At 38.9% G+C, this 72,089-nt stretch overlaps 2 protein-coding genes and 1 non-coding gene across 5 annotated transcripts; 2 read left to right on the top strand and 1 right to left on the bottom strand.

The window, feature by feature from the left end:
* The first annotated feature begins 14,422 nt into the window (after window positions 1-14,422).
* Window positions 14,423-27,864, top strand: LOC145768590 (guanylate kinase-like). Of its 2 annotated transcripts, none has more exons than XM_082580119.1 (6): window positions 14,423-14,614; window positions 15,984-16,122; window positions 16,537-16,669; window positions 20,617-20,707; window positions 21,085-21,170; window positions 27,274-27,864. In XM_082580119.1, exons 1-6 carry the CDS (start codon window positions 14,509-14,511, stop codon window positions 27,652-27,654), a joined length of 936 nt encoding a protein of 311 aa, XP_082436245.1. In that variant the 5' UTR covers window positions 14,423-14,508; the 3' UTR covers window positions 27,655-27,864. The 2 variants fall into 2 exon arrangements, with proteins under 2 accessions (XP_082436245.1, XP_082436246.1); XM_082580120.1 differs by lacking the exon at window positions 27,274-27,864 and adding an exon at window positions 22,271-22,490.
* An 8,360-nt stretch (window positions 27,865-36,224) lies between these two features.
* Window positions 36,225-70,819, top strand: LOC145768589 (band 3 anion transport protein-like). Of its 2 annotated transcripts, XM_082580117.1 has the most exons (35): window positions 36,225-36,401; window positions 38,501-38,630; window positions 38,970-39,104; window positions 42,235-42,386; window positions 45,136-45,256; window positions 45,713-45,826; window positions 46,821-46,932; window positions 47,467-47,587; window positions 47,759-47,865; window positions 48,058-48,124; window positions 48,883-48,984; window positions 49,192-49,246; window positions 49,341-49,452; window positions 50,002-50,125; window positions 50,453-50,531; window positions 51,072-51,190; window positions 51,615-51,777; window positions 51,852-51,987; window positions 52,576-52,596; window positions 53,935-54,097; window positions 54,415-54,553; window positions 55,241-55,425; window positions 56,011-56,197; window positions 56,511-56,717; window positions 57,261-57,409; window positions 57,694-57,888; window positions 58,567-58,699; window positions 59,165-59,258; window positions 60,742-60,856; window positions 61,596-61,765; window positions 61,936-62,088; window positions 62,815-62,915; window positions 63,641-63,810; window positions 64,207-64,380; window positions 66,599-70,819. In XM_082580117.1, the coding sequence occupies exons 2-35, from the start codon at window positions 38,612-38,614 to the stop codon at window positions 66,674-66,676; spliced, it is 4,272 nt and encodes a 1,423-aa protein (XP_082436243.1). In that variant the 5' UTR covers window positions 36,225-36,401; window positions 38,501-38,611; the 3' UTR covers window positions 66,677-70,819. The 2 variants fall into 2 exon arrangements, with proteins under 2 accessions (XP_082436243.1, XP_082436244.1); XM_082580118.1 differs by lacking the exon at window positions 52,576-52,596.
* Window positions 65,097-65,198, bottom strand: LOC145769781 (U6 spliceosomal RNA). Its single transcript, XR_014289094.1, has one exon. It is a non-coding gene; the product is annotated as a U6 spliceosomal RNA (small nuclear RNA).
* Window positions 70,820-72,089: the final 1,270 nt, after the last annotated feature.

Here is a 72,089-nt window from a genome sequence, read left to right as displayed (position 1 = left end):
GGCCTGCCCATGAAAAATGTGGGTAGCCCATGGTCTGCCCATAAAAAATGTGGGCAGCCCATGGTCTGCCCATAAAAAATGTGGGCAGCCCATGTTTTGCCCATAAAAAATGTGGGCAGCCCATGGTCTGCCCATAAACAAAGTGGGAAGCTCATCAATATTTCATGCTTAGCCCATAATCAATAATTTTATGTGGCTAAATTTAATAAAATGCATTTATATGATCACGCATTTGAAGATTGGAAGTTTTATATTCCACCTTGTCATTTAGCAACACATTCTGCAAGAAAGCCCATATTGGGCACATATGGCAAAAACACAAAAACTCACATACAACCCACATGCCCACAAGCCCATTAAAATAGTATATGGGGCCCATATGGGCTTGCTGGCTGGGATCGTACTTCTGTACGGTAGGCTTTCTCCCATTTTCTTGCACAGTTTCTTGAAAAGACGGCTGTTCTATTGCTTCGCTTTTATAAAGTTCACAACCTTCACTTGCTTCACAGTTTTTAAATCGGGTTTCGTTACCCTCCAAAAACATGCAAATTACCCCCTGGGGGTAATTTACCCCCAGGTTGGGAACCACTGTTCTAGGGATATGTCCGGTTTAATTTGTTCGAGAATTCTCTCATTTGTTACTTTGGCTGTTCAAAAGCAAACTGTGTAACGCACGCCAAAACAATTGCAATATCTGGGAATATGAAAGAGCACTGTGATGCTATCCGGCCGCTTGACCGGCGACGTCGAAGCTATACGAGACGAGAGTGAGATTCGAAGCTTTGTCTCGGAAACAGCAATGCTCATGTCATTGTCGCATGCAAACCGAAGCCGGTTTCGTTTTTTGCTTTAACATTCACCAGAATAGAAAATGCATGCTCGCATAAATAAGTGGTTACCAATGGCATGAGAACTTCAAGGGCAACTTTTGTAATAAGAGGATAACTTTCCATTTGTTGGCACCATTGAAACGTTTGAAGGTTTGTTGTGTTGAAGTTTCTTTTTTGCACCTCACTTTCTTGAAGCTCGATAATGTCATCCAAGAATGGATTGTTTATAGGCTATATGCTGTTGTAGTATCATGATTAAGCGAATGGTTGACGTATCAATGCTGGATATTGCGTTTGTTCAGGAAAGTAGTTTTGAACTGAATTTTGCAGCTTCTGCAAATGCTCAGTAAATATTGGCTTAATAAAGCCTCTGAACTTCTGCAACTTCGCCATTAATTACTGTATCGGAACTACTTACTACCTCGTCTAGACGTGGAAAGTTAGCGAACTTGTTATTTTCCAATCGCTGCCACCACAACTGCAATTTCCTCTGAAAAGTACTCATTGGCCTTCCACTTCTACAGTAACTTATTACATTTTTATCACCTCCTCCTCAACCGTCTCCGTACTAGCGTCGGGCTTTTCCGCTCAACCATGCACCAATGGGGAATGGACTCTTCCTCCTCCTGTGAATGTGGTGCCGAGGACCATACCACATGCCACATCATCAATGACTGTAGGCTACCATCTTCAAGCCATCTAACAGAGTGGAAGGTCTGCGCGTCATGGATGATGAAACCAAAGACTGGCTGCTCTCTAGATGCCTTCCAGTGTATTCCGGTAGCATCGTGAATCTGGGGTGGTAAAAGGATAGACTCTCGGCCCCAGAGGCTCACACGGCGAAGACGACCTCCTTGCAATTGGTAATTCAGCTGATTGAAGGCACCAAAGATGTCAACCAAATAAGCCAAAATAACGATAAAACTTGCAGCACACGGCCTACCATTCAGTAGGCCGTGTGTCAATGTTTCGGAGGACACCGAACCCCAGCAACAGCTTCGTCGAACCCCAGGGGTTTGATCGAACCCTGGTTAAGAACCACTGACTTAAATGAACACTGCAAAACTTGATGTCCGAATAAGTAAAACTGAAACTGAAAGGATGTGTGGTGGGCTTGTCCCTCCAAAAAGTTTTGACAAATATAATTTGGTCTATAATTTGGTCATTTTTAGGCTAGGCATTTTTATGAGCACCAATGTGATTTAAGCTATTGAATATCGAGGTTTTGTAGTAATTTATTTTTTATTTTTTTTAGACAGTTAAAAACATTAGACTAAAATGAGTTGGCCCCTAATCAGCGGTGCTGGCCTCTTCGGCCAGCAAACTTTTTCCCACGAACTCCCTGTTACTTCGCATAGAGTTTGTAACCTACTACCGTGTGAATGCAAACGTTTTTTCGTTGTCGTGTTTAGTTCAGTGGTTTCATCTTGTAGCTTATGTTCGTGAGGACAACGGTTCGACGCCTATCGAGGTCAAATTTTTTTTGAATTTATTTTTGCGGTGCACAAAAACTTTTCAAAAAAAGTAGGGTTAGGGTTAATTCTTAAAGTTAAGATTAATTCTCAATTAATTCAGAAAATAGAGTGACCAGAATCAATTTCTTTTCTCAACTTTTTTCAACTTGACTAGACTAGGTAGCCTACTGTGTCTCCATCCAGGCTACTTTTTTTTCAAGTTCGATGTTTAGATTTGGACCTGGAGGGCGAAAATTGCCTGCTGACTTTGTTTGTTTGTTTGTCATATTTTTATCCTGCATTGCGGGAAAGCGGACTTGAGCGCTATGCGTCGGTGTAGGCCTACGCCTTCCGACGTGACTCACGTTGCATTGTCTGTTTCCGGTTGTTTACTCTATTTATGATTTAAATTTGGTACTACCCATTACTCGAAATCGATCACTGGGTGGAGGCAATAAGGCCTATCATAAAGTTTCTTGCCCAGAGAAACAACAGCAAGTGCGGGTGGCTGGAGTCGAACATGCAGGCTCTCAACTGCGAGCTCAACGCGCTAACCACTCGGCCACTGCTGCCGACTTTGAAAACCGCGCGAAAAAAAATCGGTAAAACAGTTACGCGTGGTAAAAACAGTTAACCAGTAATAGCTACACTGCCAGAAATATGCAAACGAGACAAAAAGTTAATGGGAAATAAATTTGCCTCCGGCAATTTAAGGGGGTACGGTTAACATGGCCTTGCATACAGCAGTGGTTTTGTGGTTATCACTTATCAGGGATATTCCAGCGATGAAAATAAAAAAAACTTGGAACTTTTCCCGTCGAGTGCTATAAAAATTTGGATTGTGGTTTATGCACAGTCTCTATATTACAGTAATATAGAGACTGTGGTTTATGCTTTGCGTTTGGAGTCAATATTCCCAAACTATTTGGAGCAGGAGTGCTTTTGGTATCGCAGACGTCGGAGTGGAGCAGGAGTCTAGAAAACCTGACTCCATACACTTTAGTGATCAGAACAGGATTCGAATAGGATCTGGATCTTGTTTTTTGATTGAATCTGCTTAATAAATTTGCACTTTTGAAATTTTGAAAACTAAAGCATAAATTTTACCAAGCTTCTGGCAACATTCCCAAAGCTGGAAAAAGTTTTGAAATATAAAGTTCGTGGCAACACTGACATTCTTGTCAGGCTCAGGTCAAAGAAAGTTGAAGTTGATGTGTGTCAGAGTAAGACTAAGATCATAGTAGGCTAGTTTTTCTTAATTCTAATCATTACCCAGAGATGTACGTATACGCCGTAAATATGCGGCGTAGACTTTTTGTTTACGCTAACGCTTGCGGCCATATTTTTTTGGATAGTTTGCGCTTGAGGCTACGCCATAAAGTTTTTGCGGTTTTTTAGCGCACAGCGTCAATGCATACTTTTTAATGTATTTTTTTCGCTACAACACGCCAATACCATATACGCTACATATACTTCCGCTACATGCTACCTTCCAGCGCTGCAGTTGAAAGAATGTTTTTAATGGGCAAAGACATATTGGAAGCAAAACACAGCAAAATGTCAGATGAACACTTTCAGATGCTTGTGTTTCTTCGTGAAAATTCAAAATAAAACTTGTTTGTTTCGAGTGGTTTATACCGTGTGAATGTTTGGCACCTAGCAAACAAAATTAGTTTACGCTAGTGAATACTCTGACGCCGTTAATTTTTTTTACAAGTTACGTTGACATATACGCGTATGGTTTTTCGAACGTTTGCGTTTACGCTGACGGCGTCAATATTTTTTGTATGCTCGTATATCACTGTCATTACCCATTGGGCCATTAGCACTAGCAGGGTATGAGAAGGGCTGCGATTTTTTCTTTCTTGTCGAACAACCAAAAATTCTGCGTTTGTTTGTCGACTAGTAATATGATGTCACAATAAAGAGTCAGATAAGCGTTTGGCCACGAATTACCGCACAAGTTGTGTGGATGTATGACAGATGTACGTCAGAGTCACGTAAGTTGTTAATCACATGCTGATTGAGTGATTGCAAAGGAGTATCAAGCACTAAGTTGTCTACCTACCGGACGTGTATATTATTTGTTTTGCTCCGGGAAGAAACTGGTACGCGAAACTGAGGATTGCAAAAAAAAGCCTTTAAGCCATACCGCTAACGTAATTTCGTCGTATGAGCTGTTCTTCCGGACTATATGTTTGGGCATGATGTCATCAGCCACTAGACAGTCTCGTCATCCAGGGCCTTCAGTTCAAGCGTTCCATGTGGTGGTTGATGGATTGGGCAGTCATGGACGACAAGATTTACTGTCTGGTCTGTGGCGCCACACACGCATCCCGGTGAGGGAGCCAGGCCCCATCTGCACATGTCTGAACGAAAGCGACCGACGCCGGTTCGTAGGCGGTTAAGCCGGATCCACGCAAGTCTTGCGAGGGACATTCCCGGAGGGTGGGGATCGACGTCGGGTAGGAAATCACGGAGTCGGGAGGTGTTGTTTTGCCACTCCATGTTCCATGTGTAGTTCGTCCAGTGTGCCGCACTTATTCCAAGATCTTTAACGTTGTTCAGAAGCTGTCGTGCGGCGGGCACAAATGGGCGTCTTGATTTCAGTCGCTGCTGTCCTCCAGGTAGGCGCTGGAGTGTACTGTGGAGGAGGTGGTCGGGGTCCAGCGCGCGACGAGCAAGGGAAATCATGGCTCCTTTACGGCGAAGCTCAGCAGGTTGGATGCCTGTAAGGATGGGAAGGCAGTCCGTTGGAGTGGGACGCATGCATCCAGTCACAGTGCGTAGTGCGTCATTGATGGCGGTGTCAATGTGGCGGGTGTGAGAGCTGCAGCACCACACTGGTGCGCAGTACTCGGCGGTAGAATGGACAAGGGCCAAGGTAGCTGTGCGAAGGGTTTTCGCATCAGCTCCCCAGCCGGAACCCGCCAGCCGCCTCAAAGGTGCAACGCGCGCAGATAGTTTTTTGCGCAGTGACTCCAGGTGTCGTCGGTACGTGAGTGACCTGTCCAGGGTTACGCCGAGGTAGGTGGGTTCGGCGCAGTATGGCAGGCGTTCGTCATCGGTGGTAATGTTGATCTCACGTATTGCTTCCTTGTTGTTTAGATGGAAGGCCGCCGACACTGTCTTTGCCTTGCTGAGCCGTAGCTTCCATTTCTGGAGATATGTTGATATAGTTGACATGTCCTGGCTTAGGTTCCTCTCCATTGACTGCCAATCTCCGGCTGGATGCAGGAGAGCCAGATCGTCTGCGTACGCATACTTCCTGGAGATGGTGTCAGGCAGGTCATAGATGTAAGTGTTAAAGAGGAGGGGGGCCAGGACAGAGCCCTGTGGGACGCCGTTCCTGAGTCGACGTAGTCTACTTCGTCGGCCGCTACCGGTGGAAAGGGTAAAGCTGCGGTTTTGCACAAGTTCCATAATTATATGGACCATGTGCCTGTCAGGAAGGAAACGGAGTAGTTTGCAGGTAAGGCCGCTGTGCCATACAGTGTCGTAGGCAGCCGTGAGATCGACAAACACGGCGCCAGCCTTCTTTTTTGCCGAGAAGCTGTCCTCGATGTCTTGGGTCATCAGAGTAACCTGGTCTACGGTTGATCTTCCGTGGCGAAAGCCGGCTTGTTCCCGAGGGAGCTGAGGGTCTATTATCGGTTCGACACGGGCGTAGATAAGTCTCTCGAGTATCTTGAAGGGGATGCAGAGCAGAGAGATGGGGCGGTAGCTCTTCGCATCCCCTGGGGGCTTTTTCGGCTTTGGGACTGCAACCACTAGGGCTCTTCTCCAGATTCTTGGGATGCGCAGGTGACGCAAGCAGCAGGAAAGGAAGTCTTTTAACCAGGACCTCATAGAGGGGGCAGCTTGGAGTATTAGTTCCGGGCATAGGTGGTCAAGGCCCGGGGATTTGCCTGGCTTTAGGTGCTGGAGGGCGGAGGCAAATTCTTCTGGGGTAAACTCACCAGAGATGTTGCCCTCGGCAGGTGTTGGGACCTTCCAGAGGTCCGTCATTTCCTTGAGGTCGGACTTGTCTGATTCACGGTCTCTCGTTCTGTGCACTCCATTTTCACAAGTTGTGAGGCGATGGCATTTGCTGAAATGGGGCATTGGCGACGAGAGGCACGTGATCTGCCAGTGAGGTTGTTGAGTGTACTCCATGCTGTGCGGCTGGAGTTAGGGACGGTACATTACGGGACGCGCAACTCCGTTGTTCCTTTAACATTAGAAGGGTCAATTGCCAATTTGACATTTTTTTTACGCTTTACTACTGGCTTGCTTTCAACTGAAAACCTTAAATTACTTTAAAACCAACTTCACTCTTCTTATATAACCCATAAAAAGTAAATTGTTTTGTAAATTACAAAAAAACGTAACCCTTCTAGTCATAGGCGCCGACTTTTATTTTTGCACAGGGTGGCGGATAGCCCAATATGGCAACCTAAAAACTTTCAAACTGCATGTTTTTGTTTGATTTTTACTAAACGTGTTTTGTAGATGCAATTGTCTTTTCACACCTGATTTGTAGCTCGATAGTTTACAAAGCAACTTTAAAACAAAGCACAGGAGGTATGTCGTGAATTTTATTGTTACGTTGTTGCTCTGACACTTAACATTTGGCAAAAGTATTTTTGCGAACAGCAGCTCTGTCAATTCAACTGTTAATCAACTGGTCAAGTTGTCATGGTAGATCGCAATGAGCAGTGTTATACGCGTCAATGAAATAAATTGACGGCGCCAGCGCAAATTGCCTAAAAACTTTACGGCGTAAAGTACGGTACTGCGTAAGCCCTTAAAGAAATTGACGGCGTCAGCGCCAAATTTCTAGCGCTATTTTAGCCTGGGTCTCACAAAACAGAAGTATTTCAACCAAGTTTAGGCTAACAATAGCTATAAATAAAGAGCAGGTAGGGCCTATTATGTTTTGAGACTGTATTGTAATTGGCTGCTTAGCCTATTAGTTATTGCCTTGTAGAAACACAAGCATTGCAAAATGTTTGTCCGACAATCTGCTGCGTTTGGGACGCATAATGTCCTTTCCAAGTCTAGGGATGGGCAAAATAGAATACCGAATATAGAATAACCGGTTGTAGAGCCAAACCGGTTTCAAAATGCATATGAAATCGGATAATTGAAACCGCTTTAACGATCGACTTCGTTCAAGTCCGTTTGATCGCAACGAATTCGCTACAGCGAAAGTACAATTGTTTATCGATTTAGTGCGATGCGGCGTCGGAAAAACGCACGAGTTTCATTGTTCGCATTAAAGAGATCTTTCTTGTCAAGCGCTTTGTAGACCTCACAATCTTGTGGAAGTGTGGTACGAAACAGCTTAATCCGCTTTCAGGATTTTTCTCTATTTCGGTACCACAAACCTAACTTGTTTCTGGTAGAATAGAAGGGTCGACTAGCCTTCGCTCAGCAACTGAACATCGCGAGCTCCCATTCTCGTATGTAAGGCAACGTCGACCACAGAGTGTGAGGACTAGCAAACCTCCCCCCACTGGGGACCCCCTAACGCCAGGGTTGCCAGGTTGGCCTATTTGGGGCAAACTTTCAGAAATCTGGCTATTTGGCCCCCAAATTTTTGGTTGGCTCTTAATGAGCAGGCTGAGAATTATTTTCTATATATCTTTTAACAAGGTCCACTGCACCAACATCGCTCTTTTCAGGGGCATAGAGGCTAGAGCTCTTGATATACGGTATCTTCAACCTCCGACATTCATTGATGTTTCGCTTTCTTTTTCTGGTCCCTCGTGCTCGATACTGTTCACGATATGAGTGATCACCATTTGGTGAACTTCTTTTGTTTGTATTCCAGGTAGCCATTCCAATCAACGCAAAAGCCGGTAATTCGATGAGTCGCGCAGGCCAAAATACATTATGAAGCGAAATTTTTCTTGAAAACAAAAAATGACGCATAGCGCTTGACGCTTAAAATCGGCAAAATAATTGACGGCGCTAGCCTCAGCGTCAACAAAAAGTTGACGCCGTCAACGTACAACACTGGGTGTGAGATGGAATGGAAGACGTTTTTTCCATCTTCCATCCTGAGATTTTTTTCCATTCTATCTCAAAAATCGCTTCCATCTGCAAATTTTGCAACTAAATCTAACTGAATACTGAAAGGATTGGGTGTTCATCAGCAGGCCTCGAAATTTGTACTTTTTTCCGGCGGTCAAGCATGTCCTACCGGACTGGCCCTTTCAGCCATAGACATCTTATTATAACTAGACCGCGCATCGTCACTTCTCTAGTTTACGATTTTTGAAGAAAGCAGGTTCAGACGTCAGCCATTATTAGTGTACCTATTCCGCGCGTTTGCCAATGCTTTTGTAGGGACCCGTAATGAATTTTCATTGTTTTGAATTCAATTCAATTTATTTTTCCTTGTTAGAATGCAAAAGAAATGATATTGTGAAAAAGAAATACAGGAACAAAACCAACAAAAGGAAAAGGTGGCAAAACTATAATGGTTTAAGACGTGCATGAAAGGATCTAATATTGCGGTATATGAATCAATAAATATACAGTAGTTAAGCACGGCCACCAAACCTGATACTTTAAAACAAGTAGAAGTAGATGAATTAATTAGTTAAGAATCAGTCGCCTCCTCGTTCCTGAAACAACTGGAGCGCCAATTCTTAAAGCAATGAGAACACGACTGAACACAACTTAACTTTCTACAAAATGTAATTCTCCTATAATATTTGCGTTTCTTAAAAAACTCAGTTGTTGTGAACAAATAATTGACAAAACAAATAGTTTTCTATGCAACAACACAACCGCAGCTTTTACCAGGATTCTGTTCAATAGAGATTGATGGCTTTCGATTTTATCCGTTGTAGCAAAACGTTGCATTATGACGTAAATTCGTGTGATTTCATCAACAATAACTTTTAAAGAAATAGCTTCAGTTTCAAGTTGCTGTGAAATAACAACTAATAAATATCTCCGCAATTCACCTAGTATGACGAAATCTTTATATGATTTCACCTTTGCTGTTCTACAATCACAAACATATTGTTGGAATTTGTTAATTTTAAATTACGTAATTGCTTGCTTTTTCTTTTATTTTGAAAGTGCCAAACATTTCCGTTTTGTCAGTTTACAAAAAAGCTGCAATTTCGTACATTGCTGGTTATGCTGCCAAAATGTGCGCAAAGATAACATTATGTGCAAGGTGCCGCTTTGAACTGAGCTCACACACTTTACCTGTTCAACCCAGCTTCTTATCGTTTAAAGATAGAAGTGGACTTTTTAAACCTTCTTTCAGTGTTGTATATATTTGTGAGGAAACTGAATTATGCATTAAACGGTTACTAACTACCACAGCTGGGAGATTACCTCTTCGTCCAGGCATTGTGGAAGCTATTGCGGTAGCTGTGCTTGGAAATATAAATCATTCCAAGATATTTACTAATCTCACGGATCATGTGTTTGAATGCACCGTTACCGATAATCACATTTTTACGCTAGTCAAAACTGTGTCCAAATGTTATTTAAAAATTAGGTTTTACAGCATTGGTAAGGAAACCTGCAAGCAAATACAAGCTAAATTGGTTCGTAAAACGCTTAACAAAACAGTGCTTTTGAATATTTAATTTGTTTTGATTTTGTTGAGCTATAGGCCTACGTTATAGCCGCTATAATATAGCGTATCATTCGCTTAGGTTTGATGTAATAAACTGTTTGTTGCTATTTTTACAATAGGCTAATCATCAGCTCAGCTGTAACGCCAAATTGAATAAGAGTTCTGCTGAACTGCTGAAAATGATGCATTCAGTGTATCGTATATGGCTCTCGCATCGCAGTGTTTTTGCTTTATATTATAGACTGTATGTATAATTCTGTGCAATTTAACACATGCTTTTATTCATTTAATAGATGAATAAAACCTCTATTACATCAAAGTTCTAAATTATAGTTAACAAGTTAGTTTTCTGCAGAAGCGCAACCAGCTCAGAAATGTTATCGTTAACAGCGCAGCTTTCACGCGAGTTTGAGACACTAACAATGGCCGCCGCCTTTTTTCAATTTCTTCAATCGAAATACGAGAAGCGCAGTCTAGTTATAATAAGATGTCTGTGCTTTCAGCGGACATTTAATATATCAACCGGACATATTTTTGCATGTAGATTTTGCACAAAATCACACTACAGTATTGTGTAGTCGTGTTTGTAGAAGATTTTCTACAACAGAATAACTCTGCAATGGTTGATGGCTTAATTAACCGACCCTGAAGTATACTGGAGCAGGGTCTGCTACTATTCGGTGAGTCCGATTCGGTGAGTTCGATTCGGTGAGTCCGATTCGGTGAGTCTGATTCGGTGAGTTCCTAACCCTAACTCGAAACCCCTAAACCTAAAACGGCAATGATAATCAGGCTACGGTACCTGATAATTTAAAAAAAAATTGACAAAATCCCCCGTTAAGGGATCGGACTAGAGTTGTAAATGCAAAATAAAAACGAAACGTGTTTTTTTTCAAAAAAAAACTTGTTTTTTTTTTTTTTCATATTTTCTGGAAAAGTTGCAAATTTTTTACAATTTGCAGGTTAGTTTCATTACAGTGCTCTTGAAAAACGTTAAACTAGTAAAAATGGTTTTCTGGTTGTGCTAAAATTCCTAAGTGTTTGTGCTTGGCAGCACCCTATGTTTTTTGCATAGTCCTACGTTGTTTCGCTTTCTTCTTCATTCTCAGGCATGTTTGTGGCAGTAGACCTGACAAACATTGAATTAATGCAATTTGATACATGACATAATGTAGATGTGTTAATTTCTTTTTCCTTTTATGGAAGTTAGCCTACGATGTTAGTAGGCCTATACCGGGACTGGTTATTCTTGTACACACTCAATGGGTTGACGAAATTTTGGCAAAAACAAGATGGCAGTATTGAGAAAACACATTACCTTGTTTGTGGTAATTTACTAATGTAAGCTATTGCCAATAGCTTGTTTAAACATGTTTTTTACTGATAGCTTAACAACGATGTATATGCTTTATAAATGTTGAAACAGAAGTATTCTTTTCGTGTGTTGTAACTTGTAAGGTCTTAGACACTTTGTCATTGATGCTTCTTGCAGATCATTTGTGACATAATGCAAGAGATCTTATCACTGATATTTTTAGCTGTCAAAAGTAAGTGCATTTGTCAGAAAAGGTTTAGGTTAATGTTCCTTTCAAATGGCCACCACCCATGTTGACTATTGCTAGTAACTACCAACCCTGAATGCAGAAATTTTCCCTTTAAAGTGGAGTTTTTCAGCACTGCTCAGTGTGCACATAGTGAATAAATGCTTCATAATACTTTTCCTGACAAGTATAAAGTTTTACCCATATTCCCACAATGCAGGATAAAGATACAAAACAAACATCAAAGATGAAAACTTATTTTATTTGGGAACTAGGCCAACTACTTTTTGAGATAAGAAATTGACCTCTTGGCGTTATGCACCAATAAAACCATGATGCATAACTTTAAATTTTTTTTTTTTTATTGGTTAGAGGAAAGATTGACGAAAAGTTTGGGAAAAACAGAAAAGTGCTAAAGTCTCAAAGTCCTGCAAACTAGTTCGAATTGGATGGATTAAGTGCAACCATACTACTTTTAAACATGTCTATGACAGCACAATGCTGTGATTAAGAGAAAACTTGTAAACATGACTGACATCACAAAGGAGTATGGAACCTCTTCAGGGAAAATAAAAAACTTCAAAATGTTTCCATTTTTCACTACATTTAAATGTGATTTGGGCTAAAACTTGAGACTTTAGCACTACACTGCTTTTGCCAAACTTTTCATCAATCTTTCCTCTAACCAATGATTTTTTTTTTAAAGTTACGCATCATGGTTTTATTGGTGCGTTACGACAAGAGGTTAATTTCTTTTTATCTCAAAAAGTAGTAGCCAAAACTTGTTTTAATGTTCATAAACAGATAGCCCACCCAGAAAACATGAGGGACGAGGGTAGAGCTAAAAATTATAATATCCAATTACCGGTATGTTAAGCGGTTCTTGAGACATTGCCGTTTTTCTATTGCTCCTTATCTATGAAGCCACCTAGTGGTTAAGGTTATTTCACTTATAACTCGAGAACCGCTTGTGTGGTTTTCATCAAGTTTGCACCAAATGCACATCAACTGGAACAACTCTTGATGTTGTACTGGAAAAGGTGTGGTGTGCTGGTCAAAAGTGCCTTTGTGAAGCAGAGAAACAGGACACTAACCACCTAGTCCTAACATGCCCATTAACCAAAATGCCAGGTGGCTTCGAAGCTGTACACGAGTGTGGTACTGCATTTAACAACTGGCTGAACCAAATTACAGCCAATACTTGAGATGTGCCAACCATAGGACACTGTTACTACTATTTGAGACGATGAGAAATCTTTATGGCTCGTGTGTTGAGACTTGAGAGCTACAAAATTGCAATGAAACAATATACCAGACATATAGTCTGATTTGAAATAAGTTATACGAGTTATTAGACTGTTTCTTTGTTGAAAGAGACGCTATTGCAATGAGTTTACCCTAATTGCTGCATATTGTGACATTTAATGTCAAAATAGGTAAAAAAAAACAAAAAAAACAAAAACAATGAATAAAAAACGATAAAAAACAAAAAAAACGAGCTCGTTTTTTTAAAAACAAAAAAAACGTTTTTTTTACATCTCTAGATCGGACTTACTGAAACGGGCCATTCCGACTGGAGCAGATTGCTTGTAAATAAATCGGTGCGGTAATGACAGTCGTGTAATGACGCAATAAATACAATTGAAAACAACAATCCAAATTTCCTTATTACAATAGCAACTACGATCACTTATTCCGTGGTTTTCACGTTATAGAATCGTTGTGCCAAGCGATTACTGCCGGTGCAGGGTCGTAAATTTCCAGCTCAGGACCATCCAGACAAATGTGCATTAGTGACTCAATACTGTTAGCCCTCAAGGATGTGCGCCAATCACCCAATATTCTTTTCAGCAAAGAAAAACACCTCTCAACATGTGAGGAAGACGATGGCAGTGTTAGTAAAATCTCTTCCGTGCAGAAATTCTATTTCTATCTAATGGTGTCAGACAAATGTGTCTAACACCCTCCCTTCTGTGCAGAAATTCTATTTCTATCAGTATCAGCGTGAATAAGGTCGCCACATTTGCCTAAGCACGTGTGGAACCCAGCTGAGACTTACTTCTCTGTGACGTTTCTTTTTAACAAGCGATCAATGTAATGCAATAATCCTCATGGTTAAAATTAGAATACATATCCTGCCGAAAAGTTCAGACAACTTTATTTCAAGGCAACATTGCAAGGCGTTGAAATGATGTAAAAATGGCTACTTTTGCCATCAGCTCGTTATTCGTTAACCACACCACTATAATGTGATCTTTAAAGCTTGCCTGTACTATTATTGTTTCAGCTCCGTATTTGTTCGCGTTAAACAAACAATTGTAACAATTCAAATTTAAATTATATTTTTGCTGCATTAGCTCTAGTTTTGTCAAGAATTTTGCGGCGGTCATTTATGACCGACCAATGAGTCGGGTTCGGCAGACATTCGAGGTCATTCCTTAGGTCATGTCCGTCATGACTGCCGGATATTTCGAGGCCTGCATCAGGACAATTACAGTATATTAATTATCGTTTCTAGCACTAGTCGCAACGCTCTTCTGATGAAAGTAGAAGCAACAACAAACAGGTTGATTGATTGCTTTATTGACGTTTCATGCACCATGACAATGCGCATTCTCAAACGAATACCATATAAATTTAATTTAATAATTGAGAAACAATTTTCAAATTTGACAAAATTACATTTCAGCAGGTCAGTCTAATTAGCATGTTCTAGAATCTCTATGGTGTACATGAGTTTGCAATGTCATTGACATTCAAAAGAATAAAAACAAGAACCTAATGACTGCTTGATGTGTAGGCTTGTTGGAAGCTTATTAGTAAAATAATATTCATCATAAACCAGTCATGCCAATGCTGGCAGATGGCCTCCACATATGTTTACACACCATACTTTTTTTGCTGTTTTCACCCAGGTGATGCCAATCTTTTTTTAATGCCATCCCACCATCTTCTTTTTGGTCTCTGCTTTCTAATAATTTATATATAACTGTTTTAGATTTAAAAGTAAAAAAGTTGTCAATTTTTTCTGTTATGTTCTGGCCTAAGCTTTAAGCTTAACTTAAACTTAGGCTAGAAAAGCATTTTAAGTTATCATGCTTCGACCTGTTGTTTTGAGCGGACCTTCAGGTTCAGGAAAGAGTGCTCTTGTGGATTTGTTATTTAAGAAGTATCCTAATGTCTTTGCATTTAGCGTTTCACGTAAGTAATGTGCAGTAGGTTAGTACAGCTTTTAAAGTTTTATGTGCTGAAGGTAATTGAGCTATCTTTTCAGCTATCAATATTATGCTCCTTTCTCGTGTTAGGATTGCATTCAATGTATCATGCTTATGAGCTCATCGTACTGCACTTTTATTGCTGATTTTTGTCTGTTTTGTGATGTTGTCCGATTTTCAGCTCTAATTTTCTGTACCGTATAGTTAAACTTTTTAAATTGAGTGCCATATTGTATAACTAAACATAAATTCACACAACTACGATTTGATTGAATGGCAACTGGCCTAATTTTGGGTCCACGTCTTTTAGGCGCAGACAGTTAGGCGCCGATCAAATAGGCGCGCACACTGAGGCGTCTGGATAGTTAGGTGCGGAGCACTGTGGCGCCCGTTCATTTAGGTGCTATTCCTAGCAAAGTCTGCAGATTATATAAGCTTGGCAGGTAGGGCAATGCTTTTCATTTAAATGTAAATGTTACAATTGAACAGAAAAATATGTTGTTTTGTTAATGCGCGTGTGGAGATGAGGTACGAGACAACGCTCTACTACTCTTGATATTAGCACATCTCCATAGGACATTTGTTATGCATCCTGAACACAGGTTGCAGCCAGATGGAACTTTACTTAATCTGTTATCTTTCGCAATCACTTCTACTCGGGATGGATTGGTCGTGTGGCAAGTACGTATGAGACAACGCTCTACTACATGAATACATTTCTATAAGGCATATGAACCCTGGCTACAAGTTGCAAGTATAATGGTGCGACTTTGCTCGTTATTAAACCTAGTCGGGTTTTGACGGAAAACTAAGTCACTCTTCACTCAAGCCTACCACCCACTTGAATATAGGCTGCGGTATATTTTTTACTGAGGTTTAGCGTAGTTATTATTTGACTCACTAAAAGTGAACTCAGTCATGTTCGGAAACTTTAACAATTTATTAATAAAGCTTTCGCCGACGCAAGCCTGGACTAACAACAAATAAATGCCGAACATGCGCATTAAAATACAATATCATATATTTTTCTGTTCAATATAACATTTTGTGTAAAAAGCATTGACGGTTCAAGCAGCTTCACTCACGGAAGCCATGACATATTTTTTTGTTCAATATAACATTTTGTGTGAAAAGCATTGCCCTACCTGCCAAGCTGATATAATCTGCAGACTTTACTAGGGATAGCACCTAAATGAATGGGCGCCACAATGCTCCGCACCTAAATATCCAGACGGCACAGTGTGCGCGCCTATTTGACCGGCGCCTAACTGTCTGCACCTAAAAGACTTGCTCCCCTAATTTCACATGTATATTTTTGTAGATAGTGTCAGTGTACATTGATAGCACTTTTTTAGATACCACTCGGAAACCACGGCCTGGAGAGAAAAATGGAACGCATTATTATTTTACCACTTTAGAGCAAATGAAAGCAGAAATCAAAGAAGGAAAATTTGTTGAACATACACAATTTTCTGGAAATCTTTATGGAACTAGGTAAATGTCTTTATGAATGCATTCAACTGATTTGTTAGAAGTAGACTAATCAGTTTTATTTTTTCACAACTTTCTAGTGTATAAGCGTTATGCACATAATATAAGCGTTATGCATTCAACTGATTTGTTAGAAGTAGACAAATCATAATATATCATACTGTCTTCTTTTTAAGAGAGCGTGAGAACAAGGAACGGGTTAATTTGTTTTTACATTTCATGTAACTTCATGATAAGTTTAGTCAAGTTTTAATTAATGTTGAAATAAAATTACAACTTTTTGTTTCTTATGCTTTCTGGTGGACTCATCCCCACAACCATTTAGAAGCAAAAACAGGGAAAAATAAAAATATATAAATGTAAATTTTAAACATATTTACAATTACTTGCTGTGAATATGTTCAATAATGTTTGCAGTAAAAAGGCATTGAATGATGTTTTGAATACCAATCGGATTTGTTTGCTTGATATTGAAGAGCAAGGAGTACGAAACATAAAGAAGACTGACATTCATCCCTTGTGTGTTTTTATTGGTCCCCCTTCTCTGGAGGTATATGTTGCTGTCTGTATTTTGCTTCCAACTGCCTTTCGTTCTCTGATATTTGTAAAAGTTCCTGGCAAACTTGAGAGGGTAGTTTCTACAAATATCCACAATCATACTATTTGTATACCCTAAGTTTTATTTTATATTGCCTTTGTTTAAAAGTCATAGACGGTGCATTAAATTTTCACTTGAGAACTTTTATGTTTTGATTATGATATATTATATTGACTGCATTGCGTGCTTTTTTTAACGTTAACATTCATACTGTGGGTCATTTCTTTATAATTTTAAGAGAGAAAATACAGGGTACCCAAAAATTTCTCTTTTATATATGTTAATCAGTGTGAAAAATGATGAACAATAAAAAAAATTGAAATGTGTCGAGGGGTTCTTGAGATATTGCCGTTGGAAAATTTCACCACTAGGTGGCGATTTTATGCCCAAGCGAGGTGGTCCAGCAAGTCTTTTTGTTAACATATGATATATGTTAGTGACATTTTGAAGTGTAAATATATGTATCCCCCTATTTTTGGGGTCAAGGAATCCAATTCTGAGGTCTAAAATGCATTTAGATCAACCCAAGTGGGTCTAAATAGCATTTCAAAATCACTTTTGACTTTACGTATGCCGAACTTCTGGAGCCCTTTTTGGCATGTTTGGAAAAGTTTGGGAATTTCTTTTTTTTTTAATGATGATCTATTAATCCTATTCTACTAGGAAATACATGATTTATAATATAATTTAGTATTGACCATAGAGAAAGTTAAAAGTCTTACAAGTAATCTTGTAAATTTCATACAAAATTTATAATTAACAGATGTATAATTAACAGATGGATTACTTTTTAACATTGTTAAGAAATAATTTTTTTTTTTCCTAATTCATCAAATTTATAGGCTATTGCATGAATGATGTACATGATGCCTTATTCACTATTTAATCGTTAATTACAATTATTGTGATAGTGCCAAGGTTTTGTGTAAATAGCATTCATCAAATACGGTACTGTACAAACCGAAAATACAAATAATGTTTTATTTTCATTTCTGCTATCTTAAAAAGCACACAGCTGAATATGAAAACATGTTTAAAACTTTTTACTAAATTGTCATAATGAGTTTCATACCTGTAGTAGGGGTAGGCAGTAAAAATGAAGGTATTCAGATTTTGCATAGGACTCTTTTTTAAACAATAATATGATATGACAATGCAAAATCAGCAAAAAAATTTGAACTTTAGGCGTTTTTGGCGGTTAGCACCACAAAAAACTGAAAATTGCATTTTCGGATTGTGAATTTAACAAAATATTACAATTTTCTGGAATAAGTGGTTTTCAAATGTATAATATATACTGCATAAAGTTGTCATTTTTTTATGCAAATAGCTTTGTCAAGATGGAATAATAACTCAAGACTAATTTGGAATTTTATTAGTAAAAGAAAAGTCCAAAAAACACAAAAAAATGGTGAAAAATCATCAATTTTTTATGATAAAGTGTTCAGGAAAGGACAGGCCTATTGCAAAGCCTTGGACACTAGAAAAGATACAGTAGAAGAATGGTGGGGTATAAAATGGTGAAGCTTTCAAGGTTAATGCATTTAATGGACTTCTTAAACCGAGGGAAGGACATTTCTGGGGGGAGGGGGTATGAAATAAGGATTTGAGTAACTGATTCCAGAGTCATGCCGCTGAGGGAAAATACCTAAACGAATTTTATTAAATACATTTAGTAGGCTACTATGATTATGTTAATCTTGTTACTAATACTATAATTGTTTTTTTCAGATGACAGAAAATAATACAATATTTGTGCTAGGGGATGTACTTCCCAAAAATTATGATGCAGCAATTGCTATATTTAGTGTTGCCTAAAAACTGAAATCAGAGAAGATGACGCTTTGCATCAGGTTATATGTTACTGCTTTGATAAAAACATGGACAAAAGCATTCGGAAAAGATTACATCATTGACCGGAAATGCATCATGGAGAAAGTTCAAAAGGTCATAACCCACTACCACAATCATGTTTATGCCGAACACAACCGCACAAAACCAAAAAAGATAGGAATGGCTTTCGTGAAAAAGAGTATTCGGCATCTCCACAAATCCTGGAAAAAATGTTATTGATGTTTAATTGTTCATAAAGAATTGCAAGACGTATACACTACAGTACCAACCAATGGTCTTCTTGAATAGGGAAATGGACGATTTAACAAGCGACGAAAAGGCTTTTTATATCGACCAACTGGGGTATCAAGTCATGCGCATCAGTGAAGAAATTGAGTATGGCATAGAAAAGGAATCAGAACTAGCTGAACAACAGGCAATCATTGAACAAGATAGGATTGAAGAACAATACATGCAAATTGAAGACGAAACCAACCTATCGAATACATTAAGTGATCAACTGATTGGTTGTCATTGTATTTCACATGTGCCCCGGCCGATTAGCACTGATATTCAGTTGATCACTTAATGTATTCAATAGGTCGGTTTCGTCTTCAATTTGCATGTATTGTTCTTCAATCCTATCTTGTTCAATGATTGCCGGTTGTTCAGCTACTTCTGATTCCTTTTCTATGCCATACTCAATTTCTTCACTGATGCGCATGACTTGATACCCCAGTTGGTCGATATAAAAAGCCTTTTAGTCGCTTGTTAAATCATCCATATTCTTCCCTATTTCAAGAAGACCATTGGTTGGTACTGTATACGTCTTGCGATTCTTTATGAACAATTGAACATCAATAACATTTTTCTCCAGGATATGTGGGAGATGCCGAATACTCTTTTTCACGAAAGCCATTCCTATCTTTTTTGGTTTTGTGCGGTTGTGTTCGGCATAAACATGATTGTGGTAGTGGGTTATGACCTTTTGAACTTTCTCCATGATGCATTTCCGGTCAATGATGTAATCTTTTCCGAATGCTTTTGTCCATGTTTTTATCAAAGCAGTAACATATAACCTGATGCAAAGCGTCATCTTCTCTGATTTCAGTTTTTAGGCAACACTAAATATATCAATTGCTGCATCATAATTTTTGGGAAGTACATCCCCTAGCACAAATATTGTATTATTTTCTGTCATCTGAAAAAAACAATTATAGTATTAGTAACAAGATTAACATAATCATAGTAGCCTACTAAATGTATTTAATAAAATTCGTTTAGGTATTTTCCCTCAGCGGCATGACTCTGGAATCAGTTACTCAAATCCTTATTTCATATCCCCTCCCCCCAGGAATGTCCTCCCCTCGGTTTAAGAAGTCCATTAAATGCATTAACCTCAAAAGTTTCACCATTTTATATCTCACCATTCTTCTACTGTATCTTTTCTAGTGTCCAAGGCTTTGCAATAGGCCTGTCCTTTCCTGAACACTTTATCATAAAAAATTGATGCTTTTTCACCATTTTTTTGTGTTTTTTGGACTTTTCTTTTACTAATAAAATTCCAAATTAGTCTTGAGTTATTATTCCATCTTCACAGAGCCCATTTGCATAAAAAAATGACAAGTTTATGCAGTATTGTACATTTGAAAACCACTTATTCCAGAAAATTGTGATTTTTTGTTAAATTCACAATCCGAAAACGCAATTTTCAGTTTTTTGTGGTGCTAACCGCCAAAAACGCCTAAAGTTCAAATTTTTTTGCTGATTCTGCATTGTCATATCATATTATTGTTTAAAAAAGAGTCCTATGCAAAATCCGAAGTTAGTGGCTAAAATCCACCCTGTACTGCCTACCTGTAGCTGTAAGCCACTGTAAATCAATGATCTTGAAACAAATTTGGGTGCAATGCAATACATATGTTGTCTTTTTATGCCATTAAACTAAACATCATTATAAGGAACAATGCAATAATTACAAATCAAACAAAATTTCGTCAAGTTTGTGCAGTCTTGGCGTTGACCTGTTGCTTTACAACTAAGTGTATGCCGTGTTTTTGTTATAGACGTTGCTACAACGTTTGAAGTTGCGTGGAACTGAAACCCCTGAGTCGATAGAACGGCGAATGGCTACAGCCGCATCAGCAATAAAATACAGTAAGATAATACGTTTTTGTTTTCAGTTTGTATTATATTTAGAGCAGTGTATTGACACTACAGTACTTTGATGACTGCACAGATATATATATATAATATAAATCAAATGTAGTTATTACTATCTGAAGCCTTTACAAATTGTTTCACCTAACGGATCATCAGAAGGTCTTATTCAAATAGAAATAAAATTTTTGCTTGGCATTGAGCACTTTTTGTAGTATTAATAGTTTTCATTGTTTTTTTTATATATAATATATATATAGTAGTTGAAATGTAATTATGTGTCCATGCAATTTTATATCGATAGAAAAAAAGGCTTATTCACTGAGGCAATATTGTAGGCTATTGCCAATTAAGAATTTGCTCCTTGTTTTTAGGTAAAGTCCCAGGAACGTATGATATTGTAATTACCAACAATGAATTAGAAAAAGCTTTTAAAGAACTGGAGACTTTCTTACTGAAAGTAAGTTCTGCTGCATGTTAAACTGATAAGTGATAACTTTTTTTTGCACTAAATTGCTTTGCGCATGCAACCGTGGATGCACCAGCTCGTGCAACTTAGTCTTTCGATTTTGTACAGTGATTACTGTAATACGGTATGCCATTCATTTGTAAAATCACAAAAGATGGATATTTAGCATAAATACTAATAGGCTATTAACTGCAGACAGTGCACACCGTTTCGGCCTTCCAGCTTCCTCAGTGCAGTAGGTACACTGTGTAATTGGGTATGGCCACGGAGATATATACCTCCGTGTGACGTTTTCCCATTTGTGGATGCTGAAGCTGCGCGTTATGGATTCACAAAACTGAATCTAATTAATCCTTTACCAATGTTATTGCATGTTGTTTGAACTACTGATAGATTGCGGGTGTTGGTTCTAATGTTTCATCTCTTAAATACTTGATAACAGTAGAATGATACAGATAGACTCTGTGAAAACAATACCATATTTATCGGCTTGGAACTTGGTTTTGCGATGATAGCTCTACTGCATAAGAGGTGTGCAATGCCGAGCGGTTCACACCATCTTGTTGTATGTAAGATTGGCATGTTCACTTTGTTACAATACATAGTCGCTCTAGCGTTAAGCCGTAGCTATGCCTAGTGAAATGTATTTGATCGAATTAGTGATTAGTTACGGAAACACAATATTTATTGACGCTTTCATGCTGCAGGGTTATGAAATTAGCCTACTATCAAATAAACTTCACTCGAAATATTTATTGCTCTGCCTGGTAGGGTCAGCATGGCAAAACATCTTCATAATGTCGAACTATTGACCAGCTGGTAGCCCACCCATTGATCTCGCTGCTTATTCTGGTCATAAAAACGCATTGGTTTGCATCATGGCTGGTTTGCATTCATTATGTTGTTTATGGGAGTTGCCTCAAAAAGCTTAATAGCTTTTGGGTCATAAATACTTTTCTGAGAGTACAGGTCTGCTTGTATTCAGACTAAATCCCCAATGAAGAGCTTCATTCAATAATTTGAGGTTTTTATTTTGATTTAATTTTTTGTAATTGATGACCGCCTTTTGCATTGTGGTCTTTTGCTTTCAGAAAATGCTTCGAAGGCTGCTACAACAGAAAAACAATGGCACACCAGTGTAGAAAAAATTATTTTATCTTAAAGTTATATATTGTGTTATTATGTTTACCAAGGTGACTGTCTTGCAGAGCTGGTTGATTCCGCTCGCATGTCAGTTTACTTGCATGCGTTTCATTTAAAACGTCTATAACAGTGTCGATACGCTTTTTGCATTAAACCTCAAACATCAACTATATTTTGTCATAAGTAAAAATAACAGAAGTTTAAGTTGATTGTTATCCTCGACAACAGAGTGGGTCTTCTACAGAAGAGCTAGTCATCCGTTGCCACATACTAGCAGTCCGTTTGAAGACAACCACGCTGCGATTTGCTAATTAATTAATTGCTGAAATCGACGTCGGGTTCCACACAAATCGTTTCCATTGGTTAGTTTAGTACGTTGTACTCAGGTTTATTCAAGTAGAACCAAGTCACGTGAACATGACTTGCATTCAACTTTTCATTCACTCAAAATCGTTTCATTACATGACGACTCAATTTTATCTTATATTATTGCTCGTTTTTCAGCATTGTTGGAACAACTATTTTCGCAGATAAAATTTTGATACAGTAAAAGCAGGAACAATGTTCCTGGTGGCGATGACAAAACGTTTTTGTTTCGTCGTTGCCTGCAGTTTGTAGTCTGCACCATTCAGCAAAGCAAGCGTTGCTTTATTTGAGAAAGTGATTTATGGCTTGTCAGGCCAGTGTGGTAGCCAGATAATTAATAGCATTGTGTGTAAAGTTTTTTGGGTCGTTGTAGTCACAGGAAGAGCTGAGGGGGAAGTTGGTGAGGATGTACTTCATCGTCTGATTGTAGAAACAAAGTATTGTATTCTTGCATCAATTGTAAATATTTAGCGTTGTTTGAGAAATGAACAATGATACGTTGTGGATGCTAAATTTAACTTGCCTGAATAACGTTGCATGGCTCTTGCATACAATGCTTCAAGATTGAACAATGAGCATTTCCTTGTTTGGTGATTTTTCCTGATCAACAGTATTTGTAGCATGAAAAGGATCAATAGAATACAAAAAGACAATGATACTGTTGTGTTCTTTGCATCAGGGAATCTCGCGTAGGAATTATTACTTGTAGTAGTATTGTCAGTTTAGAATGTGCTGCTGTGCATAGTAGCGTAGCCAGGAATTTTGAATGGGGGGTGTTTTGATCACCCAATGGCGGGGGGTCTGGGGGGCCTCCCCCAGAAAATTTTAAAAAATTACTTTGAATTTGGTGCATTCTGAGAGCATTTTCAACAAAAATGTGGGTATGAATATTCCTGTAAAATGGTGCTGTCCGGTAGCATAGCAAAAGGATAAGATCATGTTTTCTTCGGCATTTTTCGGAAAAAAAGCTGAGTATCTGTGTTTTCTTGTTGCTAATTCCTGGCTGAGATGTTTGAATGTTTGGTATTGGCAAAACACGCTCTTTTAATGCAATTTTGTTTAAAATTAGGCAATTTTTTTTAGACTGAAAGCATCATTCTCAATATCGTGACGTCACACGCGTGCCAAAGGTGGGGGGTTGTAACCCCCAAAACCCCCCCCTTGGCTACGCCACTGTGCATATACTATTACTAATATTTACGGAAAAATTAACATGGATAAGTTATCTGCATAACTGTTGCACCAGATGATTATTATCTAACATGAAACCTTAGGTAGCACATAACTTATAATTAACTTAACCATGTTAATTTTTATGTAATTGTTTCACCTCTGCTTGCTGCAATGAGCACTTTATTTACAAAATGTTTGCAGACATGTTTGTTTAAATCAAATATAGTTTTATTACTATCTAACTAATACCCTTGACAGCTTGTTTCACCTAAAGGAGGATCATCAGAAGGTCCTTTGTTTACATACTCCATACGTACACTCAAACAGTAGTCTCACTATATCTGCTCTTCTCTTGTCTAAAATACACTTATTTTTCGGGGTATTATGTTGTTTACTTTTTTCTCTTTTTAAAATTATATTTGCCAAATATTCCGTTGTGTGACACATACAAACAAGCACAAGCAGTCGTATGTTCTTGAGTCAGTTCAAAAATTTGAATTCGCCACCATGAAGGATATGCGTCATGTGCTGGCTAGGACAAAGTCTTTCCGCTTCAGTCGTTCAATAATAATTTTTGAGTGTCGTTGTTGTGCTTGCCTCCATTGCGAATCCTGGCTATCAATGAGACGATACGTGGACTAACAACAATACATCACACCTACCTCATAGAAATATCCATATGTTTTTATTACTTAAATAAGTGAATCAGAAATATTGATCAAATTACAGGGCAGATGTCTTAAGAATTTAGTTCTTATGTCTCCAAAACGCCTCTATTGCTGCTAAAACAGGTAGACTGCATGTGCTTATGGTAAGTCTTGCAAGACTAATTTTCAGCAGCGAAAGTATTCGAACAGCCATTAATTTTATTTTTGTTGTTGTCAACGACGCATTATGTTATGGTTTTTTAAATAAAATTGTGTTTCTAATATGACGAGTCTCTTCAATCCTCTTCCGATTTCCGAAGCTTGCAGAACAGCACAAGTGCATGTTGGACTGACAGCAAAATCCTTCATTTTTGCATTGATTTATTGTCTGCAGGCGTTGAATCAAAGTAAAAATGACGTATTTGTTGTCTGGGAAATTGCTAGTTACCCAGTTTGAAGACATTTTATTTGTGGATTGATTTCACGTTTGCAGACGTTAAATTAGTGTAAAAGGCTGATTTACTGTCTGGATATGATGAGTTTCGTTCATTATCGACATGTGGTGAGTGTTCTGCCAAGAACATCACCTTTCATTGTCAGATGTGGTGGCACATGGCACTTGCATGTGTGCATAACTATCGGTTAGATTAAAGATATCGATTGTTTTAAGGATTCTAGAGTCATTTTTTATCTTGATTATTGTAGGATTAGAACCTTCACTGTTATCTTTGTATAAAACGCATTTTCGCAGGCGCCCTCTTTATTAATAAAACTTTTTCAAGTCTTGTTGCAATCTTTTGTCTTGTGTCCAACCTTGGTTAGGTAGCTCAAAGCTAATTGATCTTCTTACCAAATGCAAGTTAGTGGTAAATTTATCATTTTCAATGCAGTGTTCTGTACAGTTGTTTCGCAATTTTCTTCAACAGTTTCTCCCGTTTGATTTTATTGCGATTTTAGATTTTCCTTTATTGAGGCAATATCAAAGATCGTTTAGTATCACCCGTAAAAAACTTTACAGCCTGTTTTATCTTTGTTGGTTCTTATTAAAATAGATTTTACTTGAATAAGAACCTTCTAAAGATCGCAATGAAAATGAAACAGACGTCAAGGTTTTTACGTGATTTTTTACTATATTTGATATAATCCCCTCTGCTTGACTTTTTTGCTTCGCATTGAACACTTTTTCCTAGTGTTGATACAGTAGTATTCATTGTTTAAGCCAAGGGATTATTCAGGTATTTTTGACACCATTTTCCTCACCCCGTGGTGTTACGTTTTTGGTCAGCCTGTAGCACCCAATACGGCGAACCTGGCCACTGGCCAGCTTGGACTGATTACCCTCACATGGCTTCATTTCATACTGGAACAGCCCACTAGCTGCACCACTTTTTATGAACCTTACTTCTATACAGAGGTGGGCAGTAGCGCGCTACTTTTGTAGCGGCGCTACTTTCTTGGTAAAAGTAGCGGTAGCGGCGCTACTTTTTAGTTGGAGTAGCGGCTGCAGTAGCGGCGCTATTTTTATTCCAAAGTAGCGGTAGCGGGAGAAGCGCTACTTTTTTTCAGTCGCACTCCCGCTATCGCTACTTTTTAATTTAAATTGAAAAAAAATGCTTGTTTTTTTTGCAATACTGGCGTGGTCAAGCAGCTATCTAATCGGCTTGGTTGCAAAGTTTCGGTCTTTTCTAGCTGACGTCAACTTCTTCTGCGAATATCTCCGTGTGATGAAGCCTATCTGCCAGGCTTTAGGCATTCTCCAGGGCGAGTCCAAGACATATTACGGAGTCTTGCTTTCAACCATCACAATTTGCGCGAAGAAGTTGACCGAGATCAGTGATCTTGTGACCTGTGAGGAGTTGAAAGTGAAAGTCCTTGAAGGGGTGAAGAAACGATTCAACAAGTGCTTCAACAACATGAAATGCGTTATGGCATCATGTCTTCATCCCTCTTTTAAGACGTCGTGGCTACAATTTCTGCACTACGTTTCCACGGATGATACTCACGCACTGCGAGAAAAAGTCAAGACAGATGTAATTCGACTGTTGCGCTTGCGGGAGACATCAAGCCAGGTTGATACCGAGAAGAGTGACACCAACACCAGTCAAGACTCCGAGGATGTATTTTTTGGAGTGTTTGCGCCATCCCGTGAAACGTCGGTGCAGAAGGAAGCAACATTTGTGGACGCCTTTTTTTCGGACAAGAGCAAGTCCTTGAGCTTTTCGAATACCGAGTTAAAACATCTGTTCATTAAATACAACACCCCCATTCCTTCCAGTGCTGCGGTGGAGAGACTTTTCTCTGTTGGAAAAGATGTGCTTAAGCGAAAGCGGGCCGGACTTAATGACTCTCGTTTTAAAATGCTCGTGTTTTTGAAAGATAGATGCGTAACAATAAATTTCCTTTAGAATGTGTTTTCTATAACGACGTTAAAATGACAGTGTAAACGAATGATAACATTCGTTTTCAAGGTCTTTTTTGCGTCACTATGGACTTGAGTGTTTCCTAGTGTCATTTTAGACAAAAGTAGCGGAAGAAGTAGCGGTAGCGCGCGCTACTTTGGCCCGAGTAGCGGTAGCGGGTGGCGCGCTACTTTTGTAAATTGGTAGCGGGTAGCGGTAGCGCGCGCTACTTTGGCCCAAGTAGCGGTAGCGGGTAGCGCGCTACTTTAAAAGTAGCGGGTGCCCACCTCTGCTTCTATACGAAGCTTACTTGCTTGAAATCTTTGTCTGGATATCTTTATCTAAACATAAAATTTTTCAATTCAGGATTATTCGGCTAAAATGCTTTCATGTTCTAACGAAAGCTCCAAAGATTCTGCGGTGGTTCCAGAGCCTTCAACTCACAATGGCCTCACTCATCCAATGCAAGACGTTAAGGAATCAAAAGCAAGCAGAGGTGTGAGCATAACAGAAATCTCACTTAGTCCTGTTAGGCTGCAGTCACAGATTGGCTCTATGGAGGATTCTCCGGCCATTGTTAGCATAGAAAGCATCGACTCTGGTGCACCTGTCATTACGACTGAACACCCGATAAAGAGCGGTAGTATAATCGTCACAGATAGATCGTCCGCTGTGCTCGAAATGAACCCTGCTCCCGAAGACAGCGGGGCTGTCTGTGGAAGACATGGGTGGTGCATAATATCTTAATATGTTGCGTGCACTGTTATTTACTTTCAATAAATATTGATACAGGGTGTTGATAACTAATAATCCATAAAGATTATCTTCATTGTTTTTGCCTTTTTACGCCTGTATTTCTTCACCATTGTGCAAACTTGTGTCTTATTGTACTTTGTGACTTTCTGCCTTTGAAAACTGGCTGATTATGATGTCATTGAACTTTAAAGAATTGTAGATTATGAGCATTTTGCCGTTCTAACGTGCAATGTTTTTTTTTTTTTTTTCTAGAACAAGGTACAATTGTATTGTTTCTGTCTAAGCTTGTCGAGTGCTGTATTTGTCAAATTGTTGGAAAAAGCATACGGCCAACTTGTGAGATTTTTTGAGCAATTTAAAGACTGAGATTTGTCTTCTCTTCTTTGCAATGTAATGTATGACGAAACAGTTAAGAAGAAACTAATTTCCTGACAATAAGTTAAAAATCTTTTAAGCAGGATCAACAAGCACTTAAAAAACTTGTTCAGTGCTGTAATCAATTTGTCTGTATTTATAACTACAACGCAAGAGCTCAGTTGAGAAGGAGTGATCTTTCTGGCGTCAGCACTACTTGACTACTCACTATAGAACAGCGAGCATTGTGTTTCGTTAGCCCTACCAGTGTACGGGTGTAGCCTCCACACTAACCATCAAGACTTTTCCCAAAAAACACGTGTTTCTCGGCATTCGAGTGTAGCAAGAATTGACAGCAATAGACGGCAATTGTCTATCGCTGTCAATTTTTGCTACACCCGACTGCCGAGAAACCCAAGAGCTCACATAGGTTTAGTGGATGTAGTGATAAAGCCCGCCATGTGCGAGTAAGGCATTGTGGAGCGTCATGGAGGATCGGTTGGCTGAACATGAATCTCCAGTTGAACCGGACGTTAATCTTTCCGAAGAAATTCCGCTTTTTCATCAGTTACTTGCTGAGAATCGCTGTTGTCAAGCATAGGATTTGCAGTCACGCAGCTTAGCTAGTATGTTAACCGTATGGCAGATCTTGAAGTCTGTTTTGAATGTGGGTTTTTCCATGAAAACACCTTTACTAGCTTTCAAACATTTACTGAAGAATTACCAGGTTTTCTTTGTTAGCCTTAATAATTAAAAACTGTTAAACGTTTTTTGCAACTCTTTTGTTCTTTATCTTTTCATTTCCAAATTAGATTTTCGATAAGAATGCCATATTGTTATAACTCAGCCATATGCGCAAGTGAAGTATTTTAAGACCTTGCCATTTTTTATGCGTAACAGCCACTTTTAAGGATATTTTTCTGCCCTCCGTCTTGAATCCTTTTTGTATTATATTGTGTATTCATTGTATAAGGTTGGTGCTAACTTCTTGCTGTGCACATTCCATTGAAGTCACATTCATTTTTGTGAAACCATTTGCTCTTTGTAAAAAATCCCATAGCGAAAAACACTAGGTTGGTGGCATAAACGAGCTGTCTATCCTGTATTACTTCAGAATATCTCCTATCTTGTTTACCCTGCTTAAATATTCCGAAATCACGTAGCCCATTGTAACATCACTGTATAACATTGTTATAGTTTATGTTAGATTTATGTACATTCCTCCGTTTCTTAATGGTACCTAGACAGCAAAATCCGTCATTTTTACATCGATTTAACGTCTGCAGACGGATTTTTTGTCTGGATAGTTTTTCAAGTATATTTAATTAGTGAGATTCAGCTTCAATGCTTGTTCCTGTAGTTTTGTATCTGTTAGGTCGGTAATATGACGCCATCGCTTTGTTTGAAGTCAGGGTTGAAAGTGTCGAATGAACACATGTGGTGCTGTGCAGTAAATAGTTTATCAAGAATTGGTGTTCTATCCTAATATTTTTTTTAATTACTATTAGTATAATCGATAGGTTTTTAAAAACTTAGTTTTCGGCTATTTGTTTGTAGGATATGTTGTGAATATATTGCGCACTTACTGGAAAGAACACCCTGAAACAATATTTCTCATTGTGTGGTTGTTCTTGGCCAAGAGAGATGTTTTTTTTTCGCTGGTTGTCGTGATGTCATACCAACCAACCAAACCAGCATACAGAATGCTAATATTTTGCTTGCACTGCAAATTTGTTTGTAATTTTAGTATTTTACCAGTGTCTACCCCTTTGCAAAAGTGTGATTTTGTTTTGACGCGTGATAGCCCTGTAACATTCCTGCATTCATTTTGTGATTTCATGACAGGTTTCGATTCCTTGAGGAGACGTTACCGTCTTTAACTTGATAATTAACATTAGAAATGGAGTTCCAGAAAGTTAAATTATGTTGCTTTTCTTTCACGTTCAGTTATTGCAGAATTTTGTGTCTAAATGACGTTTATTCTTTCAAACACATGATATGTACGTAATTTGTTGTATTTTAAACCAAGCTGCAAGCTTACCCGCCGTCAAAACATGTCTTTTTACATTGATTTGGTAACTGTGAGTCAGTTTTCTGATGTCCAAAGGACGGTTTTACTTACTGGGGAAAACGACTATATTTACATAGCTCGGCAGTCGACAGATAGGCTATTATTATGTTTTTACATCACTATGAGTATATATAACTTTGGGTTTTTATTCACAATAAGTATTTACATTACATCATTCCTACGATTTACGATGCATAGCCTATTTGTCAATCAAACAAACAACTAGTCTGACATTTCAGCTAAAATGCAATCAAAAATGTTTCCAAAATTAAATATTGTCACTAATATAGTGTTTTTAAATTAGGGTGAAGTATCAAGTGCTTCAAACAAAAGTTTTTACTCCCGCTAGATTTCTACCAGAGTCATAGGCGTGCAACCGCACACCCAAACTATTCAATTAGTCGAAAATTAGATAAAAGTTTGGGCAAGGACTTTCAGCATGTTCCAAAAGTTTCATTAACATTGAACTTATTTTTGATTTTTTGCTCAAATAATCAAAATTATTTTTTTATGTTGAATTTAATGCATGTGAAATTTAAAGAATATACTGAAGTTGTAAGAGTGTGATTTGAAATTAAAGTGTAATTTGTTAAGTGTTTGAAAAATTTGAGCAGAAAATATCTAGATGTTTACACATTTTATGAAAAGTATATCCCAATCCAATGTGCTCCAATATTGAAAGTTATGCTTTGAAGGTATAACTTACCGACATGATCAGCTGAAATTGTAGCCTGCAAGTTTAGTTCATCAAATTTCGAAAAAAACTTTTCAACTTATTTTCAACATCTGAAAATATCCAGATGCTTGCAAATTTTGGGAAAAACACATAACTTACAATATCAAAATACTCAGCTGAAAATGTAGCGTACCAGTTTAGTTATTTTATCATTCTGACAAGATTTTTTATCATTCTGACAATTTGTGTTTTGAAATAGGCCTATTATTATCTTATTGATGTGAAAGGTTTTTTCTGTATTGAATTATGTGAATGGTTTTGGTTATGGTGCTTTTGCATTATTTGGGCGATTCTGGTAGTTGACAAATTGCATTTGCAGTATATACCAGACTACTGGGAGCAGTGTAGAAGTTTTAACCAGGTGGTCTATGCTTTGTAGCAAAAATATCTGAGCGCATTTGATTATATTTGGGCAAGAGTTTTTTTGCTTCTCCAAACACCAACTTTCCCGTACGCCTATGACCAGAGGACACCACTTGACTTGTTTGTTTGGTAGTTGTATGTTCCGTAACCTCATTGTGATGACAAAACGTGTTTTAGTGAATTCACAATCGTTTTGTTTATTTTAAGGTGATGTAATTTATGTTTTATGCCAAGTAGTTCATTGTGAGATTCAGTCCTGACTAAATGTTTTAAATTGTGGAACAATAAATTGTAGCGCTTTGCAGAGTTTAGAACTCTTGTACCACTTGTTCATTTGTTTGACTGAATGCAGCCTGCAAAGTGCAAACGGCGGTGGGAGGGCGCAACGGATAAGACGTTGGCTTTCCAATTATGCAAACGTGGTTCCACTCCCGGCTTCAGCTGGTTGTTGAAAACGCCGCTCACCTCTACCAAGGGTGTAATAAATTGGGTGGGCATAATTGCTGCAGGAAAGGCGGCCGAGAAAAAGGACCTGGCCACCCTACTCTCCTTAGTGCCGAAGGCTTCGTACAATGAGAACCTTATCTTCTCATACCCAACACTTGAAACAATTGCTGAGGCATCACCAGCTTCGCTAGTCATTTTATAATATTTTACACTCCACTTACAGTACACAATAATTTCTAAAATAAATGAAACATGTTTATTGTCCCTCAATTAGGCATTGTGCTAACCCATGAACTATGGTTCAAGGGACAACATTTTTGGTGGATCATTGGTCAGAGCTGTTGGTGACAAAGTTCCATCTTAGCTTTACTTAATTAGAATGAAGCAAAGTCAAAAAACTCTAAAGGAACTGTACTAAATCCTGCACTATATAGCCCATTACAATTTCTGAATTTTATATCTCGATGCTAGCTGTATTTAAGTTTCTGTAAAGCTCCAAACGCAAAGGAGAAATTTTATTAAAACATCTCAAAATCACATTTCACCCTCTAACTTGCAAAATTTGTCACAGCCAGTTATGAAATGCAAGAAATTTGCTGATATATTCAATAGCTTGATTGACAGTTTACTATTAGCATGCGGTTTCATTTTGTGTTTGTCAGCGGCGTTAAAATTCCATTTTGTACCCAGGCAGCAAAATCCGTCATTTTTACATTGATTCCATGTCGATTTTGCTGTCTGGGTAGGGAGTCGCGTTCTGACGCGATATGAGTCATTCTTTGCTGGCAGACAATAATTAGGAAGGTAATTTGTTATTTGCGCAAATTGCTTTGTAATGCAAAAAGTGCATGGAATACTGTTTGCACAGAAACGAAAAAAAAAATTGATGAAATTCTGTGTTCAACGCAAGAAGACTTTCAATATAAAATGTGAACTGAGAAATTTGACCAAAAAATGGCGAAAATAGGTTAAAAACCGAGTCTTTATCACCTTTTCTACCTAAAATACACAATCACAAATATATTTTGCAAAATAAATTGATTGAAGCGATAAAGAAAGGCTTTTGACCAACGACAACATACTTTTTCCCGTTGTTATTTGATATAAGCCGACGGAGTAATTAGCAATAAGAGAGACGTAGACCTGATGGTCTCGGCCAGTAACTCTTGCCGCCAAAAGTAAGCAGTAACAGATAGGTTAAGGTAATTAATGGACCGCCCCATTAGCATAGTGGTTACCGACTCAAGATCAAGCGGCGCCCTGGTTCAGCTTTCGAGGTGTGCGCTTGAGCAACACATTTCAAGATTGCTCTCCATTCAGCGGCACCTAGTGGATGGATTAATTCCTCGGCAACAACAATCGGAAATTCCATTCTACCAATCTTGATAACCGGCCCTGTGTCAAATGTCTCTGCAAGTAGGACACGAAACTAGAAGGAATAACTTATCAGAGACTTTTTCAGTCCGAGGAGGATAAAGATTCAAACAAACAACCAAGGTTGTTTGTTAAAGCAAGCTAATTGTAACAAGATGTAAAAAATTGCAAATCATCTTTCTAATATGGCTGGAAAAGCGGAGCTACGCGTTCTGTCATGTAAGGCGGTAAGCTAATGTTCCTATATGCAGCGCTAAAGTTTTATGAGGTGTGGAGATTTGCACCAGTCGCACCCTCAGAGAAAACAATGTGGCTTACTATTAGGTTCCCCCATTAACTTTAGTGATTACGCGCCCGGCTCAAGATCACGCGGTGCTGGTTCGACTCTCGGGGTGTACGCTTGAGCAACGTATTTCAGGAATGCTTTCCATTCAGCGGCACCTAGTGAATGGAATTATTCCCCGGCAACAACACTTCGAAATAGGATAGGCCTACCTTGCCACAACCTACCAAATGGGCTATCAGGGCTGTGGATTTAGGGAGGCAGAGGGTGCAGGTGCCCCGGGCCCCCCGACATGAAAAGTCGGGCAGTTATTAAAGAAGGAACTAAAATTGTTTAATTTTCGTCTGGTTCCACTGCTCTGTCAGGGCTGTGGAGTCGGAGGTACTTTGACGTGTCAGGAGTCGGAGTCGGCCAGTTATAAACCAATGAGTCGGAGATATTTTTCATCCGACTCCACAATCCTGCCAAATGTATTGTAGCCCACTTGGATATAAGATTGCTTTAATCAATATAGACTAGGCTTTCTATAACTGGCTCTCTAAGGTCCATGTTGGCTTTCTCTAAGTGGACGTAAAGTTGTTCTTTTACTTTATGTTATAGATTGTGTGTTGCAAAATAATGTATAAAGATGATGTCACAATGCAAATAGATATCAAACAGCAAGCGCTATTACCATAGATGACTTACTTTTTATGCTATTACTAGGCTACAGAAAATAATGAAAATATTTCTTCCAATTCTTCGTGAAACTCAGCTTGAGAACTCCCACTGCCTCCCTCATCCACAAATTATCCAATTGCAATGTTTACAGAAGCTGTTTGAACTGCATTTACGAAGTTACTTGGGTTCAATCTTTGCATTTTAAAGTAAAAATGAAAAGTCATATTTTATGATCTAAAACAGAAAATATGACTTTTTATGACTTTATAACTTCTTAAATTGACCCCGTAACAACGTCGTTGTTTCACAGCTGTTATCAGTTTGATAACTTTCTGTACTGCCAAAAAAAATATGACTTTTATTGGCCCTACTAATAACTTATTTTGGTCTCAAGCACTTTTTAACGTTCGTGTTTTGTCACATTTTTCTCGACCTTTGCTGTGTTGACGTGTATTGTTTTCGCTGAAGTGGTCATAAATAAAAACAACTAAGCCAACGGTGGGCAAATTAAATGCGGCTCGCGAGCCGCATGCGGCTCTTCAACATAAATTTTGTGGCTCTTGTATTGAATCGTAATATTACAAAAAAATTAAGATTATAATTTATAAATGTATCTCGGACTGTCAACCAAGCAGTGGCGTACCTAGGGTATAGCAGGTATGGCTCGAGCCATGGGCGCCACATTGATAGGGGCGCAAAAATCGGTTGGTATAAATTAAAATTTGTGACTTAGTCTACACCATGGCCACCTAAAGATACGGCCTGATTTGTCACATTTTGCAGAAATTTTCAGGTTTTTCTCACTTTGGGCGAACGTTTGAATAAATTTTTTTTTTAATTAGATTCTTACGCTTTCTTTATTCTTTTTCCCAGATGACACATTAGGTTTTAACATCTTCACATGTTGAAAAACAAAGAAAATTTGATTTCGAAGATTTTAGTCAGACTGTTAATTTTCAATAACAGTTTGATTTTGCGTTTTCAACTTAGTTTTTCTCATTTGCTACTGCTTCCCAAAGGCAACAAAAAAGTTTTATGTCATTAGGAAACCGCAAAAAGTGAAAACATCTCAAAAAATTTCAGTCAAGCACTAGCAGTAGCTGTAATCAAAATCTGCAAAATGTGACAAATCAGGCCGCATCTCCAGGTGGCCATGGCCTACACTGTCTTCAAAATCTAATTTGCGGCCAATACAACACAAAGATCAAAAAGCAACATTGTGCTTCTCCCGGCTCATTTTGCGTTCAGTCAGCAACAATTGGAAGTTTAGTAAAGTCGCTATAAGCAGCGATTGGTTGAAGCTTAGAAGTAGCACCAGAACTTACTTATTTATTTTTATAAGAATTTATAACTTTGTAAAATCAAAACATCGTGCAACCTTGACAAATGAACACTTGGAAGAATTAATTCGCACAGCATCAACAACTTATCGTCCAAATTTTCAGACATTAGTGAGTCAAGTGCATAACTCATGGATAAACAATCATTGTGTTTTTATTGCTGTTATGTTATCTCAACTGATTTTGCGGCTCGCTGGTGTTTATGGTTTATCCGCGAGCGGCTCTTTCTTTGAACAACTTTGCCCATCCCTGAACTAAGCTATTTCATTACAGTATTTTGTTTTGCATTTCTGTAATCACTTGGCAACTCTGAGAGTAGTTTTTCGTCAAGTCAAAACTTTTTTCTCGATTTAGAATGAAATGGGAACGTAAACCTGTGAATTTTAGAAACAGCGGCAGGCCCAGAGCGTATGTTTTCAATGTTTCATGCAAAAGTACAATTGGTTCAGAAAAGGGTAATACAAATTTGAAACAGGGTTATCTTAGTTGTTGACTTTTTGATTGTGTATCAGTATCACGTGTCAATTCAATACTTTTAAAGAGTGTTGACTAAGCTGTATTTTTGTGTCATCATGTGAGCGGCATTGCATTGAACCAAGTTACCGTAACCAGAAAATCTAGGAAGTCTATTCGACATTAATAATTCATATTAGCCTATATAAAACATGACAGGTAATTCAAAATTTTAAATTATTATATTAATAAAAGGCAGCATAGTCAGAAAAATACAAAATAACCTATAGCCCAGTGTGCTGTGGCAGTAAACACAAGATGATCTCTTCCATCTTGTGTTGAACTACCGTAGCAGTATCAACAAATGACTTTGAAGTTTGCCTAGGTCTGAACTTAACGTCAATAATCCAGCCGGTTTATAAATTAGCCTATGATAGGTCTACAGCTTCATTATGATGTGTTATTTCAGTATCTTGAAATTTTTGTTTAGGTTGTTAAAAAAATTTTTAGCAGTTAATGTTCATACTTAATCTATCAAAACCAGGCACTTTACCTGAAAATTTTCCCATTCATTGAAGGCAACTCAACGTGCCTGCAAAGTTTTAATCTTAATGCTGTGCCTATTTACTCCATTTGTAATCAAGAAAAGTTTAAAAGGTATTTTGCATTTGCTTACATCTTTTGTTTCAGTTTAAGTTAAAAAATTGTCACCAGATTTTTATGCAAAAACTTTGACTTTAGTCACAACCTGTGGGTGAATAAATAGCATGAAGTGTGATAAATAATGCAATAGTAAAAAAATATCAGACTTTGTATTGTCTGCAAGCGAAATTCTATAAGACCTCGATTCGACACAGCTTAGATGCGTACATTTTTTTGGCAAATTTGACTTAAAATTTGATTGGCTTATTTGATGATAGTGTGTTTTTGCTGCTTCCATAATGTCTTTTGTGCCACTTTTTTAATTTTACTTAATGCTGAGCACCAGTTAAAGTCATTACTATTTCATTCTATATTTTCTGGATGAAGATTGTTTTTTATGTTTATTCAATTGTGAGTAATAAAGTTTAACTGTTTAGAGTTTTTTAATTGTGTTGGAATTTGAAAACTTCCATTGGTGAATTTTTCTTCGCCAACAGATGTGGTCATGACTGGCAAACAAAATTACATGTGACTTCTGCTTATTAACTGTTTGCTCTAATTCACTAAGCTAAGTTTTTTTGTTGGTGCTATTTCAAGTTTTAAGTTATATTATATGTAGCATAAATTATGGGCTGTGGTGTTTAGTTACCGGTACATATCCAATTATCCATTAGAATTAGATCGCAAACTTGATAACACTTTTGGGTTAGTTTTGCCTTTCCGGAAGCTTCGTCTTTGTCGGACATTTAAATTTATTTTTTCAAAATTGTTTATAAATTTATAGAAGTGTTGAGTATTTTATGAAAACTCAGTAATCCAAGGTCCAAGCTGGTAGTTTCAACTGGGGATAGGCAATTCAGAATACCGAATCCAGAAGGATTCAGATCTTAAACTATCCGAATCCAAAATGGCAATAAAACCGGGTAATAAGATTTGGTTTTAAAGATCGGAATGGCCCGATTCGGTGAGTCCGATTCGGTGAGTCTGATTCGGTGAGTCCGATTCGGTGAGTTCCCTATTCGGTGAGAGCCTGTTTCGGTGAGAGCCCTATTCGGTGAGTTTTTTTTTTTAATTATTGCGCGCCGTAGCCTAATTATCATTGCCGTTATAGGGTTTTGGGGTTCGGGGTTTTTTGGGGTTTGGGTTTTTTTGGGAGTTTTGGGGTTTTTTGGGGGTTTGGGTTTTTGGGTTTGGGGTTAAGGGTTTTAATTAGGCTACGGTACCCAATAATTTTCAAAAAAAAATTCAAAAAAATCACCGAATAGGGCTCTCACCGAAAAAGGCTCTCACCGAATCGGACTCACCGAATCGGACTCACCGAATCGGACTCACCGAATCGGACTCACCGAATAGTAGCAGACCCTTAAAGATATGCACAAGTCTTGCAACTTTGCCAGCTGTCAGCTTGAGACAGTGAACTGAAAAAAGTGTGGTTTACTCACTTTTTTCTTTGCACTGACTGACTGACACCATCCGCACTTTCAAAAACCTTTTGCGTGCATTGTGCATGCACGGCGCATGCATCCCTACGTCACTCGCTCGCATGAGCAATCAAAGAAACTAAGCGCACAATTTTCTTTATGCTTTGTACACATGCTCAATTGCTCATGCTCAGTTGATCATTTAATGCTTTTTTCAATCCACCTGTTTCGTGCGTATGCAACTTTGCGATAGTTTGACTGGTGGCGTAATAACATTGAGCAGATGCCGCTGCTGAAGGAGTTGGCTCTGAAATATCTCGACATGCCTACCACATCAGCATCTTCCGAGCGATGCTTTTCCTGTTGACGGCTTAACAGCAACTAAGCTGCGCTCCCGTTTGACTGGCAGTCATTTGGAATGCCTTAATGTGTTGCACTTCAACAAACATCTACCATTTTGATTGTGTTGCTTAATCATGTCTAAAATTACAAATAAACATTGCATGAAATTTTTTACTTTTTGCATTGCTGGAGCCTGGAAGTTAATAGGATTCGGTATTCTGGATTCAATTCTGGATTCGATTTAGTAAACAGTGAATTCTTCTGAATTTCCCATCCCTAGTTTCAACTATTTCATCCACTTATTTACAATTTTCATCTTATTGCAATTACTATGTGTTGTGTTTTTCGCAGGAGATTGTGAACCTACTTGGACTGAAACTGCTTGTTTGCGTTTATTGTGTTTGTCTAACTTGAACCACCTCAAGTGCTTTGGACCTCAGCATTATTTTGAAGTTATAGAAAATGGCTAGTGGAATAAATGGTATGTTGTTGCCAGATGCACGGTTTCTGCTTGAAATTGTTATTGTTACCTTATCATGAGCACATGTTTATTCAACTGTTAATTAATTTATTTTTGTCATTTTGCTTATCACAATTGTTATAAATTTTTAATAATATTATACTGTATTTTCAAATGAAAAAACAAAGTGACTGAAAGTGGTTTTTGATTGTGATTTTACTTGTGGCTAAATAATTTTAATAATCACAATTTCTTAGATGTCTGTTATTCCAAAATACCTTATGTCATAGCAAATTGTATACATATAGCTCAAAGACCAGAAATTTCTTCCAGTTAATTGCCAATTTTTTACTTGTGTAGGTCCTGGAAAGTTAAGAAATACAGATCATAGTAACGACTACAGTGGTAGGGAGTCACCAAATGTTCAACCACAACCAGAAGTCCATCCCCAAAGCTCACTGCCTGGCGTTATGAACGATCCATCAAAGTTACAAGGTACGGTATTGGGAAAGTATTGCTGTAATTATTATAGGCAAAATGAGAACATTAAAAATGATGTCATTTGATGATGTTATTCTACAAAATTTAGTGTATATATATATATAGCTGATGTATGGGCAGCAGTTTTAACACTAATGCAATAACTTCAAGTTGCAACATTATAGTCTTTTAACATATTGATTACGGTATCCGGACAACTGCCCCCTGGACAATTGCCCCCCGGACAATTGCCCTCATAGGACAATTGCCCCCCGGACAACTGCCCCTGGATAATGAATACTAACAGAATAATAAAATTTAAGCATGGCTTGGTGATTGTGAAGTTTATTCATAGCGCGAAGACGTTTGGTGGTAACATCGTTACACCGATCAAAGGAAAGGTAGGCGGAAGGATTGCAAGACCAATATCAGGCAGATGCTGACTTTGCTCTTAAAATTCGTATGCTTCCAGCTCTGGCTTTCATTCGACCAAATGGCGTAGTTAGTGCGTTTGAAACACTTCAGGATACTATGCCAACAAAAGCTTACTCGACAGTAGATTACTTTGAAGATGTCTCTATCGGAAGAATGCTACACATCAACAGACGATCACCCCGTTTTCCGATCAGCATGTGGAGCATGGATGATCGTGTAGTGGAAGATCTTCCCCGCACAAACAATTCGTCGGAAGGATGGCATATCCACCTTCAAGCTAACATTAGGCTACTGCATGTCATCCAAACGTTTGGAAGTTTATGGACGTATTAAAGAGCGAGCAGGCTTTATCAACGGTAACAATCAACCAAATGGTTGCAGGATTTCCTGCAGCACTGCCCAAAAAACGCTATCAAGACTGTTCAGCTCGCATTGCAATCATTGTAGAAGACCATGAAAATCGCAATGTACTTGACTTTTACATTTCTAGTGGCGATGTTTATATATCTTTCTGTCGCAAATAAGAATCAAACCATTAGCGCTAATTAAGAAAAAACTTTACTGCACTTTTTGATGGAGTCCGAAGGCGATTGTCCGGGTGGCAATTGTCCGGGTGGGCAGTTGTGCGGGGGAGGCAGTTGTCCAGGGGGCAAGTGTCCTAGAACCATTGATTACATGTCTGCTAATTTTATTACTCGATTTGAAGAAAAGTCAAATTACCACTTGTGTGGTAGTGATAGTGTTGAGCAGGCTGGAAATTTGTTATTTGGTAATAGAACTTTGTATGAACGACTGAACGTGCATAGGTTTGCTTAGAAGGCTTGACTTCCTTTCTGCTTTGCTTTTTTCTAAGTAAGCAGTTTATACATACAGCTCGTTATGAGTGGCACTATTCACACAGCTATTTTCCTAAAGTGACTGGTTTTGTCAAAACAAGGTTCATCATCGGTCATACATATAATACTGTAATTTAATAAAATAGTTATATATCACATATTGTTGTGTTGTCGTAAATACTTATATCAAGCCTTAAAGCAGCCGGCGGCCATCGCGGCCATGGCCGCTAAGTAGTGCTTGAATGTCCGCTAGTGCTGTCTCCTCAGTCGGCCAATTTGGCCGCTGGTTTCTTCTAGCTAATTACCGTATTTAATTTTGCAATAGAATCATCGTAAATTAACTGTCGAAAATATGTAGTATCAAAGAGTGACGCAGAATTAGGTCAGCGCGTCATAATCCCCACTGTTGCATTGCGCGGAAACATTTGCTATTGTATGGAAAATATCCAGCTATAAGTCTTGTTTGTAATTTCCGATATTTATTTTAGCAAAATGTTAATCCGAAGTGCTAATTTACATCGGCTGGCAATATTGTCGTGTTTGTGTAGATTCAATGTTGTCGGACATTGAATCGTTGTGAAAAGGGAGAACTACCCAGACAACAAAATTTGTCACTTTTACACTGATTTAACGACAGCAAACGTAGAATCAATGTAAAAATGACGGATTTTGTTGTCTGGGTAGGTTAGTTGACATCCGAGGGGGAAAACACGTTTCTTCAGAGTTGAGAAATGTTTCCGCTGTGGGTTAGTGACTTCACACCCCAAATGGTGACATGATAACGGTATGAAATAAATGGTCAGGTTTTATGAAAGGCGGTATGCAGTTGAAACAATTTACTGAGCAGCGAGCACGTCGAGCAGTTGAAACAATTTAGTGTCGTAAGATGGTCCCGCAATGCCGGATTACAATCCCGATAAAGCAGTTATTGTGTGGTACAACGATTCTATAGCAGGACGTCGCCTGGACTTCAACAACACTACGTGATTATTTTAGCATTGTTGCAAGTCAATTCTATTTACTTGTGCTATCGTTATTTTGTATTTTGGCCTCCAAGTACGCAGATTTGGCCGCCGAGAAGGAGCTCTCGGTAGGCCACGATGGCTGCCGGGAAAAAACACGAGTTTTAAGGCCTGTTATATTATAACTTTTTGTAATTTTTTTTGGCATTCAGCGTGCCCCCAGTATGGGTAGCTGTTAAAGCTGGACGAATAATCTCATAATTTCAACAAAACTTATAACTGTCCAGTGTCCACTTATCTAGTGAACTATTCATACAAACTTTACATCGCCGCATAACAACTGGACCAAAGAAACATAGTGATAAAGTTTTGTCATTCCCCTTTTGATTGCAGTTGAGATTTTCGAATTTTTTTTACGTATTTCCGGTATGTTTACGTAAAAGTTACTTGACCGTTGGAAGAAATCGGTCTATCATTATTTTGCCGATATCGTTCGATATAAATAAATTAATGTTAAATCCGGTCGCGTTACTTGGTTGTTTATGTGTGTGACGCAATCAAGTGAACTCATTTTCTGCTATAGTTCTATTTTTTCATTTATTGATTTGGCTTTTTGTGATGTTCTAATTCACTATTGTTTGGTGCTTTGCCACCGGCCACCAAGCATTGGGTGTGTCATATATTAGCTAATAAATTAATACTTCGATAGGTTATTAAGTACATTAAGAAATGTTGCTGGTGTGGTTAAGGCATTGCGTGTGGACGGACAACTTAGCGTGAAGTGGAACTTGTGGTTACGTTTTAATTTTGCCAAAAGTAATCTGTACGATCTAACTTACAAATACGAAACGAACAGACAGACATGATAAAACCTTATTTGTATTAAACTTATAATATGTTTGTTGTGTTTAGGTCAGTTTTATTTGGGAGATCACCCGCGAGAGAACACTGATCAGCATGTAGTTCCTGCCAGGCTATCTTCTTTAGCAGATGAGCATTTGAGCTTCGCCAATCTAATGGCGCACCAGCATCAGGATGACGTCATGGCAGCCACCGATGCAAGGGTGGGTGTTGTCGGATCAATACTAAACACTTTTTGTTGAATTTTTCTTTTTCAAGTACCATAGACAATGTTCCAGGCCACTGGTGTCAATGGCTTTCTTTTCGCTATATTTTCCAAACATTTATAAGGATGTATTAGTATTGCAATGCGTTTGTAGTTCTAAGCTTTATAGGCTATTTTATTTGATTCAACGCTAGTTTTATGCTGTTATAATCACTTATCTAAATTTTGCACTTTCGCATAAGACAGGAACGTTTATTTCAATTTTGTGATAAAAAGCAATCAAATTTGCGACCCAAGCCGTCGAGTAAGCAGGGTGGACTGTGGAGGTTCAGTAATGTGGCGTGGTTTGAACGTGACACGTAGGAGGTGTACAAACTGCACATGGATGATGTGCTTATAGATAGAGGGCAGAGTTGTAGACTTTGAGTTTAATTTAAGGGGTCATCATTGCAAACGGGATCACCAAGTAATTTTGGTCTATCAACCCAACAATTGCGCAATTTATCTATAAATGATCGTGCTTTAGTTATTTCTATACGTTTCAAATGCGTGTTGAGGACGTTTGTTTGATTTCTTTTTGAAGTTGGTGTGGTTAAACATCAGTTAAATATTTAACTATTTAACTAGCCCAGAAATTGTTTGTGGGAATTTACCGTCTGTCAAATAGTAAGTGGCTCATGTAAGTTTTTAACCTTTAACCAACTTTAAGAATTAATTTTTTTACGGTTATTTGTCTTTGATATCAAGCCTGCGACAGATTATTGAGCTTTCATTTTGTTTAGTTTTGTTGAACTAGGCAGCCAAGCCACGTTTCCAGGCAGTTCCGCAAACAAAGTGTGGGAATCCATGATTGCTTTGTGCCTTTTGAGTATTTTTTAACAATCTTCTGCAAAGTTCAAAGGTTCATGCAAGTGCTCATAACCTTCGTAGCTTTATCTTGATTAAATTTAACTCTTTTTTATGTGCGATATGTTATACAAGATCAATATTATTATCATCATGTTTTTGAAGTTTCATTTTGTTGGAAATACCAACTTTATTTCGAAATTACACTTGGCAACATCTTGATGCTATGGATAAAATGCAAAGGAATTTATTTTCGCAGCAGTCAGCTCAATCATAAATAGCTCAAAATCGATTCAGTTAAGCTTAACTGAAGATGATTTCACACGAATCAGTCGATTTTTAGCTATTTGAACTGACTCGTGTGAAAATAAATTCCTTTGCATTGCAAGACATGTAACCGAGCCGTTCATATCAAGCATTGTTGTGGGTTTGACTCCATTTCATTTTCTTGCTATGGATAGATCTACCTGTTTTTATTTTTACAATATTATTATATTCCTTTCAATGATTCATTTTTTGTTTATCATTATTATATGAATATCATTATTATGGTTTTTAAAAACACTAAATTCTTTAAAACTCTGGTAGTTTGTCTTGTTATGCAACAAACGTATAAAGCCAAGTAACATACACTTGATATTTTGAACCCGGTAATGTTGCTTGGTTTTTATAAATTTTTTGAACGTAATTGAGGTTTTCTTGTGTTTCACTCACACACTTTTTGTTTCTTTCTGCATCGTTGGGTTGGATTTTGATTCCGCCAGTTCACTACAATTTTGTTGTTTCCTTGATCGAAGCATATGAGTCAAAATTGAATAAAATATTGCTTAGACACTTGTTGAGCAATTGAATGATACTGTTACAATGTAATGGCAGTTGACGCTGGGTCATGTGCGAACGCATCAGTTCACTTTTTTCAAGCTCAAAAGCACTTCTGTCCATTCCTGCCACGTTCCTAGCAGTCTCTCCAGCCAGCAAAGTTTTTGCATAATTTCAACATCAATATATGCTGAAACGGTATGAAAACGGAAGCTTGCTAGGTCAGCGGATAAAAACAATCGAGTTTCAGTTCTCAACCAGCAACTCAATCCTTTTTTGCTTTCATTTAACGTTTGCAAAAGTTGAATGAAAGCAAAAAGGACTTGCTCAACTTTCAATGACTTTGCAATGCCTCAACCCTTGTGTCTTAGTCATGCAAAATTGTCACAATTAGTCAATATGCGGCAATGTCGCATAGCTTTGTTGAAGGTTGTTTTGAACCAGCAGAACCAAACGACCCCATTTGTCAAACCAGAGAACAAAACTGTGCTGTTTGTTCTATGCCATGTAGATGTTTTGACACTGTGATGTCACACATTTTTACACTATAACGCTGTAGCTGCAAAATCTCTGATAAGCGACGTGCCATGTGTTTTATGTGTTTAAACGTTGTGTTGCCGGAAAAATAAGGTGGTTTTGCAGCATTGAATTTGTTTTTCTCCTGTGGCGTTCGGTTGAAGCGTAACAGGCGTTTCGGTCATCTGTGCTACTAGCTACGTCATTCGTTTTTAATTTGACCGAAATTTACAACAACATGTGTGCGAACAGGACAGGTTTTAAATATAGAAATATAGAATGTATAATGCGATCCCTGTAAACGGTAGCCAGTGGCATCCCACAAATTTGATACAAAACTTAAGCCATGTTAGCCGCAGGTTATTTAAACTTGACACAACTTCTAGATTTTTCAATATTTCTGATTCAATAAAAAAATTTTTTCCAGGATAGGTTGAAATTTTTTGAAACATATGTTTTGTGTAGAATTTGTTTTTAAGGAAATTGCTCTCACAATTTCTTTCAGGGCCTATATTTTTTCTTAACTTTTTAAATGTTTTTTAATGGCAGAAAGCGTACTTGTTTAGGGGACAGTGGCGTTCGTGGAAGGCGGAAGCAGAGATGTCAGTATGGGGTCCGGTATGTACAATCCCTTGCTGCACAGGAACACATCGCTGAATGAAGAGATGGAGAAAGTGTTTGACGAAAGTGGGTCCCATGAAAGATGATTTACTACTATATTTGTGTTGTGGTTGTTTGCTTAATCGATCGTAAGCGTGACGTCTTTACGGTTTACGTGTTTTTGGTGTGTGCTCACTTAGCAAGATAATCCACTCTTTGTTACCCTTGGCCGATGAAGTGCTGAGTCGCATTGTTGCTTTCTCTACTGTGACAAACAAAATTAATTTTACTGTGATGTTGAAACAACGTTCAGACAACATTATGTTTGGGTTTGTTTTGACAAACACTCAAATAACTATGCAAAGTCTACAATTCTACAGGAAAGTCTTCAAAGTTAGTTATAAGACAAGATTAAATAAGCAACAAAACAAAGATACCTATTCAACTTGAAATTCACTTTGAAACTCATTATGTATACTCGTAAACGTTTGACGCATCGAAATATAGGAAACAATATTGATAGATAGCCACATTTGTTCTTAGAACCTTCCACGGAGGAACCCTTCCAATTGCGCTTGGACTTCTCCAGACCAGCTGCAGTGAATGAGCCTGTAGCGTATGCTCCCGACCACAAGTACAGCGAGAATGATTTCTCTTGTAAGTATTCCTTCTGATGTGCAGAATGTTTTTAAATACAAACTACGGCTACTGCTTTTTTTGAAGGCATTTAATGCTGCATCACGGCCTACTGGAACAGTAGGTCATGTTCTAGGCTAGGTCATGGGCATGGCTGCATTCACTTTTAGTTGCTCTTTTTCACTATGCGCAGCTTGTTCTTTATGTATGATTGTAATGTGCGTGTTTTTATCAAAAGTACGGTAGTTTGTTCCAGCTAGCAAATCAGTCATTTTTATATTGAATTAAAGTGTGTTGACCTTGACGCAATGTAAAGACAGAATTATTTACTTTCTGTGGTGGTATTTACGAGCTAAAGTTTTCCACTGAGTTAACATAAAATGAACAAATATATTTGACCAGGAATTCTGTTCCTCCTTCCACAAGCAGTATTTAACGCTCATAGCAATATCCCTTCATAAATTTAGAGATATGGTTTTAATAGCCGTTCATTGAATTTAATTCGCCTTGAAGCGAAGTTGTCCTTGAGTTATGTGCGCGGATGTCTGTGACGTCACTCATTCAATTAAAGTTCGACTGTAAATTTATTAATCGAAGCTTGTTGCCATAAACCTTTTGAATAAAACAAACCTAAGATTACATTTTACATAATGTAATTTATCTTTGGAAATACAACGGACAACATGAAAAATAAAGCTTGACAGTGTTTTTCAATCCCAGATATTGTGCAATGTATTCAAAATTTTAATACTCAGATTGTCGTAATGATCCAACTAGCAAATTATTTTTGGTTACATTGATGCAACGTCTGCTAAATTGATATGAAGAAAGCACTGATTACTGGTTGAATGGTCGACCCTGACCACAACAGCAAAATCTGTCGTTTTTACATTGATTCAACGTCTGCAGACGTTGAATCAATGTAAAAATGACAGATTTTGCTGTCAGGGGAGATATAGATTTAAAAAATGACACTTATTATGTCTACGAGTCTTATGTGATCATCTGTTGTTAGCACATCGTCGCCATCACGTGCACATGAACCAGCCAATGGCAACGCACCTGTCGTCACGTGACTTGAAAACTATCCAATCAGTGAACAACTTGAAAGCTTTTCACGAGAAAAGGTTTGTCCGATTTCGTTTGAACCAATCGCTATCTTCTTCTCTGGGAGTTGACCTCTAATTTGCCATATTGTTTCTATTTCTAGTTATTGATTCATTGGCGTTTATTTTGTTGCGAGTATAAATACACACATTCATCAAGCAAGGTCAAATAGTACAAACAATCACAAAGAATCTGTGAATACTACAACGGGTGGCTGGGAAGTGACCTGGAAGGTCTACTAGTCAAGCAGCCACCCTCAATTAGTCTTTCAATTACAGTTAGTCTTTCAATGTTTGCATACTCAGAAGGCAGTGTCCTGAACCATGGGTCAATATGTTTACAGTTCAATTGACACATTTGTTACTTATTCCAAAGTTTCAAGTGCTATGATTGCTCTGCCCTGAAAATAAAAATGGTATTCAGGATCAATTTGGAGCACAAAGCAAGCGATGTAAGGTTTTTCTTCCCTCATTGCCTTCGATTCCATGATATTGATTTGGACAAACGTTTCTATTTACAAACAATTTGAGTCTAATCTAACGATTTCCCGTCAGTTCCAAGCATCCGGGACGTCGGGCATCTTCATCGGGATCTCTAGAGCCATCTGCAGCAAGCAAGAAATCAATCAGTCCACACGAAGATAAAGCGGAAAAGAAAAGAAAGAAACAAAAAACAGTAAGATGATGAAGTTTGATAATAAATTCGACGCGAGAAGTGTTTGACTCTTCAAGCGTTGTGGTCAGTAGCAGGTTGTCATCGCCGAAGACATTGCTCATTTTTCTTTGTATTGGCGTGCGCTGACAGTAAGTTCTTTGGTTGTGTGAGAGCATGTTTTTGCATCTTCAGGAGAGAACATCACTCACTGATGCCGAGGATCGTGTGACTGGTATACCGGAGGAGATGGAGCCTGATGAGGAGGAAGACACACCGAGAGACGAGTTGCAGAGACCGAAGTATGAGATCATCTCGTGGTGCTCATTTTCGAGCGTGTACTTAATCCACAACCAATATTTTATGCCTTTTTTTCGTGAACTAAATCTTTTGCCCCGTTCGCCCTATCTTAGTACATGGAGTGAGGTTCAACTAAGTATCCATCTTTGTATTAAAACTTGAGCAATATGTTGTTTATGTTTATGTCCAACCAGAAGTGATGACGAAAGAAGCGAGGAAGATAATAAAGAGAAAGAAAGCGAAAGAAGTGGGAAGGACGAAGTGAGAAATAATTAAATTTAGAGAACGCGGAAAATATTTCTTGACTGATTTCCATGAATGAATTCAATAACGAATTTTTAATCTAATTACTTTGATATAGTTATGAAAATTAATTTGAAAATGATGTCCCAATCTTATGCTATTGACAGCATAGCTGAGTGGTTAGACCCCACATGAAGTTCGAAGGAACGCCAGTTCGATACTTATAGAAGTCATGGAAATTTGCTTTCGGCATGACACTGACGCGCTGGAGTGTTGACATGAAGATTGGCTTCTTTTAATCTAAACCTTCAATCACTAGCCATAAAAATATGAAAAGAATCACCAAAATTTATCCCGTTGCCACTGCCACTTAAGTTTTCGCGCAGATTGATTGGTTGTGGGAGCCCTTAACCTCGGGCCGAGAAAGCTTCTTTGAGAACTTATTCCTGACAGTTTCGCATACTTGTAGTAGAGGCTCTGAACCACTGACACAGGTCCGGCCACCGATTGACAGAGTGAAGTTTCCGTTTGTTTGTGAATTGGTGTCTATGAATTATTTCTCTACTAGGTGCCGCTATATGGAGAGCAGTCCTTGGAATACGTTGCTCAAGCGCACACCCCGAGACTCGAACCAGCGCTGCTCGACTAATTTAAATGTGGGATAACAGAGTTTGTGTGCTTTGAGTTTCGCTCCTAAACGTTTCTGCGTTCTCTAGAAGTCTAGTGATATTTTTTCACCCATAGACCAATTCCTTAATGCCATCTTCACTTTTCAGGCTTTTCTTGAGCGAGAAGAGGTGGCCGATGGTGGTGCCAAAGTATCTCTCGTGACGGGAAAAGTTGATAGGGAACCAAATAATGACGTCACTTCTTCATCTGTATGTTCTTTCCTTGTCTCCATATTACTAATCTAGCATCTACAGTAGAACATGTGTTTCAGAAAAGACTATAAACACTACATGTTGAAAGGTGCATTTGACGCTGCCACCGCCACTACATGATTCCTCTCAGCATGAACTGTTCACAGGATAACCCAACGATTAACAATGTTCCTCAACCAACTAACTAACTATGTTCCTCCTCAGGTCTTGTTCACAGTCGGAGCAGACGACACTCCCAACCCAGCCGCTGGCTTGCCAGGTGACTACATTCTTATTTTGATAATAATTACGTTGTCACCGTATTTTTGCTTTGTCATCGTCTAAAGAAATTGTACCTTGTTTTGTTGATGCAGTTGTCGACGCACAGAAGGACACGATGTCTCCTCTGGGAAGCCAAGAGGACAGCTGTCACAGCAGCAGCAGCTCGTCAGATTCAGACAATGAAGCAAAAGATAAAGTTGAGAGGTAAACCTGGAAATTTGATTACAATTTTATTATTAAGCACCTGAGTTTGTTAAGTTAAAGAGGGAGTCGGAAAGAGAATTAACCTCCATTGCGTGTTGTTTATGACGCCATAAAGTATCTGCAGTGGGCTTCGGGCGGTTGTTAAACTGACATTCTTTCGATCTCCAAATGCGCGGTCTCACCACTCGGCCATACTGTCGACTAATATGCAGTGATATTATGTTGAATGCTCAGCTTTTCGATAAATTTATCATGGTATTTGAATGGGTATATCATGATTTAAAGGGAGTAGAAATAAAAATTTGTTTTGTTTAAGATGTATGTGTTATTGTGTTGGTGGCGCTCGCTTCAGTGTGCAGATTTGGTAAACAGCTTCAACTATCTTTTTTTTAAATAAAAACAACAACTAGATGTTTAGGTTCTGGTGTGATAACCCGACATCGAATGCTTCGCGTAGAGTTGTAAACAACTAAACATGGTTGAAATCGCGCAACGAGAGAATGCACGAATGATTTGTTTGTGCAGTTATGACGTATTTCCATTTGACAGCATCGTGCAGTTGGACAACCAGACTGGAGAAGATTTCAAGAAGAAACACCATCATCATCATCATCGCAGGAGGAAGCATCATGGAGTGAAGATACAACGTCGGATGTCCGGTCTCAGGCTCAAGGTTTGTTTGAGGAGTGGATGGCTTTGCCGTCCGATTGCATTGTCAATTATGACGTGTAATGAAATTAGTTTAAATATCAGTCGTTTTTGAATACTAGACTGGTCGACTTCTGATCTTTGACATGAAAGCCAGACTTTTTGAAGCAAAATGGAGAGAGAGAGACGGTTTTCATAAGTTAGTAACACATATAAGATTTGATATGACCATAATGGTCTGGGTGGCTTTCAAATATGACCCGTTTTTGAATAGGAAACGTTAAGATTTGAAATCGGTTGTTCGTGAGTGGACATTTTGTTTCTCGGTGGTCTGACGTCATGTTTTATGCAGGAGTTGGAAGATGAGAAGGAACAGAAAGTGACGATGGAAGCGGATGGTCTGGAGAATGCTGATATTGAAGCCATGAAAAGTATGTGCTAGTTGTACATATTTGCAATCATATTCATGTGGATTACGTCCTTCCACTTCCAGCGACTGGCCTAAGAAGGTTCTGTCGTTGGAAGTGGAAGAGCGTAATCCACGCAGACGGCCAAAGAAGAGATGGTGCGATAGCGGTCTTCAAAAGAGGCCGTCAACAAAAGAGGCCGTCAACAACATTTTGTGGCGGTCAACATTCAAAATAGAAGTGTGTGGAAAGCTGCCATCAAGCCCGATAGAAGTTTGCTGACGTCCAATCCTTGCAATACCGGGAACAAAGGACGGAAAACCGTGTACTAACTAACTATTCAATCATGAAAGCCTGAATCTAATAATAATAAGCCTAATAGTTAGTCACATGCTATGACATAAACCATGAAAAGTTGGTTTGTTTCACACTGAACAATTCTAATCATCTGACGTCACACAAGCGTTAGGTGATCGGACAGTCCAGATTTAATCTATCTGTTGATGATTGTGAATAGAACGGCATCGAATGTAACAACCCTTCAGCCCACTATGTTGGTTGCAGGCCACAGATATGACGACAGAGGGGGCATAAGGAAACACTTGCTACATCGGCCTGTCAAAAAGAGGAAGATACGGACTGAATTGGAAGATAGGAAAGTTTATGACAGAAAACCACACGAGGTAATTGCTCGTAGATTATGTCAGGATTTGTCACAGAACTTCGCCCTGGGAAGTAAAACCCCCCCATGGTTATTCTTGTCCTGTATATGTAAATTACATAGCTTTAAGTAAGCAGGACAGATGTTGTTTTGAAGCGATCACTTATTGACAGAAGTTGTATTGTTTCCCTTCTTAAGCGTTTTTGCATTGGCCAATGACTATTCTGTCACTTTACAAAAAAATGAATAAAATTTACAAAATATGGATAAGTTAAAAAAAGGAAAAATAGAGACACTTTTGACAACAAAGAAAAAACAGCATTTGCCCCAAGTGCAGAGCCCATTTCCATCGCATCTTCTAAACAGTTTTATGTACCTTGGCCTTTCAACTTACTGTTTGGAATAACTCCTTTTCGATATTTATAATTACTTTTTTGCTCCTCCAGGTCTTTGTGGAGCTGGATGAGCTTGTGTCCGGAGAGTGGAAGGAAACTGCAAGATGGATCAAATTTGAAGAGGATGTTGAAGAGTCCCAGATGTGGGGAAAACCTCGTGTGGCATCACTATCCTTCCACAGTTTGCTGGAGCTGAGGAAAACCATTGAAAAAGGTTCGCAAGATGGTTTCTTAATCACTTGGAGTTTCAACAGCTGGAATGGTTGAGATTTTGCTTTCCACACGCAGGGGCCGTCATGTTGGATTTGGAAAGCGGGAGCCTGACTGAAGTAGCAAACGCTGTGGTTGATGAAATGGTCAGGACCGGCCAGATCCGAGGGGAAGATCAGGGGAGCATTCTCCATGTACTGCTGTCCAAGCACAAGTAGGCATTTAGTGTTTTTGTTTCTTTATGTACATTTGTGTCTTGAGTGCGATCTAGCAGTCAACGAACCGACCTCAGGTTGCTAATTGCGTGCTACCTTAGAGTGCTGCCTGCGAATGTAGTGAAATGCAGACAGCAGCCCACATAATCAATTAAGGATTGTTCGCTTTACCATGGTATGGAAGGACTACTCTCTGTTGACGATGACACTGAGCAGTGGCTAACCGACGGGTGCCCTGATATATAGCGACAATGTGAGGGAATAAGCTTGTTACTAGGATGGATGTTATCCACTGATATTGTGGTTTTGACTTGTGTAACTACAAATATCGACATTTAGTCTGACGCAATTTGTTGTCAAATAAACAGCCAGAGTCACAACCTTTTCAAAGCTTGACCGATTGTGACGTAAGGCCACTTGAACTTACGTCACAGTCTACGAGCGATAAACAATATTGCCAACACGTTGCGCACGACAACCCTAGCCAACTACAGTAATTGCACTCAACGTGAGTTTGACTTTTGTCTATGCACTTGTCGTCACTCGTGCGCAACGAGCTGATCTCAACCGGTTGTTTATGTGTGCAGCCAAGCGGAACACGCTGGAAGGTAACCATTGGGCATGTCTTTAGTTGTTTCATTTTTTTGAACTGGTATTATAGTTTCAATTCCTCATGAATGTGAGCTGGGATTTTCTTGAACCTCATAAGCACGTTTCGGTTCAGTGATCAAGCATGCATTGTGCTTGTATTACCTTGGAAACGCCTAAAGATTTCTATTGAAGGATAATAATCAATGTTTTCCAATCTTTTTGTGACACCATGATGAGCAAACTACACTCGCTTTATTCCCACTTCAAGTAGGGTCGCCGGTGCAGATTGCAGTCCTCCATGTCACTACCTCAGCAACAACATCCTCTTCTTTCACTCTTGCGAGTTCAAGATCTTCTGCTACATTTCCCATCTTCTTTTCTTCCTTCCTTGCTTTCGATTCCTAGCTTCCAATTACATCATTCTTCTTCAGGCATCATCTTCATCTCTCCGTACAACGTGTTCCAACCATCTAAATGTGTCTCACTGGGCTTATCCTTCAAGCCCCCTACTTATAGTTGTTCTCTGATACTTTAATTGTCTTTTTTGCCTTGCCACGCGCTTTAACATGAAACGCAATTTTGTAGCATCATTTATTATAACTGTGACGTGGACAATCAGGACACAATTTACTTTGTTTCACTTCATCAGTATATCATATGATTACTCGACTCATGTGTCATTGCAACTGCAGTCATGTCATGATTGTATCATCCAGTTGCGTAAATATTGCGTTGTTTTCACGTCTTAAAATCAGCAATTTCTTTGTATTCACGATCAGCGATTTCTGAAGGCAGAGGATTTAAAACTACCAGGGAGTAGAGTTTCTGCGTTTAATAAAAGTGTTGCCAGATATTAAATTAAATACTGCACCAAGCTTATAAACCTTGATACCGTAAAACTTTCTAGTTAAAACAGTTTGGAAAAGCAGTCGTCTTACTCTCTGCTGGTTGTTTGACATTCCTTGATTCTAGACATCATTGCTCAAAAGAATAAACGAAATGTGTTGTCGACAAAGTATATTGATAGTGTTGTGTGTTGTTATGTAATGGAGAAACTTGTATCGCATTGTGCTGTCACAACTGAGTCTTACTCATAAGGTGACATGGCTGTGCTATGGTGTTGCTTGAAGTATGCAGGTAATAACTTGTTTGAAACCACCCTCCGGAAGGCAACCTTGTTTGATTTTAATGATTCAGCTGTCTTGGGTGAATACTGAATATCTGTCAACTCATTAATTGAGATGGAGATACCCGTCAACCTGGCCCATTGAGTAGGCACTATTTGTACGTCATCACTTTGTCTTTATCTGCTCCTTGTACATCATAACCTTGATAGTTGCGTCATGATTCCCCAGACACAACACGTTGGAGACGGGCCTGCAATACAATCTATCGAGGGCTAGCTTCAGTGGCTTCTTCAGCCAAAGCTACGCCTCCAGATTGAACGCTGTAGCGAACTCGGCCGACGGGGAAGTTGTCAAGCCGTTGCTGGACACTTCGGAAACTGTTGACATTGAAGTAAGTCGCTGTGGTTTTTTATTTAGTGGAACCCATTCGGTGGTTTCATTGAAAATATTATAACAATGAAAATAAAATATATAAAAATATAAGTCAAGTCAATTTATTTTGTTGAAAAAAATAAATTGACTTGACTAATGATGAACGCAACATACAGAAAGTCACCTTATCTTTTAGCACACCGTCGAAATCTTCAAGTACTTTTGTTGCCAAGTCAAATAGTCGCCGTTTTATTCGTTTTAAAATGTTTTAAAAGAAAGGACAGTGGTTGATTGTTTTGTCACACCAGCCTGTTAATCATCATATGACCCACACAGCGTGGTATGAACGCTGACAACTCCTTGAAGACGGATAGCATCACCCACCCTCGTGTGTCCATCGCTAGTCCATCTGCGAAAGACATAAAGATCATGAAGAAGATTCCAGAAGGAGCGGAGGCTACTGCGGTTCTTGTGGGTAGGTCTATAATTATCGATCATTCATCATCATCAACCAGTCATGCCACTGCTAGCAGATGGCCTCCACATATGTTTCCTCATCATTCTGTCTGACTGTTCTCCAGGTGATGCCAATCTTTTCTTTAATGCCATCTCATCGTTTTTTTGGTCTCCCTCTATTTCTTTTCGCATATCTTGATTTCCATTCTGTGGTTATTTTGGTTCATTTGTTGTCTATCACTCTTGCTATATGTCCCGCTCATTGCCACTTTATATTTTATCACCTCCTCAAAACGAACCAATAATAAAGGATGTTACAAGTGTTATTTCATCGTTATTTTATTTAAACGGCGTTTACCACACTTTGTAATTTCAGTCTACTTTAATGATAGAAGTCACTTGGTCGTTTCTTTCACAGCGATCTTGACATTAATGCCCTTTTCAATAAAGTTTATTACATCCGGGCTTACGTCGTTGGTTAAAGATTCAGATTAAGTGGACGGGTAGCCAATCTTTGTGTCCACCTTCAGGCATGTTTTTTTGTGTCCTGCCAAGAAGCAGCTCCGTGCTCTTGAGTGGTGTTGAACAGGCTCGTTCGAACAAAATATCATTAAATTTACGGTTTTTTGAGCCCTTCAATTTATTCAGTGAAGTTTATTCTCATATCTCGTTTTGAAATGCATTAGCAAATCTTCATCGTTGCCAGGCAATGTCGAGTATCTGGAACAACCCACAATGGCATTCGTGCGGCTGGCCGCGGGTACAGACCTGGACAATGTGGTGGCCCTGCCCATCCCTGTTCGCTTCCTCTTCATCCTGTTGGGTCCCAGCAAGGTGGGATTTGATTACCATGAGATTGGAAGATCCATCTCTACCCTGATGGCGGATCAGGTGAGTGTATGAAGAGTGGAGTCAATTATAATGATGATCGCATCTTTGTTGAGTTGCTATATTAAGTTATCCGTTATTATCTCTAATATATCAAATAATTTGTAAAAATGTTCATCATACTCCAAACTTTGGGTTTATAAAAATGCAATAAACTCTGGTTTTCATCGCTAAGAAAATGCTCAAACGAAAAACGGTTATCTTTTCTCTGGTGAGCCTGGCATGTCGTTCATATCATAGTCGGCTACCGACATACTATACATTTGTACAAGTGTACATATGGCTTCTGATATCGCATGGTTATTTGCCACCAAGAGTTCGTTTAATAAAGGCAAGCCAGAAATTGATTAACAACGATAGCGGACTTAAAGCTTCTGTTTCCGCGTTGAATGCCCGATATGATCGCGATGATGATGATAATGACGATTCTCACCTTGATTGTATGCTTCTACCCCCAAGAGCAGCGTCAGGTAAAGTCGCACGTTCTTGTTGCACTTTTGTCGACGCTTATTCACGACACTGGGGATTGTGCGTCATATCCGAGTCTTTGAAGCCGCAGAAGAATACAGTATAGACGTTTTTTTCAAGGAATTTCGCATCGTGGCATACGCCGCTGAGAAGAGGAGCGATCTTCTATGCGCGATCAACGAGTTCCTGGATGATTCCATTGTTCTTCCGCCTGGCCAGCTGGAAAATCCCGATCTTCTGCGAAATATCACAAAATATCAAAAAATTCTTGCTCAAAGGGCAAAAAAGAGGAAAGCAATCGAAAAAGGTATTTTATGAAGTCAATTCTACATCAAAGTCGCGTAAGAAGTGATTTAGAACAGTACATTCTACATTGCTACTATAGGTAGTGGAAGTTTAATGACTAATTAGAAGTATGACAGCTACTGTGGAACATGCACAGTGACATGGCCAGCGAAACGTAATGTGTTTGCCATCATTGTGTGGTGCCTTCCTTGTGCATTCGACGAGAACATCTAGCCGGGGATTGAACTGTGAACCTTGGGTTTAAAACTGAAAGCCACAATGTCTAAATCACTGTACATTTTTCAAGCAACGTTATTCTAACCATGTTAATGCAGTAGATGGATTTTCGCCGCCGCCTGAGGAGAAGGACCCGCTCCAGCGTACCAGGCGATGCTTCGGTGGCTTAATAGCTGACGTCAAACGGCGGTATCCGCTATATTTGAGTGACGTAACCGACGCGTTCAATCTACAATGCTTGGCTTCTATCATCTTCATCTATTTCGCCGCCCTGTCGCCCGTCATCACGTTCGGAGGGTTGCTAGGTGAGCGACTTTTACGTGTCTTTAAATTGCCAAGCGATTAAGTTGGATTCAAAATACTAGATCTATGAAATTATTGGCGAGAAAAGGGGAAGGCCTTCGCTTGGCAGTGGGCTACCACAGGCTGAAAATGATGATGATAGAATTTATACTATTTCTAACCTAAATAAGCAACAAAACTTAAGAAATCGTCATATTACGGTTTTAAATGGTTTTCCATTTCTTTTTTCGCAGATACCCAATAGGCTATTATCATTGTTTTTTAATTTACAGTCATTTGCGATTTTCAAAGCAGATTTTGATCCAATTGTTACTATTGTTATTTACTATTTTCTCTGGTTTCATGTAACAGAGTGCTAGTACCAACGTTAGTGGGTTCGGTACTCCACCTGGTCGTGTAAAAATTGTTATAGACTGCTCTGAATTTTGTTCTTGTTCAGATCACCGCAAAAAAAAAATTCACCACTTGATGTGTTGATTTATAAAGAGATAAAATACAGCAACAGACAATAAAGCACTCGCTTTGTATATATGATGTTGACACAGGAGAGAAAACGGATGGGTACATCGGTGTCTCTGAGATGATTCTTGGATGTTGCATATCTGGATGTTTGTTCGGTCTCTTCTCTGGACAGCCATTGCTTGTGGTGGGTTCAACTGGACCCCTGCTGGTGTTTGAAGAAGCTGTGTTTACTGTAAGTAAATCTTGTTCATTTACGTGTTTTTACGGCATATCAATGTCGTGGTTACATTGATTCAACGTAAATTTGCATGTGCCATTTTGTTTCTGGATTGCAGGAATCTTTTTTTCCTCGCACTGAACGAACCTTATTACCCAAACAGCAAATCAATCGTTTTTTTACATTGATTTTTTTTCCCATCACATCGAGCCAAAGTGGACAGGTGTTGAAACTGTTGATATTTAACTGTTGTAGATGGTCATCACCGTTGAAATATGACCTTTGACCTCTCGTTTCAGTTTGCCGTATCCAGTGGCCTACCTTACCTGGCTTGTCGGTTTTGGATCGGCTTGTGGATTTTTATTATTAGCATCATCGTGGTGGCGCTCGAGGGCTCTTTCCTTGTCCGTTACGTCACCAGGTTCACTCAAGAAATATTCTCTGTCCTGATTTCGTTGATCTTCATTTTCGAAACATTTAACAAGTTGGCGAGGGTGAGTATGGAGCTGGTTCTGGTTTCCAGATTTAAACGCATGTTTGCATAGAAATTACGATGCTTTTTGCAGCCTAAATGAGTTTGAAGGCTGTAAAAGTTAAATCTCTTGATCTATTTACTGTAAAGTATACTGTGGCTCACCTACACCCATGGATCAGGGGTTATCGTCTTCGGCTCTGGTGCTGGTAGCCCTGTGTTCGATTCCAGGTCGGGTCATACCAAAGACTTTAAAAATGGTACCGATTGTGTTCTTTCTTGCATAATGCAGTGAGAATAAATCGGGTAATAATCTGGTGACATATAACCCTCTTCCAATCTGCCTTGAGCCAGCATGGAAGCAGTGCGGCTCATAAAATCACATGGAACCCTGTCAAGTAACCCATGTTGATGCGCAATCTGCTGCAAGCGGAGATAGCGAATGATATACCCCATATTTACAGTGCAGTATTATATACAGTATTTTGTCGAGGTTTTGAACCAGTTTTTGCTTGTTATCTACAATAAAACATTGCTGCGAGCTCCAAGCTCTCAATGTGAGAAAGACATCAAGGATGGCTGTGTAGTAAACATCTGCCGTCTTCCTACTTTTATGATAAGATATACAACGTTAAATGGCTCTAGAATGCAATATTTTCTATTGTATTTAACTTGATATCAAACTGGTTTTTGATTGCAGACATACAGAGACCACCCATTGAAGGCTACCTACCCGGTCCCCATAAACGAAGCAGAGTTATCCGGGTTGTACAACTGCTCGTTTGGAGGCAATGTGACTCAGAACAATACCACCAACTCAACCAGCGCTAATGGTGAGGCAACATTACCACACAGTTCATTATGTTCTTGTTTTACCACCGTGTCCGCCCATGATGGTCGTTAGTAAGACATTGATAAGGATTCCACGTACAGTTGCGTCACAAGCACCGCGAAGGCCTAACCTCATAAAGCGAAGTAGACATCATGCTGCGTCATAGTTGCGTCACAAACGTCATGCTGTTTTACGTCATTTTTATATTGTTTTGTTTTCATGATAGTTCATGTAAATGTTTACAATAAACCTTTGCAACAATAACGAAACAACATAAACAATGCAATAAAAAAGTATAATTGGGCGCAGAATGACAACTACCTTTTTTTCGGAGCTTGTAGTTAAAGTCTGAAAGCAAAAGATTTTTGAAAACGTTTTTAAATGCCCTAATCGCTTACCACACTACAAATGCGGTTATTGTATCAGATTTCTCAACGTTCTATTGACATCAGCATCTTGTTTTCAGTTGTGGAGGTGACGGGGGAACCGAACACGGCACTCCTGTCCACTCTGCTCATGTTTGGGACGTTTATCATCGCATACTTCCTCAGGCAGTTCAAGTAAGCCAGATGGAATAATTTAATGTTGTTTAACCCTCTGTCTACCGTGGTGTCCAATGGACCCCAAAACAAATTTCGCTCTGCGATTTCTCAGGACATATAGCAGATGCGATATTGATATACCTTGACTTTTCACAGCTATGCTTGATCTTTAGGACAATGTAATAATTATTGATCTCAAACAAAAGTTGGTAGCATAGAAAAAAATAACAGCATCTTGTACCGTGGGGTCCAATGGACCCCAAGCCTGCTGCATTTGAAGTAATCTTGCATTACAACAGCACTAAAAGAGGAGTCGACACTATTGACACAATGGTTAGGAAATACACTTCCAAAAAAATGACGAGAAGTTGGCCGATAGCTCTATTTTACATTATGATCGATGTCACTGCTGTCAATGCTTTTGTAATATGGCAATAATTGCAAGGCTAAAATAGCAGCACAACATTCAGCATGAAAGAGAAGAAAATTTTTGATCCAACTAGGAAAAGAGCTTGCTGGATTACCAGCTTCGACTTCAATATCAACAAGACATCTAAATCCGCAACAAAATAAAAGAAACAGCTGGTTGAAGATCAGGCGCCAAAATCAAAGCAGGCTAGATGCTATCTTTACGAAAGACACAAACACCAAAAATGCAGACAATTTTGTACTACCTACTTGCAAATTCAACGTTTGCCAAGAACATTCGCAAATCATTTGCAATGAATGCGATAATATATAAACTCACATTATTTCTTGTGAACTAATATGTAGGCCTAATATGCGTTTTTTAGCCAAATCTCTCAATAGTTTGACCATTGCTCAAGAATAGACCAATTCCGTATCAGTTTGGTTTGTGCATGGGCTACTGTATGACTTGTTTGTTAAATTTCGAGTATTTTTGGTTTTTCTACAGTGTTTGTAAGTTATGATTTTTGTAGTCTGTTACGCCCTTTCCTATTGAGCTTTAATTTCATCATCGGAACTGATTTTTTTTGTCCAAAACAAGTCCTTTGAAATTTGGGGTCCAATGGACCCCAACGGTAAAACTTGCATATTTTTTTTCGGTAGACAGAGGGTTAAATACTACATTTTGTTTCTTGCTTTGCTTCATCTCCAGTATTTTGCTCAATGATGTATTTATTATCTATAACCGACGTAACTTAATCGCAAGATCCTAAACACCTCAGAGTGGTTTTGAATGAACTGAAGTTACATTGCTGCAGAAAAATCGATTCTTGATCAATAAATATGTTGAGGGATCAGGATGTTGTAAAAATGCTAACAATTTGTACTGGACTGTTGTGATGAGTGCAATCGGTGGCCCCAGGATGCCATCAAGTTATTTCAACGACAAAACTTTGCTCATTCGTCTGTTGTTTGCTTTACGTAAAATTTTTGTCTGATATTTATTCCGCTTCAACTTCAGCAATGAAACAAACCATCACGAAATTGTTTCATATGAATAAATCATTTAAAAGTTAATCACGATCTTTCACAGGAACAGCAAGTTCTTGCGCAGCTCAGTCAGACGCACGATCGGCGACTTTGGAGTCCCCATCGCGATAACAGCCATGCTCATTTTGGACGTCGTCATTTCGGAGACTTATACACAGGTGAGACTAGGAGGCTTTACATGAATTCTATGTAAAACTTTAGCACAAAACGCTTCATCGCTCATTGTGTCAGTTCCATCGAATAGAGACTGTCCACTTTGTGTTACACAAACGCTAACCCTGTCCTGATGGCTGGAATGCCGTCGAGTTGTTATGGAATTGTTGAGTGTACTCCCCGTACCTAAATCTACAAAGGTGAGGTCAAGATCTTGATATCCATAAATGTGGGGTTAGTTTTAACTTCCGCTAGCGAAAACAAAATATAAATAAGCAACAGTTGGTTCTCGTGGTTACAGTTGGATGGCTTCTCTTTTAGTAGCACTTAGTGATGGGTGCGGTTTGCAGGCAACAATGCTTCAGTTATCAGCGCAAACTTCACACTGTCAACATTCATTGGTGGTAGCTCTTAACTCAGTGGTACAAACCTTCTACCTACATGGTTGGAGCTGTCTTAGACCGAAGATAAACGTTTCAGCAATAAATATGAATCTTTTTTTTTTTAAATTATTTTAACATTTACTAACCCCGGCATGCTAATGCTAAAAATACGTGGTATGAACGTATTTCTTGTGTTTTGAGACGGGGCTGTCTTCTTTATCAGTGCGCACATGGAGCGCTTCGCCTATGGTCCGAAATGCGGCCGTCTCGTGATATTTTCTATCAAAGTGGATTTGGCAGCATCATTGCAGTTCATCATTATATTTTATCCTTTGATCATATTGACTTTTGTGTTTTATAGAAACTCAATGTGCCACAAGGGCTTTCCCCAACTGACCCCACGAAAAGGGGGTGGTTGATAAGTCCCCTAGGAACCGTTGACAACCCTCTCCCAGTATGGATGATATTCGCTGCCGTCATTCCAGCTTTCCTCGTCTTTATCCTGATTTTTATGGAATCCCATATAACCGAGTAAGATCGTTCAGTCCAAATCGAAAAAAGAATTGCGCACGTTTCGCGTTGGTACGAGTGAAATAAGATCTATAACTTATTGTTAACATTAAGCATTGTTGTGGATGTGACACATGTCAGAGCATACCTGTCCTTTCCTATCTTTAAATAAATAAATATTTGCACCGCAGAGTTATAGTGAGCGCCAAAGAACGCAAGTTAAAGAAAGGAACCGGTTTCCACCTCAACCTGTTGGTGCTTGGAGCGCTCAACCTGTTTGTCTCTGTCTTTGGCCTCCCGTGGGTATGCTGCGCTGCCGTCAGGTCTATCACACATACCAACAGGTAAATGCCGCTCAGTGTTGCCTTAAAATATGAAATCTTTTTTCGTTGTCCTAGACTAAAGAACTGAAATATTGGCATTGGAATATAGGCATCTCCAAGGTTTTCGTTACATTTGAACCTATCTCATGGAAATCCCCTGAGCTATTATTACTCAGTTCGGAATAAATCTCAAACATATGCAGAGGTATTTGGCCCGCTGTGTTTGGTCCCAACGTTATAACCTTTTAAAGCCCAAAATAGCTAAAACAAGTTCATCCCTAACAACATACTTGAGTCTGCATGACAAGTGTGGCTACGATGGGCCAATCCATGGTTTTTCTTCACTAACGAGCGAATGCTAATAATTTGTGCCGCTGTAGTATTCAATATCATTGCCAAAGACCAAAACTTTCTTGGGAAGAACTTGTAAAAGGTGACCTTGTAGCCCTGAACATGGACTCTGCCAACCCAATAAATCGCGAGGTGTGTAGGGCAAGACTTCGTTCTCGACAGACAGACAGGCCACATCCTCGACATGAGGATTATTAATTCATGACCTGTATAATCAAAATTGGTTGATGATGATGATGATTGCAGCAAGTTGGTATCCGCCAAAAATTTTCAGCGTCGGCTTGTATTGGTCCGACTCTGCGGTTCTGCTTCACCTTCTTCAATATTTCATGTTTAAAGTTACTTGGTAGTGAACTTTTCTCCACGTACATGATCAAACTTGTCTTCTTCATACAGCCTGACCGTAATGAGCAAGTCCCAAGCACCCGGAGAGAAGCCTCGCATCGAAGGGGTGAAGGAACAGAGGGTCACCGTATTTGTAGTCAACGCGTGTCTAGGTGAGTCCCACATCGCGCGACCTACACAACTTTTTGACTTGTTTGTTGCAACTTGCGTGGCGACGTCACAAGTTGAGATTTCTTTAGCTTGCCGGTCAGTGCAGCTTCGTCTTCATTCATAATTGTGTTGAACGTTTGAGTGCTTTGTGCGTATGCTAGCTAGGGATAGTCGGTCTTCACTCACTGATCTGCAATGGATTCGTGATAAGGGTTTGTGTTTGTGTGCCTTCTGTATGTATCGCAGTATGACCATTACTCCAAGACTGTCATATACGTGAACACTGAACAGATTCTAATTGCGACGGTACAAGTGAACGGTCTAACCATATACATTGTGAAACTTCCGGGATGTAATGCAGCTATAGTCAAGTACAAATCTTACTGATACTGTTGGAATATTTCTCCGTCGATGGTTTCATTTTCTGTTCTCAGATAGCATATGCTATGACCATCATTGTTTAGTATCCTTTTATAATTTATGTTAAAAGTCGCAGCCGCATGCTCTTGAGCGGTGTCATCCCACGCCCTTTCGAGTATAGTAACAAGGCTCTCACCATTCCGCTATGCTGCCGGCATGCCTGAAGGTGGACATGAAGATTGTCTTCCTTACCTTCTCGCCCACTTAATCTAAATCTTCAACCACTGGGTGAAAGCCTGGATGCCGCAAATACAATGATGTCCTTACGTATTGAATAATAAATTATAACTTGTTATTATTCTCCTAGGTTTGTCCATCCTCATGCAGCCTCTGTTGAAGGAGATTCCTCTCGCTGTTCTCTTCGGCATCTTCCTCTATATGGGAGTCACATCTTTAACCGGAGTCCAGTTTGTAGATAGGATCCAGATGCTCTTCATGCCAGCCAAGCATTATCCGGACTTCAGCTACGTCAAAGTTGTTAGTGTTTCCAAGTTACTTTTGATCTTTTGTCTCGAACATCCACACGAGGTGCTATTTAAACTCAGCTAATCTGACCGTGTTGTGACGTCATTAGATGCTATATACGTCATAATGTTTTGAGGGTGATTTTATCGTGAATTGAGGAACTATCGCGCTAAGTTAATGACTTCCAGTTTTTTCAAAGCTTTCGCCACACAGCTTTGACTTTATCAGTGTATGCTGCAACAAGATGGTGCCCAATTACATGAATATACTTCAGACGTTGAATCAATGTAAAAAACGACTGATTTGCTGTCTCGGATTAGCTACTTATATTGTGTCTTTGAAATGTTGAAAAGATGTTTTTGTTTGTTGATCGAATATAAAACTGTTTCAACATTCCTTGTCTTTCAGGTACGATCTTTACGCATTCATTTCTTCACACTGATTGAGACAGTGTGCTTGGCCGTGCTTTGGGCCGTCAAGTCCACCGCCGCCTCCATCGCATTCCCCTTCGCCCTCGTTCTCACCGTTCCACTGAGGTTCTTTGTGCTGCCCAGAATCTTCACACAGAAAGAGATCGCCGAGGTAATGCTGGGATGACTAAACATAGCGAGGGTTTGACATCTTTCTAATGTGGCCAGCATGGTGTGGTGGGATTTTATAGATGCTGCTAATTTCAATGCAACATCTTCAAGGTTAAAAAACAGCTTTTATTATTTTTTAAGGTTTTAAATAATATCATCGGTATCGGTTGATTGTAACGAATGCACTATAGCAGGGGTCACCAAATGGCGGGCCGCCACGCTGTATCGCTGCGGCCCGCGGAAGGTATCAGCGTACAAGTATAACCAAAAATACTTTTCTTGAGGGAGTTAAAGAGCACGAAGGCAAAAAATACTTTCCGGGAAGCATATTTTCGCATTGCATACGATTCCACCGACCGACCAATCAGATTATAGTTCTAGGTGGGGGTTGCTTAAAGTTATTCCAATGCGATGTCCAGCCACACTGTCCCAGTGGTTGATTAAAATGTCTGTTTTCGAATTTTGAAATTGTCTATGAGCATAGGGTTGCTTATTTTAAGTTTGCAATTGTCATGTAAACACTAGTGCGAGTTTCACTGTTATTGTGTTTCACGAGCAGTGTTCTCTTTATGCAAGTTTTTCTTGGCAAAATGGGTCGGTGTGCCAACTCAATTTATAATAATTGACAATATATTTAAATTTAGAGACTTTTTCTGATTGTATTATGAAAATATTTAGCTTAGTAGGCTACGCCTAGTGCAAAACGTTTTTTTTTTAAGAAATATGGAACGCTTCACGATTTTGCGTGTCATCCTTGCGCAGGAGCCATGCTAATCTGTATCGTTCCAATTATAGTATATGTACTGCCGAAGCAAGTACTGCAAAATGTTGTTAATCAACAAATTCTTGCCACGCTGATGAGCACCGCAAGTGACAGTTGTCTATAATAAAAGAAAGACGGTTTTATAGATTCTCACAAAAAAGGATGAAAAACCAACTCATTGCTTTTTTCGAGGGAAGACTGTTCATAAATTACGATTTTTTGGTGATTTTCACAAGCGTTTGTTTCATGGTACCTGGTGTGATGATGTCTAGTTTAGCGTTGGTGGTGCCTTCAACATTTACTTGCAGAATGGTCACTCCTTGACCTACAACAGCTGGTGCTGTTCGCCCTGACAAGGGCGCTGTGCTTGGTCTGGGGGTGCCATTCTGATGATTGTTCTTCCGCATAACTTTATAGCGACAGTTGTAGCAAGTTTAGTTTCCCAAAGTCGGTACTTGCGGGGGCGGCCTCGTGGAGGTACTTGCTTTCGTCGGCAGAGAGTGCTGCATGTGAGTGTGGTGAAATGCAGACGGCAGCACACATTATCAAGGATTGCCGGCTATACAGACCTCCTCATGGTATGGAAGGCCTAGTTTCCATCGATGACGACACCAGGCAGTGGTTAACCAACGGATGCCCTGACATATAGCGACAACTCGAGAGAAGATGGTAGGCCTACCTGGTTTCTTTTTCCCTGTTATTGGAGCCTATTTTTCGCTGATATGTTTGCAGGTCACTATTGTTGCCTGTATTGCGATGTGTCAAACATTTCCTTGTTTACTGAAACTGTTAATTGCAAGATATCTTTTGCGAAGCGAAGTAACAACACCACTCTTGCTTGGCGATGAATATTCTGATGAAACCGCTCGCCTCGCTATAAGTGCACAAAACAAGTGGCCTCTATTTATTAGGCATTGTTAAAAAAGTCAAAAGTGTTGTAAAAGGAGCTTGGCCTGGCAGTAGCGTTGTTCGATTAATTTTGTTGCTACGGTATTCTAACATAAATATGAACAACATGTAACGCTGGATACTGGGTACGAAATGCGTTCTTTTCTAGCATAAGAGTCAACCTACCTAACATTTTATTAGTGCGGCCCGCCACAGCTCTCCTTAGTGCCAAAGTGGCCCGCATGCAAAAAAGGTTGGTGACCCCTGCACTATAGGTTCCGACGTTTTACCAAAACTAAAGCCGTTTTAATGTAACAATGTTCAAATAATGAGGCTACTCGCCCTTATAGTTTGCCAGTGATAGCTCGACCACCCCTGCAGCTGCTGTGTCTTGATGGGATGTTAAGTGACATGTCAGCAGATTGGCACAGATTACCAGATCTTCCCCTACTAGGTTTTGCTCTTTTCCTGTCTTCTGCGTGCTGGTAATCGCGTATTTGTAGCTTGTATCTTCTTTTAGTTCCCGAGACAGTCGAAGAATAAACTAAACTGAACCCATTCGTTTCAGCTTGATAATCCCAGCAGTGAACCGAGCGTCACTTCAGTCAAGCGGGACGAGTACAACGAAGTACAGATGCCCGATTAAAGCCTCCATACTGCCATCTGCCGGCAAGCCCAGAGCGTGCCTTTCATTTATACTTTTTATAACGTTTTTATATAGTCTACTGTAAGTTTGTATCTGCAACTATTGCAAAGCCACAGTTTCGTGGTGCCTAGTTATTGCGGATGATTATCTCAACATTATAGCCCAATGCAAGAAAATTTTCAATTATGGGTGAATGCAATTGTTGATGTTTCATGGACATGTTTTTATAACGTTTTGCAACGAAAGTAATATATTTTCAGGCAACTATTCTTAGAGCAGAAGAGTGTTTTACCCAACAAATAATTCACACATCTTGTTAAATTTACATGACAGGTGCACAAAAGATTTTTTTACTGCTTTTACTATGACTGAAATTTGGTGCAAGACCTATCTTCACCCCACTCATAATGGTGTTCACAACAATGCCATGTTTGTCGTCTTAAACATGCTTCTGTCTCTCATTTCTTACATGCTTCTGTCTCTCTAATTAACCCATCGTAGAAGTTTTTTCGACCCTCAAGACCAGCTAATGGCGTTTGTTCAAGTTCGACACAACTTTTTCTTACAACCCGTATCGACGCCATTAGAGCGAAGTACTAACTCAGCTGTCAAAAATTGGCCTTTTTTAGGTTGATTTAACGTTTGCAATACAAAAAGGGCTAAATTTGCCAGATGGGAACGTAGTAATTTAAGTTCAGAAATGGTAGGTGAACGCGGTGATTTCGTATGTGATAACGACAGAGACAGTCGTGCGTCTGTTGGTGACTTCAACAGTGTCTTTGATGCAAGATGTGATAATGTGCTTAACTGCTTATCCACTGTATTAGAAGAAGTTCAAATATTTTGATGCTGTTTCCTTGCTCCTTCATCCCTCGCCACCAAATACAACATTAAACAAACAACGCTTAGCAATACCACAACATTTAACATTATAACAAAACAAAAATACGGTGAAATAACGAACGTTTACTTGACCCGTTGTGCTGCGTAGCCATTTCGTATGTGAGCAGGATAGGAGTTTCTCAATACATAGACAAGACCAGTGTTTTTTTTAAGGTTTTTTAAATTTCTCCAGCGGTTTCCCAAAATTTGGACTTGCAACTACAGTAGAAAAGTAATGGTTGTTTCTCGCTATGTCTTAAGCAAATATGGCTATTTATTGGTATTTAAATGAAACACTTGCGGTCTCTTTAAACTACTTAGCGGTCACCCAAACCAAACCTTAAAAAAAAACCTGGACAAGACCATATTTTTGTTATTATATTATATGTTCCTCTAATATTTCTTATGAGTTACTTGATTGTTAAAAAATGTTGTTTTAATGTAACGTCGGTTTAATTAACATTAACTTGGCAATAGAAAAAGTGACGAATTTTGCTGTCTGGCGATAACGTCTTGTTGCTTGTGATGCTTTGGTGACGACATATTGGTGTTGTGAGTTGAAACGCGCGCGCTAGACTTCAACCTTTGTTTACAGTTACACGTTGTTTAAGCGTTGCTTCAACCGTGTGTGTTGTCAACGTAGTCTTTGTCTAACGACGTTTGCTTAGTTTCAATTGTGTTTTCTGGTAATAGATCATAGTGGTATTTATTATGTGCTCCAGTGCTCCTGCGATTCAATCTCTTTTTAACATGATAGAATAGGCTATGCTATGCTATTGTGCCTGTCTGCCATATTACATGCTATCTACCTTTACCGCTGCTATGTTAAAGCATGTCTCAGCAAACAAACGGTTCTTTTTATATTGGTTCAACATCTGCAGACGTTGAATCAATTTAAAAAAGAACTGTATTGCTAGCTAGGGTGTTGTTTTCGCTGTGATAGCGAAGAAAATGAACAAACTGAACTGAAGTTTGATTTTTTATATAACAATGTTTTCAAATCATCCATTAAGTGCATTGCTAAATTATTGCTGTTGGTTTTATTGCTACATGTTACTATTATCACTGTATTTGTGTTTTTGGAGAACTTTTTATTGAACAGAGTTTCCACTTTAAGATTTTGCAAAAGTTTTTTTTCTGCTTTACTAAAATCGCAATCTCGTTGTTTGTCCATGTAATTGAACATTTTTAGTGAAGTGATGGCAACCCTGAAAGTGGAAAAAGAACCGGGTCTTCGGGCGACTGAACAAATGCATTATTTTGAATTTCTATTGCACAGAGAACTTGGACCTGTCATAATAATAAAGTGTGTTTTTATATAGCGCTCTATCCATGGCAGATATGCGTTGCTCTTACCGGTTTACAAGCGTAGCGCTTCTTTTAATACCAACTTGTTGCCAATTTTTCTTGATTGTTTTTCTTTCATAAAACTACATTGCAATTTATAATAATCAATCGTTTTTTTACCAAAATTTATCATCTAGCCTCCTAATTGTAACGATGGGTGAAGCAAAAATGGAAAGCAGTGCTGTTTGTAGAATCCGTCGTTTATGCATTGATTCAATGTCTACAGACGTTGCCAATGTGTAAAGAACGGATTTCATTGGAGCTGTGTTGACTTAGATATGACTACGCAAACGCTGTTGGAATTTAAAGATCTTTTCAATGCTTTTTATGCATAGGCCTAATTTCGTTCTGCAAACAATCCAGTTTTGGAATTAAGCTACTCTGTAATTCTTTGTTGCAATCTTAAATTGGCATTAGGCCTAACCTATTATAAACTAATTTGTATTATTATCTTGGTTTTCGTAAGAAATGGTTGTAGGTTATCTCATTAAGGTCGTCTGATAGACGCGACATCATTTGTACCTTTTGATCTGCTCAACAATTAATGCTGCTGTAATTTTGTAGAGATGGGATACTCGTAACCTATTTTTCTCAATCTTTTCTGATGAACGCACATTGATTTTGCGTTTTGTAACTTCAAAGCTACGTTTCTCCACCAATAGTGACTTGCATAGTAAGGTCATGTGAAACATGGATACTGGATAGTGGATACTGGATAGCCTGGCTGATGTGTGAAATTTACGATGTTACTAAGTTCGACTGTTTGCTTAAATTGTATTTCTGTTTGCTGTCGTTGAGGCGGTGACAGGCATGCGCAAGAATCAAACCCGACACCCTCGGCCAGGCCCATTAAGATAACAATTTGGGCCTGGTATGGAGAAATTCCCCCGTTCCAACAAGAGACTTTCAAAGAAAGCAATACAAATTCAAAAATACGCGGTGGTTAACTGGTTATTTCAATTTTAGGAAATAGAGAAAACTTTTATTTCGTTTTTGTAAGAATAGTGCGGTACATTTATACACAGTCCGAATAAAATAGCAATCTGGATACCAGTAGCGGTAGCAACTTTAACAAGTCGAAATTCTGCCACTGAAATTGACTACAATGCAACCGCCAACCAATGAAAACGTGTTATAAGAGGCTACTGTCCAATTGTGACCCTTCTAGCACTCATCCAAAGAGTTAATGCTTGTTTTGAACTTTATTTGGTAATTACAGAAGAAAAAGAGCAATAGCAGTGGTGAGAATCGAACACGCGTCAATGAAATCACTACTTTCTAGCCCTAACCCTAACCTCTAAGCCAACCAGCCGACAAAAAATCCATCACTTAATTTGCTTTCTATGATCTTCTTTTCGCCATTTTTTACGTCACTTAAACCGTAGCTTATGATTGGTTGGTGGTTTCATTCTAGTCAATTTCAGTGGCAGAATTTCGACTTGTTAAAGTGGCTACCACCAGTAGCCTACTACAACAAAAAGAAGCAGCAAAAGACTATCAGTCATCAGTAGGCTGTGCCAAAAATGGCGAGGTTCATGGATTTTTCCTTAACTTTCTGAAAAGTTGTGGACCTTCACAAACGTGAAAAAAAAATTGATTCTTGGCACTTTTTCAGATTTTGAGCTCTGTTACATCATCTTATTGCCCTTCAAAATGCACCACTGTCACTTCTTTTATAGCCTACGATGCCACAAGGAGGATGGTAACTAAGTTTCTGTTCTGCACGATAGCTTAGCATTAACCCATTTCACTGATCTGTTTGCGACAACATTATTGTTTGGTTGTAGGCCTATACCTACTTTCACTGCAAGTTTGAACACGTGCAAAGCTTGTGTTATACAGTATTTTTACTGGATGCGTCATGATGAGTGATCAAGCTGATGACTTCTTAGCTTCCTGAAAAGCCTCTGGATCTCTACGCAGCTTAGCAATAGCTTACCTTTTTACGTGCATAGGCTACAAATACTACATTAGGGTGTCCCACTTTTAGGCGACTTTTCAGGAAAATTAGGTTCGGGTCAAGTTCTGACTGAATTTTCGTCACTGATTTCAAAAATAAAGTTATTTTTTCATTGTGACGTCATCTTGATGTGCAAGCTAGCGAATTTTGGCCTTATCACGAATATGGAAAGAGCTAGAGAGTTGGCACTTGCCCCAAAAGGGACGATTTCATATTTATGTCAATACAATATGAAACGCTAACTGCAACAGACAAGGAGATATCTTGAAAAAACATGTTTTTGCTCATTTTTGGACAAAAAAATGAGAAACACGGCAATTTTACGACAGTGACGCTTTTATTTCGATGGTTAAGTTGCTGTGCTGCGCCACATTGTTTAACAATTAAGTACAGTGGTAGTAGTCTAGCATATTGTATTTACAATTGATTGCCTCAGCATTGATTTTTACATGCATATTGCAATTACTAATAGCCTACTAGCTAACTTTAAACCCTTGATCATTTAGTTCAAAGATCTATCAAACAAAACCACCATTCAACAACGCAACACAATTCCATAGAATTATTTATCACACCATACAGTACAAAGCAGCAAATACGCAAGTCTGTTTTGGCCAAATCATCGTGGTCATCTCGAATCAAGCCGATCACAACGCCTTTCGGTCTGCCAATGAAGCGCTCTGTTCCTAGATTGTTGTTGTCGATCATACGCCAAAAAGACTGGCTGCTCTCTGGTAGCCTTCCAGTGTAGTCCGGGAACATCGTGATTCTGGGGTGGTAAAAGCATAGACCAGAGGCTCACACGACGACGATACGCCAAAACACTGATGGAGATTGAAAGAATGCAAGGCATGGAGCCATCTTATTTTCTTCGGAGAAAAAAATCACGTTAGTTGCCGCGCTTCAAAAGCGTCTGCTCGATATCAACGTTTCTTGGAAAACTTTTCTGTCTTACCGCATCAGCAGCAAAAGGCGGAGCTTCAGCGTGGGAACTCAAAGCAACGTTTTTAGGGCTCAACCATTGGGATAGATGCCGAAATGTTTCAGAACAGCGTTGAATAGCCTACTGGCTCATCAACAGATTTATATGCAAGTAATTAATCTCTTGTAAACAGCAACCTACAATTGAGGGACCTTCAGCAGTGGAAGGTTTAAGATGGATGACTAAAAATACTGGCAAATAAACACAAACAATGAAAGAAACCATACGTTGAAGTTTAGGGA

This window comes from Aplidium turbinatum, chromosome 4, assembly GCF_918807975.1.
Source record: "Aplidium turbinatum chromosome 4, kaAplTurb1.1, whole genome shotgun sequence".
Lineage (NCBI taxonomy): Eukaryota > Metazoa > Chordata > Ascidiacea > Aplousobranchia > Polyclinidae > Aplidium > Aplidium turbinatum.
Note: the sequence above shows the minus strand (reverse complement) of the source record. Positions and strands in the feature narration are given on the sequence as shown.

Excerpts from the sequence above, each read along its gene's own strand:
- LOC145768590 (XM_082580119.1), top strand. The coding sequence starts at position 14,509 with ATGCTTCGACCTGTTGTTTTGAGCGGACCTTCAGGTTCAGGAAAGAGT. Across the intron at positions 16,123-16,536 it reads GGAAATCTTTATGGAACTAG|TAAAAAGGCATTGAATGATG; the intron begins GTAAATGTCTTT and ends TAATGTTTGCAG. Across the intron at positions 16,670-20,616 it reads TTGGTCCCCCTTCTCTGGAG|ACGTTGCTACAACGTTTGAA; the intron begins GTATATGTTGCT and ends TTTTTGTTATAG.
- LOC145768589 (XM_082580117.1), top strand. Across the intron at positions 50,126-50,452 it reads TGTCCGGTCTCAGGCTCAAG|GAGTTGGAAGATGAGAAGGA; the intron begins GTTTGTTTGAGG and ends TGTTTTATGCAG. Across the intron at positions 58,700-59,164 it reads CAACTCAACCAGCGCTAATG|TTGTGGAGGTGACGGGGGAA; the intron begins GTGAGGCAACAT and ends TCTTGTTTTCAG.